At 37.4% G+C, this 72,089-nt stretch overlaps 4 protein-coding genes across 4 annotated transcripts; 3 read left to right on the plus strand and 1 right to left on the minus strand.

Moving 5' to 3' along the window:
- The first annotated feature begins 2,409 nt into the window (after nucleotides 1-2,409).
- On the plus strand, nucleotides 2,410-9,645 carry LOC142171925 (uncharacterized). Its single transcript, XM_075235648.1, has 2 exons — nucleotides 2,410-2,964; nucleotides 9,484-9,645. Exons 1-2 carry the CDS (start codon nucleotides 2,410-2,412, stop codon nucleotides 9,643-9,645), a joined length of 717 nt encoding a protein of 238 aa, XP_075091749.1.
- A 5,350-nt stretch (nucleotides 9,646-14,995) lies between these two features.
- On the plus strand, nucleotides 14,996-25,979 carry LOC107779733 (nibrin homolog). Its single transcript, XM_016600214.2, has 14 exons — nucleotides 14,996-15,302; nucleotides 16,501-16,554; nucleotides 18,105-18,369; nucleotides 18,476-18,561; nucleotides 19,205-19,335; nucleotides 20,870-20,916; nucleotides 21,016-21,124; nucleotides 21,450-21,518; nucleotides 22,638-22,806; nucleotides 23,728-24,209; nucleotides 24,710-24,771; nucleotides 24,859-24,961; nucleotides 25,044-25,101; nucleotides 25,745-25,979. Exons 1-13 carry the CDS (start codon nucleotides 15,266-15,268, stop codon nucleotides 25,095-25,097), a joined length of 1,668 nt encoding a protein of 555 aa, XP_016455700.2. The 5' UTR covers nucleotides 14,996-15,265; the 3' UTR covers nucleotides 25,098-25,101; nucleotides 25,745-25,979.
- Nucleotides 25,816-35,038, minus strand: LOC107779732 (rust resistance kinase Lr10). Its single transcript, XM_016600213.2, has 4 exons — nucleotides 34,197-35,038; nucleotides 34,050-34,070; nucleotides 33,920-33,952; nucleotides 25,816-27,069 (listed from the first exon to the last, which is right to left on the minus strand). Exons 1-4 carry the CDS (start codon nucleotides 34,912-34,914, stop codon nucleotides 25,916-25,918), a joined length of 1,926 nt encoding a protein of 641 aa, XP_016455699.2. The 5' UTR covers nucleotides 34,915-35,038; the 3' UTR covers nucleotides 25,816-25,915.
- Nucleotides 35,039-39,266: 4,228 nt separating this feature from the next.
- On the plus strand, nucleotides 39,267-41,441 carry LOC107779731 (rust resistance kinase Lr10-like). Its single transcript, XM_016600212.2, has 3 exons — nucleotides 39,267-40,003; nucleotides 40,098-40,124; nucleotides 40,208-41,441. The coding sequence occupies exons 1-3, from the start codon at nucleotides 39,319-39,321 to the stop codon at nucleotides 41,317-41,319; spliced, it is 1,824 nt and encodes a 607-aa protein (XP_016455698.1). The 5' UTR covers nucleotides 39,267-39,318; the 3' UTR covers nucleotides 41,320-41,441.
- Nucleotides 41,442-72,089: the final 30,648 nt, after the last annotated feature.

The raw sequence follows: 72,089 nt of genomic DNA on the forward strand, positions 1-72,089 counted from the left end.
TACCATTTTGTGTTTGGCCAATTCATTTGAGTAGTGCTTATCGCAAGCATATTATGTTTGGCCAATCTGTTTAAAAAATACTTCTAAATATAAAGTTACGAAAAAGGACAACAAATGTTTAGTTTGCAATTAGTTTTATTTAAAAAAGAAAAATAAATTTATTTTTTTGTTATAAAGAAATTCAATTAAAATATAAATTAGATATTCTAATCAATATAGTTACTCCAAAGTAAAATATAAAATATAGTTTTTCCAAAGTAATAACATTGAGTATCAAGTATTACTTAATGTTTGTATGATAATTGAAATATCAAAATACATTATTCAATATAAATAAAAAAACTGCTCTTATGAGACTATTCCAAAGAGGAATAGAAGAAAAATATGATTGAAATAAAAAATAGAAGAAAGTTATGGTAGAAGAAAAAGGAAAAGGAAAAGAAAAAGGTTATATTAATAAATGATAATTTGAAAGATATAAATTTATTGTAAAGTTATTTTTGTCTTGAATAAATTAAAGTTAGAATTTGTAGCTTATCTTCAAAAGGAGAAAAACTATTTTTTTTGCTGCTCAAAAGCACTTTTTTATTTTGGCCAAACAACTCAATTTTTTCAAGAGTACTTTTTTGACAAAAAAAGTAAAGTACTTTTGGCCTCTCAAAAGCTTGGTCTCCCAAAAGTTTGACCAAACATGCTCTAAAGTATTTGAACACTTTAAAGCTAAGCTTGTTCATAAAGATATTATATCAAAGTTTAATCTTAAATAATTAGACAAATTTGAACTCTAAAGTTATCAAAGTTGTAAAAAAAATTAATTACTAGAAGAGTGTATAAAACTGGAAGTTAGCAGCATGTTTGGATGGTTGTTATGTATCGTTTCATAATGTATTGTATTGTACTGTATCGTTTGATGAATACAATGTTAGAGCTCTCGTTTATAGGAAATATTCTCTAGCTTAGGGCTCTCGGCGAACATTAAGATAACGAACGCCGGCGGCGGTAGCCATGGCCAGAGGGCGAGGTCGACCGAAGAAACAACCAATTGTTATAGTAGGGAGCTCGGTAAGTGCTAGAGTAATAGCTGAAACTCTACAAAATGGAGGAGAACAAATAATTTCAACACCAGTAGCAACTCGGTTTCTGGCTCTTTCACCATTAGCGTCGGCAATGAAATCGAACCATGAGGTTAAGAAATTGAACCTCAACGGAGAACCAAAGATGCAATTGACTGGAAATGAAAGATCACAAGGAAGTACAAGCACTAATGATTCAACAAAGGAGAATGCTAAAGCAGCAATGAAGCAAAAAAGCTCTGGAGCCTACTTGGACTGGACTACTCAATCGTAATTATGCTATAACTAATGGTATATCTCTTGATTACATTCCTCCGGAATTGGTTGAGGGATCTGTAATTGTTAAGCTTGACAAAGGAGAAACATAAAAGGAAATTGATAAGTGGAAGTCGGCACTAATAGTATATGTAGTGGGAGATACGCCTGGGTATAATTACATGAGCAAATATGTGCAACAAAACTGGAATACTGTATCGGAACCTGGAATCTATTATCATGAGGAGGGATACTATGTTGTTAAATTTCAAATCATAACAGACATGAATGAAATATTGTATGCAGGACCTTATAGTATTAACAACAAACCTATAATTTTAAAGCAATGGACTCCATATTTTGACTTCAATGCAAAGTTCCTCACATAATTACCTTTATGGGTTAAGTTCCCAAATTTGCCCATGAGCTGTTGGAGCAGGGATTCATTGAGTAGGATAGCCAGTGCCATTGGTGTTCCTAAATATGCGGATGAATGTACAACAAAACAAACTAGAATATCATTTGCTCGAATGCTCATTGAAGTTAATGTTACCAAGGCCTTGCCATCTGAAATAATAGTGATGGATCCTTCGGGAAAAACATTTCAGCAGGGAGTGATGTTTGAATGGAAACCTGAATACTATGAACAATGCTTAATGATAGGGCATAACTGTGATAAGCAAAGAATGGATAAATTGAAGACAGAAAAAATAAAACAAACTAGGCTAATTGAGAGGAAGAAGAGATCCCAAAAATTGTTTCCAACTTGGGTGCCAAAGGTAGACACTCGCATGCCAGCTATCTCTACTTGTGATCAGCAGGGTACTAGCTATGCAGGGGCAGCCAAACAAATACAACAAGCAGCAGAAACAATGGCAAATGAAGAGATAGATCCACAAGCCAAAGAGAAACATAAATTGAAAGGAAAGGCAACTAAAGAAATAAATGGCAGACCTATGAATCAAATAGTGGAAGTTGTTATACCTATGAGAAATGAGTTTGAAATATTGCAACAAGATAATGTTGTGGTGGCAACCTTACTTCTTTCTGATTTAGGAGGTGGATTCATATGCCATCAATAATGTCTTGGAATAGTGAGGGGTTAAATAAAAGGTATAAACAAAAAGAGATTGCGATTTATCTTAAAGAGAATAAAGTAAAGCTAGTTGGGATAGTGGAAACAAGAGCCAAGGAGCATAATGCAAGCAAAATTAGTAGGAAAATAGCTCCTAGATGGGAGTTTGAAACTAATTATGCAAGTGCAGTTAGTGGAAGAGTTTGGATACTTTGGGATAGTGCAGTATATCATATCAAGAGTATACAACAAGAAGCACAATTACTACACTGTAATATGGTTAGCAGGAACCAAGCCATTGATCGTAACATGACAGCGGTGTATGGATATAACACAATAGAAATGAGAAAGGAACTATGGCAACAGCTTGCAGGAATCTCACAGAAGGTATCCAAACCCTGGATTATCTGGGGTGATTTTAATTCCATATTATGCCCACAAGATAGACTATATAGTACTGCAGTAACTAGCATGGAGATAAAGGACTTTGCTGAATGTGTACAAAACCTGATGTTGAATGAGCTACCATGGAAGGGAGATTACTATACATGGGCAAATAATGTAATGACCCGGCCGATCATTTTGAGAATTTAAGTCCCGTTCGGCGACATAAGGCCCTAAGCAGCTTCATATTATGTGTATTGACTTGCGTGCGTGGTTGAATACTTGAATTCGGTTACAGTTGTTTCGAAGTGATTTGGGACACTCAGTCCCTAAAACGGAAGTTTAAGTCTTAGGATTTTGACCTTAGTCAGAACTATATTAAGACGACTCCGGAATGGAGTTCTGTCAGTTCCATTAGCTTCGTTGGGTGATTTTGAACTTTAGAGCGTATTCGGACTGTAAATCCGAGGTCTATAGCTTATTAGGCTTGAAATGGCGAAAGTTAAATTTTTGGAGATTTGGACCGGAAGTGAACTTTTCGATATCGGGGTCGGAATGCGATTCCGATAGTTGGAACAACTCTGTTATGTTATTTGGAACTTACCTGTAAAATTTGACGTCATTCCGGATTGATTTGATAGGTTTCGGCACGGGTTTTAGAAGTTGAAAGATTTAAAAATTTATAAGTTCGATTCATGGTGCGATGCATAGTTTCAACATTAGTTGATGTGATTTGAGGGCTCGACTAAGTTCGTATGGTGTTTTAGGATTGGTTGGTATATTTGATTGAGGCCCCGGGGGCCTCGGGTGAATTTTGGGTGCTTAACGGATTAAAAGTTTGATTTGTGTTACTGCTAAGTCTTCAGGCTTCTGGTATTTTCGCACCTGCGGTGAAGAGACCGCAGGTGCAGGAACGCACGTGCGGAGAGGCAAGCGCAGAAGCGAAAAATTGGAGGAGTGTCAGGGGTCATAGGTGCGAGGAAAATTCGGCATTTGCGATGCCCGCAGATGCGAAGGTTGAGGCACAGGTGCGAGAAGAGCTGGACTTGACAGTCTCCGCAAGTGCGGAGAATTTGTGCGCATCAGCGGCTCCGTAGAAGCGGATTTTGGCACGTAGAAGCGGATTTTGGCGCGCAGAAGAAAGAGGAAGCGCATGTGCGGTTTGGACGTGCGCACCTGCGGTCGCGCAAATGCGACTAATTATGCGCAGGTGCGGTCACGCCTGGGCAGAAAAGAGAAATCCGAGGGTTTTGTTTCATTCTTCGTTTTTGGACTTGAGAGCTCGGAATTTGGCGATTTTTCGAGGGATTTTCAGAGGAAGCTTTGGGGTAATGATTCCTAACTCGTATTTGGTTGTATTCAATTAATCTATAGTTGTTTTCTCCATTTAGTTTCGGGTTTTTGTGGTTGAAATTGGGAAAAATTGGAAGAACTTCTCAATAAAGATTTCGAGTTTTTGAAAGGGGATTTGTGGTCGGATTTGAGTAATTCTTATATGGTTGGACTCGTGAGTGAGTGGGTGTTCATATTTTATGATTTTTACCCGAATCCGAGACGTGGGTCCGGGTCGACTTTTAGGGCGAATTTCGGAATTTTTATTAAAATATTGATTTCATTGATTAGATAAGTCTATTATTGTTGTATTCATGTTATGCAATTGTGTTTGGCTAGATTTGGGGCATTCAGAGCTAGATATTCGTGGAAAAGGCATTTTGACCAATTGTTTGAGCTTGGTTCGAGGTAAGTATCTTGCCTAACCTTGTGTGGGGAACTTCCCCTTAGGATTTGAGTCTTTTATGTTGATTGTAGTCCGTGTACACGAGGTGACGAGTGTGTGCACAGACTTATTTATGGGAAGTTGGCCTTTTAGGGTTCTTAGGTCCTTGTATTCATTGAATATGCAGTTGTTCTTGTTATGATTATATATCTTAATTACTAGATTCACATCTACCTGCTTAATTAGAATCAATTGCTTCATGATCCACTATTATTGTTACTTGATTCATATGTGCCTTAATTGAAATTGTTATCTCTTTTATAGCCATGCTATCTTTTCATAACTGCTTATCTTTATTGGAAATTTATATTATTTCATCCTATAATTGTTCAGTCTTAATTGAGATTATGATTATTTTTTCGATGCTTATCCTTAATTGAATTGTTGAATATCTTTCGTAATTTCCTCAACCTTAAAAGAAGTTTAGATATCATATATCTTAGTCGACTTATTTTATTTGGCATTATTTGATTCGTGTTAGCTTCCCTGTTGTTGAAGTGTATATTGTGGGATCGTTGCTACACATTAGTTTTCTCTTTGTTGAGTTGTTCTCTTTACGCCTAGCATTCTTTACTGTGGTTATTTCTTGTGAATTTGCTCTATCATTTCTTTGTGAATTAAAGTTCTTGAGTTGATTTACTTTGTATGATTTACTTGTGTCAGTGATTTGATTTGTGATGATTTGTGCCCTTGGGGCATTCTTGTTGTTGATATTTGTGAAGTGGTATACATACCTATGTGAGCTTTATCTTGTGAAAGCTGTGAGAAAATATTCTACGTGTTGTCCGTTCTTTTTCCTTATGCTTATTTGCTGATGTGGACTATGGTAGGAAACTTGCACAAGCATACACGTAGTTAAGAACTCTTATCGGATAAGAGGTGTTCTTGATATTGTTGAGCATAGATGCTTATCCTTGTTTACTTGCCTTCTATGTGAGAGTGACTCTATTGGCACGTGAGTCGTCAGTGGGGTTATGAGATGTTATGAGGGCACATGACGCCAAGTATTAGAATTCAGGTATTGAAACCCGTGAGTTGTTATATATTCGAGGTTTGGTACCTCGTGGAGTTGTTGACTAAAACCTGATGTAAAAGCGGTTGTAGTTACTGAGTTATTGCTTGTCCTGGCTGTATTCTTGATTTTGGATTTAGGTTGTGTTCCATTCACTTTGTCTGCTTCATTTTTATGATGTTCCGTTAATACTTGTTGTTTCTTGCTTTAATGCCATTACTGTATTGTGAGCCATATTGCATAGTCCTTATGTAGACATTATACTTCTGTTATTCATGTACTTATATCTGTTCAGTTTATTAGACCAGTGGGTGTCTTGACTGTTCCTCATCACTACTCCACCGAGGTTAGTCTTGATACTTACTGGGCACCGCTGTGGTGTGCTCATGCTACTCTTTTGCACATTTTTGTGAAGATCCAGGTACTTGTTCGTTAGCTAGCTGTGTGAACTGTTGTTGTGGAGACTCAAGGTAAATGTGCTGCTACGTTCGCAGGCTTCAGAGTCACCTTCCAATTTTCATTTTGCACTGTTTATTCTTATTTTTGGACAGTTGTATTTAGAAGTATTCTAGCAAACACTTTGTAGAGCTTGTGACTTGTACAACCAATTTTGGAAATTGTAAGTGTAATGACCCAACCAGTCATTTTAACTTTTAGAACCCCATTCCCTAAAATAAAACTTTTTGTAGGTGCTTGTAATGATTTATGACTTGCGGGGATGGTTAGTTCGGGATTTAGAAGTGTTTGAGGTGAAACCGGAACACTTGGTTCCTTAAGTTGGCCTTAAAGTACTAAGTTTGACTTCGATCAACATTTTGAGAAAATGACCCCGGTATAGAATTTTGATGATTCCAACAGTTTCGTATGGTGATTTTGAACTTAGGAGCGTGATCGGAATTTTATTTGGAAGTCCGTAGTGAAATTAGGCTTGAAATGGCTAAAATAGGAATTTAAAGTTTGAAAATTTGACCGGGGAGTTGACTTTTTGATACCGGAGTCGGAATCCAGTTCCGAAAAATTTCATAGCTCTGTTATGTAATTTATGACTTGTGTGTAAAATTTGAGGTCAATCGGAGTTGATTTGATAGGTTCCGACATTGAATGTAGAAGCTGAAAACTCTAAGTTTCATTAAGCTTGAATTGGAGCATGATTCGTGATTTTAGCATTGTTTGATGTGATTTGAAGTTTCAAATAAGTTCGTATGATATTTTAAGACTTGTTGGTATATTTTGTTGAGGTCTCGAGGGCCTCGGGTGAGTTTCGGATGGTTAACGGATCAAAAGTTGGACTTAAAAAGCTGCTGCAATTTTCTCTTCTGCTGCATATTCTGGGCTGTGATCGAGCCCCAGATCGAACCCAGATATCGAGCCCACGATTGAGGCCTGAGTCGAAGCCAGGGACGAGGCTCAGTATCGAAGCCTGCTCGAAGGTAAGGTTCGAGGGCTAGGATCGAGACCCATGCTCGATGCTTTGATTGAAGGCAAGGCTCGAGGGCATGATCGAAGGCAAGGCTCGAGGGCATGATCGAAGGTAAGGTTCGAGGGCTAGGATCGAGACCCATGCTCGATGCCCTGATCGAAGGCTCAAGTTCGATGCCATGATTGAGGCTATGATCGAAGGCCCAACCTCGATGCCCTGATCGAGGCCATGACCGAGGTCCAGGCTCGAGCCTGTGATCGAAGCCCTGATCGAGGCCCAGGTTCGAGGACCAGTTCCGAAGGCTGCTGGGCAGTATTATAAAAAGAGGGCATTCATCCCATTTGCCATTTTTGACGAACTTGAGCTTGAGCAGAGACGATTTTTGACAGATTTTCAAGGGAAAACATTGGGGGTAAGTGATACTAACTCGGATTTGGTTTACATATACCAAATATATCATTGTTTTCACCATAAATTAGTGTTTTGAGATTGAAATTTGGAAAAGTTTAGAAATCTCATAGAAACGAAATTTTGAGATTTCGGTATCGATTCAGAGTCGGATTTGAGTGAAACTGGTATGGTTGGACTCCTAATTGAATGAGTTGTCGGATTTCATAACTTTCGCCGGATTTTGAGATGTGGGTCCCGCGGGCGAATTTTTAGTTAATTTCGGATCTTTTCTTTAAAATGTAGTATTTTCTTATAGAATTAATTCCTATAATATTTAGTGATTGTATCGAATTATTTTGGCTAGATTCGAGCCAGACGGAGTTGGTTAATCGTGGAAAAGGCCTTATAGTGGATTGAATTGGAGCAAGACGAGGTAAGTCTCTTGTCTAATCTTGTGAGGGGGAAATTACCTCATAGGTGATTAAAATTAAATAATTGTTGCTAATTGTGGGGGGCTACGTACGCACGAGGTGACGAGAGTCCGTGCGTAGCTACTATTAATGCTAAAGTCCGGGTAGTTTAGGACTCAAAGCATGCCTTACTTGTGTAAATTGTATTCTTTGATTTATTTATATTAATTGATATCTATATGAATATATTGTGAATTGTTAGATAAAGATATTAAAGGATGGAAATCTCATAGGCTTGATTGTCTGTTTAAATCAATTAATTGTTAAAAGAAATTGTTCTCCTCCCAAATTTATCTTATAATAAACATACTGTCCTTTCGGAGGCACATAAGAAAATGTCCTCCTTTCTTGTGGAGCGGGCCAAACACCTCAGCAGGATAGATGCATCTATGGATCGTACCGCACGTCCCTTGGCAGTATACATGACACTCTGGATCGGGCCGTACGTCCTCGGTAGAAATCGTGTTTAATAATAATAATTACACGATACTTTAATAACTTATTTCAGCTTGAGAAGCTAATTAATAAATTGGAAAATCCTTGGAATTTAATGAATTATTATTCTTGCTTGTTTATGAAATTAATTTTTACTCCTGTAAATGAGACTTAAATTGATAAATTAGAATTTTTCTGAATTTAAGGAATTTAATTAATATATGGAGAATTGTTACATTTGAAGGAATTTGATTATCTCTGCTGATTAAATAAATTATTGTAAATTCTGTAAATCATGATGATTTAAATATTCTAGATATATTTTAGTTATTATTATTGACCCATAGTGAGTGTCAAAGTCGGCCATCTCGTCTCTACCACTTCGAGATTAGGCTTGATACTTACTGAGTACACGTTGTTTACGTACTCATACTACACTTGGTGCACTTTTTGTGCAGGATCTGAGACAGGTGCTAGTGGAGGACCTATCATCGCATACCCACGTCATCCCGAGGTATAGTGGTGAGCTGCCTTTCTGAGCCGTTCTGCAGCTACCAGTGTCTCTTCATATATTTATATTCTGTCTATTTCATTTCTGACAGTATTTGGAGTTTTGTATAATCTACTAGATGTTCATTCACTTGTGACACCAGATCTTGGCACACACATTGGTAGAGTTTGGGTTTATACTTTCTTGGTTTTAATTTTATCAATGTATGCTTAATTTATAAGTTGGCTTGCCTAGCTGTAGTGTGGGGCGTCATCACGACCTACATGTGAAATTGGATCGTGACAGTAAGAGATTCTATTTAAATAATGTTGTTATTTTAATTATTGTTAGGCTTACCTAGTCCCTAAGACAAGGTGCCATCACGATACCCATACGGAGGGGAAATTGGGTCGTGACAAATAAACAACAAGGTGGAGACTGAATTTGGAGTATAATAGATAGAGCAATGGGAAATGCAGATTGGATTATGTAGTTTGGACATCTCACTACTGAGTACAGACTGCCTAACATATCATATCATAGTCCTATGATGATAAATACTAACCTAAGGGAACCAAAGATCAAGGCACCATTCAAATTCTTCAATGTTTGGTCAACACATGAGAACTTTCCCAAGATGGTGGAGGACTGATGGACACATAACCTGCAAGTAGATACAATGAGAAACCTTTGGCGAAGCAGAAAGACATACGAGGAAAACTGAAGGTCCTAAATGAAACTGAGTTCAAGGGTATTACTATGAAGATTGAACAAGCCAGGGAAGACCTGAAAAAAGTCCAGACCAAGATAAGTGCACATTATACAGATGCACTTGCATCAGAAGAGAAGAATATATTATGCTAGCTTGAAAAGTGGTCCTTGATTGAAGAAAGTATAATGCAACAGAAGGCGAGGGCAATATGGATAAAACTTGGAGACTCTAACACTAGCTACTTCTCAGCAGTTATGAAAATTAGGAAACAGAGGAAACAAATCACAGAGATTGATTCTTTAGATGGAGGGAGACTGACTGACCCAGTAGCTATAAGGGAATAGATTAATCAGTTCTACAAATCACTCATGGGCACAACAATTTCCAGTGTGGCAGTAGTAAATAAGAAGACCATGAGAAGAGGCAAAAAGCTGAAACATGATCACCAACTTCAACTATGTGAAACAATAACAGAACAAGAAATATGTGATGGATTATTGTAACGACCCGACTTGTCGTTTTAAGAATTTAGGCTCCGTTCAGTGACATAAGGTCTCATGCAGCTTCGCAATATGTATTATGACCCGCGGGTGTGGTCGAGTTTGATTTACTGAAGATTCAGAATTAAATTAAAAGAACAATCCTTAATTTGAAGTTTAAATGGAAAGTGTTGACCGAAGAGTTGACTTTTGAGCAAACGGCTCTGGAATAGAATTTTGATGATGTCAATAGCTTCATATGGTGATTTTGGACTTAGGAGCGTGTACAAAAAATTATTTGGAGCTCCGTAGTGGAATTAAGCTTGAAATACCGAAAGTTGAATTTTTGGGAAGTTTGATCGGAGAATTGACGTTTGAGCAAACGACCCCGGAATAGAATTTTGAGGATGGAAATAGCTTCGTATGATGATTTCGGACTTAGGCGTATGTTCGGATTTGGATTTGGAAGTCCATAGGACAATTCGACACATTTTGGCGAAAGTTGGAAAATATAAGATTTTGAAAAAGTTCGACCGAAAGGTAAATTTTTGATAACGAAGTTGGATTTAGATTCCGAAAATGGGAATAGCTCCATTAAGTCAATTATGACTTGTGTGCAAAATTTGAAGTCATTCTGGATTGATTTGATACGTTTCGGCGCAAAATATAGAAGTTGGAAGATTTGAAAACTTATAATTCGATTCGATGCATGACTTGTAATTTCGGCGTTGTTTGACATGGTTTGAAGCCTCGACTAAGTTCGTATTGTATTTTGGGACGTGCTGGTATATTTGGTTGAGGTTCCGAGGGCCTTGAGTTGATTTCGGAAGGTTAACGGATCAATTCGGACATGAAGATAAGCTGTTGGAATTTTCTGGGCAGCAACATGAACAGTGATTCGCAGATGCATGAATAGTACCGCAGGTGCGTGAATAGTACCGTAGGTGCGTGAACAGTAACCGCGGGTGCGAATTTGGGCAGAATGTTAAGGACCAAAAATTGGTCATTTTGCCATTCTCGTTTTTGGATTTTTGGAGCTCGGATTAGGGCGATTCTGGAGGGATTTTTCACAAGTTTGGTTGGGGTAAGTGTTCTATATCCTAAAGTGTTTATATTTCATGAATCCATGATTATATTCATCATTTAATTCGAATTTAAATGGAAGAAATCAAGATTTTTGTAAAATCTTCCAAAAATAAAAATTTAAGATTTGGAGGTCGAGTTGTTATCGGAATTTGATAAAATTGGTATGATTGAAATCATATCAGAAGGGGTGTTTGTATTTCATGAAAATTATGTCGGGTTCCGAGGGGCGGGTCCCGCGTTGACTTTTGTTGACCTTTTGGAATAAATTTTTAAGTCGACGCATTATTATCCGAAATTATTTCTGATAAATTTTAATGAAGTTATACAATTAATTTGGGTAGATTTGAGCGGTACGGAGGTCAATTCAAGCAAGAAGACGATTTTGGAATATTGACATAACTTCAACAAGGTAAGTGTCTTACTTAACTTCGAGTGGGGGAATTTCCCCTTAGGCATTGAATCTTATGTGAACTTGGGTAATTGAAAACCATGTACGCGAGGTGACGAGTACGTACTTGGTTTATATGTGCAAATTTTATTGAGTTAAAGTCTAGAACATATTGTGTAGTAAATTGGATAATTGTTGGCATATATTTAATCATCTATTTGTCGTACCTAAATTCTTGTTGTTGAATCTGTTGTTATATGATAATTTGATGTGATTGTTATTTGATTATTTATGAAATTCTGTGAATTTGCTGGTTTGATAATTATTGGAATTTAATTTCATTTTGGATTCTTTCCTCTGCAATTAATTAATTAAATGAGCTTAAGAAGAGGTGATTATATAATTATTGAAAATTTTGGAGTTAATGAAGGCTTTGCTTTTATGTTGAGTAATTTATATCTCTATTAATTATTTTTGGGTGTTATATACATTGTGTGGAGCCTTGGACTATTTGTTGTAAAATTAATTGATTTTGTTATATCTTTGGAATTTGGTTGTGGCCATTGGGCAAATTGTGATATGAATTGATTTTTGTCATGTTGCCGTGATCATTTCCCTTGTAAATTGTTGTATTGTGTGAGTTATTATTTTGAGAAATTATCGTGTTATGTGAGTTATTATTTCGGGGAGATAAGGGTGGCATTTCAGCGTTGATATTATGTGGGTATATGGGTGGTATTTCACTGTTGGTGTGTTTGTTAAAATGTTGTCTGGGCGAAACGATAAGGGTGGCTATAGGAGTGATAAGGGTGGAAATAAGAGCGATAAGGGTGGCTATTGATATTGTCTGGGCGGAGCGATAAGGGTGGCTATAGGAGCGATAAGGGCGGCAATAGGAGTGATAAGAGTGGCTATTGTCAGGGACGATATGTGATGATGTGGGTTTGTGGTGTTGATAATTTTCATGTGATGTTGTGATTTTCTTGTGTTTATTTGTATACCTTGTGCAATTTGTCTTGTTGTTGGTAAATTGATAACAATCTGATTTATGTTGAACTTGAGAGCCCGTGGCCATTGCCAGGCGGATTATAAAATAAAATGTGGGCACGAGATGACGTGAGTAAATAATGAGGATATTTGACACGTAAATTGTCCGTGCAGTTATGATATGAAATGAGGGCACGAGGTGCCGGAAAAATATGATGATTTAATTATGGGCATGAGGTGCCGTGCAAATATGAAAATGGGCTGAGACCCGTGTTTATGAAAAGTATGAAAAATGGGATGAGACCCTTATTTTTTTATGATTATGAAATGAGGTGTCACATGGTGAATTTTTAATTGAAATAATTATATTCAAAATATTTATTTGGAAGGATTATTATTCAAAAAGAATTATATGAAAGAATTGTATTTGAAAGATATTTATTTGAGAAAATTATATTTGAAAAGATTTATTGAAAGAATTATATTTGAAAAGTAATTATTTGAGAAAATTATATTTGAAGGAGAGTTATCTGGAGGGATTATATGTGAAAGACATTTATTTGAAGAGCTTGATTTAATTGGGTGTAATTGTATTTATTAATTATTGAGTGATATTAATGATATTCTTGTTGTCTGTTGTGCATATCACTGGTTGTTTTATCCAGCCCTTATTGTTATTGCTTCCTATTATTCTAGAATACAAATTAGACAGGAAAATATAATAACTTTGAAGGAGACTCTGTTAGTTGCAGATCGTAATATAGAATGCAGCTCACCTATGTCCCCACAATTATTAACCACACCTCTGCGCCCACAAGGCCGCTATATATATATGTACCTGCACAATAAAATGTGCAGCAAGTGCAGTATGAGTACGAAAATAACGTGTACCCAGTAAGTATCAAGCCTAATCTCGAAGAGGTAGAGACGAGATGGCCGACTATGACACTCACTATGAGTCAATAACATTAAATAATCATGAAAATAGAAATATTTATATCAACGTGATTCACATAATTAACAATAATATCACACACCAACAATATGAAGAATAAACTTGCAATATTATAAAAAAAATTATGATACGGTATATAAAAAGGTAGAGTAATTATGATCTGTTAGGTAATTTTATAATTTAAACGTTCATTTGTTTAAAAACATACTATGATAACATACATTTATATATAATAACTCTATTATCTCCTCGAGAAAAATCATTTTATTTGTTTTATTTACTGAATATTTTTTGTAAAGAATATTTAAAAAAAGTGGCAATAATTTATGTAGATTTTTATTAAAATGTTCGTATATTAATATCAATTGATATCATTTTATACAAATTCTCATTAAATTGTAATTTCAATTGGAACACTTTATAAAATCATGAAAGATATATATTTAAGAATAAAATATAGTTTCAAGTAAAAATAATTCCCTTTATAAAACATGAATTGAGAATAATCTAAACAAAAAATTAAGACAACTAATTGGGGATTTTGTTTTCTTTATTATATACTCCACTAGGCAGCATGAGAAGTATCATTATGTATGATTATACTTCTCCCTCTATGACCAAAGTTAGTTGGGTACTTCCTCAATTTTTAATAAAGAATTCAACATTATATAAATTTCAAAATACATAAATGTAAAATTAACTATTTAAAAAAAAATCTCAATAAATAATTATAGTAAAGAAAGTGGTACTACACCCTAGAGTATCTCAATCATATCAAATGAAACTAGAAAAAATCCGTGATCAAAATATTTATTTATAATGAATTATCCAAATATGTCTTTAAACTAGAATAAAATACACATTTACTTAATTATTATTTTTTCAATAATTCAAAATCACGATTATTAATTCAAAGAACAAAAAAACATTTTTGCATCATCTATTTGGAAATAAAATGAATATATTTTATTATTCAAATTTTGATTAATAAAAAAGAAAAGCAATATATTAACACAATTGAAAATACTAATAGAGTACAACTATATATTATTCAGTTTAAACAATGAGAAAATACATCACGACTTATTTTTCAACTGATTTTTTAATTATTTTTTATAATCAATTTTAAGTTTGGTGGTGCAGAACTATTTTTTTAAATAAAAAAGTATAGAACCTATGTAAAAATATTGTAACTTGTACTTGAAGTATTGTATAATCTTTGTTATAGTATAGTGTTAGACTTCGACACGTATTACAATGTGATTGTAGTAATACGATTTCAGAAAAATAAAAAATGCACATAACGCAACATATAAAAAACAATATAGGTAAACATGATTCTATACGTTATCACATAAAAGCCTGTTTTTCTTTCTTCTTTCCTTAAAGACGAATAAAGTGTGTAGCGCTAGAATTACATTCGATGACCGAAAAATTATATAATTTTGATACATAACATAATATATATATATATATAAAATATACAAAGAACATACATTTATTGGGTTATTGTTTTGACAGTGACTATAAAATGTCATTTTAAAAAAAGAAAAGAAAAAAAGAGAGCAACAATTGGGCTCGTGAATCGCACGGTTACGCCATCTAGTATTAATACATGACCCTTTTCTTTTCCCACCAAAGGCACTAAACTTTCTTGAAATATTCTTTACTATTTCTCCGATTTTCCTTTTCTCAACGGAGACAAGCTCCCGGTGCCGAAGAAGTACTAGCAATTCTCGACGGCTTTCCACAACTTTCTTGGTATCAAAATAAAACTTCTGATTCCTTGTTTTTCTGATCAGCGTTGAACCATTGAAGTACCACCCATTTGCTGTTACTAGAACGTCGTCTTTGGTGTACAAAGAAAAATCAAGACTATGGTTTGGGGCCTTTTCCCTGTTGACCCACTTCCAGGTTCTGCACAAGCTTTCTCTCTACTTTTAGATTCTTTCCTTTAAAATGATTGCATTGAATGTTAAAATCATCTGCTTTTCCCATAGGGGTGCACTTTACCTAGTAACCGAGAAAGCAATGACACTAAGGAATTTGTAGGAGTAATATTGTATTATTCTTTTTTTTTAATTAAGACTGAGACCCTAAATTAGTACAGGTTTAGCTAAGAATATAGTAACATATTGGAAGCAATCGAAGGATGTGGCTTAGTGGTTAATTTAAGTGTGAGGAAAACCATGGGGTCTAAAAGATGTTATAAGTGATTTCTTCCCATCTGCCTAAGTCGTGGTGGGCTGAGTTACCCGGTACTTGTGCTGGTGGAGGTAGCAATTACTCACAGGAATAATCGAGATGCATGCAAGCCGGCTCGGACACTACCATCATAATAAAAAAAGGAAAAAAAGAAAGAAAGTGATACTACGATTAAGTCTTAGTTGCTGTTATTATGCTTACATTAGGTTCGGTGTTTGACAAGAGTCTCTTTGGCCTATCTAGAAAGACTTGTATTTTAGTGTAGGATGATTTATAGAAATGCTAGCTTTAGAGAACCTCCATGTTTTCCTTAAAAGGCAAATTGCACCCAAGGGTTTGACAATAGCGGTCAATGAATTGAGATGAAAATGAGTGATCGGTTTCAAATCTCACTAGTGGTAAAAAGGTTAGATGATTTATTTCTAACTGTCTAAGTCGTTATGGGCAGAGTTATGTTGTATCTGGATTGGTGGAAAGTAGCATGTACCTAGTAGAATTGTTATGCACAAGTTGCCTTAGACACCATCGTTGTAAAAAATGAGAAAGATAGTATTGGAATGAATGTGATCAAATAGAGCAGGATGGATATAGAGATCGATATAGCTAAGCCCAACAAGTTCAGCTTTGAGGCATAGTTGGTTGATTGATTGAGCATGCAGGTAGGTCCATAAATATACATATGTTCAAATGATCAATTGTTTTAATAATAGTCGCAATGCAACATTTCCTGCATGAGCTAGTTTACTAATGTTGAAAGTTGAAACAAGTTGTTCATGGCTTTTGTTGATCAAATTTTGTTAATGACATTTGTTGGTTTCATTTTAGCCTAGAATCCTTACTGATTTATCATCTTATTAGTTATTGTATGGTCGATGAACTAATACATTGCTCGTTGTTTATGTGACAGGTGAAGATAAGTACTATTTCTTCAATAAAGGAACATATAAAGTGGGTCGAAAAGGTAATCGTTCTCAATTATGTACTCATAAGTTTTTTCTAATGGGTTTATCAGTGATATATGGAGTAGTTACTCCCTTACAAGGTGACACTTTCTACTCTTAGCTTGGTTACTCTGTACTGTCCTCACTGCTTCCTTTTCTTATTAATCTTGTTGATGACATGAGTTAGATGTCATACGTTCTGATGTGATATGCTTTGGCTTATTGTTTTGCTGATGGTTCAGTCTAATTACCATGTACAAAAGCAGATTAATGGAGATATTAGATGCTCAGGATGACTAAGTACTATTTATCCTAATATTTTAGTAAATATAATGATATGTAGAACATTAGAAAATAAGTAATATAAGTAGTCTATAGAAGAGTTAATTCAAAGAGGACTGCATATTTGCACGGAATTAATTCTCCAAATGCTTTGCTACTGATGGTCGAAACGAAGCTACTTTTTCCTTTCTGGATTTTCCAAGAGCTCCCAAATTAAGTATTGTTCTTTTTTCTGGATTGATGTCAATAGTGAGGTTTGGAAGGGGAATATCAAGTCCGAATTTGGTTGAGTGAATGAGTTGTGGGTCCTTATCTGATCTCGGGCAATCCTCCCTTTATGAGCTAGTTTTTTGGGGTTGAGTTAGGCGCAAGTTCCATTTCTTCGCATGGTATCAGAGCTAGATCCATCGGTCCCGTCTGTTGTGTTTCTCAATGTTGGCCCGTGCTATGTTATCCGCGCTCCAGTTGTCCAGTGGCGTGTGAGGTAGTGTCAAGTCCCACATTGGTTGAAGGAATGTGTTGTGATCTCCTTATATGGTCTTGCGCAATCCTCCCTTCATGAGCTAGCTTTTGGGTTTGAGTTAGGCCGAAGGTCCATTTCTTCACGGGGACCATTGGACATGATTATGTAACTATTTTCTTTTGGTAGCTTCTTGTTTCCAGCTGACACGGTGTTTCTAGTAGGAGAGAAAAGTACAGGAACACTAAATGGATAATTCCAATGTCATAAATAGACAGGGATATTTACCTATCGAAATTTAATGGGGAATAGGACTTTGTGGTGGTGGGTTTACAATATTCTCCGAGTCTAAACATTGAGCAAGAATCAAGAAGCACCAGATGACATACTCAAGATATGTAAGCTGGCTTAGTGAAGTGAAGAAATATAGAAAATCAATGGAGAATTTAGAAATTCAATTTAGAAATCAACAAAAGAAATGGGAAACTGGTAGGAGTCTCTGCTGATACACATATGGAATGGAGACAAATGCCGAGCAAAAGGTGATGGAAGGATAAAATTTTGTGAGAGATGATGACCTTGTCTGGCAATTTCAAAATTCTTGTCTGTCAATTTCTTGACCTGTAATATTTTGAGCATCATAATCTCGGAATTTCATCCATGGTATTGTACCATTGTTTATAGAGTATTTACATCTATTTTGCTGGATTTAGAGGCACTGTTTCATCTAACCTTCTCTCACTTGAAAGTGCATATTTTTCAAATAGTACCGCTACGTGTTATGTTTGAAAAGTAACCTGTATTACCTTTAAATGTATTGTTTCACAGGATGTGATGTCATTGTCAACAAGGATAAAGGAGTTTCAAGGATCCATGCAGAAATTATAATAGATGAAATGAGTTCTTTGGATCAGTCATTGAAGAAACCCTCAGATATTTCATCTAAAGTACGTATAAGAGACTGCTCAAAGTATGGAACATTCCTCAACAAGAATCTGGGCTTGAAGGAGAAAGTTCATGAGTTTCCAAATAGAGAAACAATGCTTAAGGATGGGGATCTAGTTTCATTTGGAACTGGTAATGCAACTTACAGGTGATTGAAGTTGCATGTTGTAACTCTTACCTCCTATAATACCTCTTATTAGTGGAGCATTAACCCCACTGAAAAACATATTAATGTGATGATGTATATCAAACAGATTCTCTTATGTGCCCTTCATATTTTTCATTTGCTCCGCGAAGCATTCGAAGACAAAACAACTTACTACAAAGGTGTCATCAATAGGTAAGGTCATTATATATGCTATGCATAAATATTTGCTCAGGTGGTTTATGCACTTTTGTGTTTCAGGCTGCTTATGATATTTCCAGTGTGATCTGTTGAATTCTTGATGCGTCTTTGATTGATTATTTCCTCTGCTATTGTTAAACCATTGTTCCTATGAGGTGGAGGCATATTAGACTTTGGTGCAAAAATTGTGAATCATATTGGACTTCGGGGCACAAATTGTGGTCAAATCACGGAAGAGCAACATATTATTTTTATTCCTATTTCCTATTGCTGCTGTGGTGAAGAGGACCAAGAACTGCAAGAGAATGCCAAAATATGACCTAGATAATCCTAGCGACCAGATTTGCTACTCGTTGTAGTTACATTCTAAAGAATAAATTCCTATATATTATAAAAAAAGTAATAAATACCTATATAATTTGTGCTTACAAAAGCAGAAAGTATCTTGAATGTTTTCATCCATTTTATAATGCTGTGATCATATGTTTAGTAGTCTAAAGTTACAAAAGCACAAGGGACCTGAGATAGAGAGAATACCTACATTATATTATAATCTCAAAACTCACATTACATCTCATTCCACTATATGGATATATACACACAGAGGATATCATATTCAGGATGTATCTCCTTGCAGGCGCCAGTATAACGAAAAAGTGGAGTTTGGACTGCTCACATGTGCTTGTAGATGACTCCTTTCCACTGAGTGAAGATCTGGTTGATGCTATTGCTGCTAGAAAACCCTTGGTTCAATATAGTTGGGTTGAGGTATTCTTGATATAATCACCTAAAATTTTTGCAAGTATAATCTGCGAGCAAACATGTCTAGTTTTTCTTGTTTTCATTAGTCTCAACATGTATTCTTCACTATTACTTTTCTTTTTCAAAACTGCTGAGAAATACTTTTCTTGAGCCGAGGGTCTTCTGGACTCATCCTCTCTACCTTCACAAGGTAGCTCTCTACCTTCACAAGGTAGGTAGTATTAAGGTCTGCTTACACACTACCCTCCCCAGATCCCACACCCCACACTGTGGGAATACACTGGGTTTGTTGTTGTTGTTGAAACATGTCTAGTTTGCATATGTAGTTGCTGATATCTACACACACAAAATTGTAGTATAAAGTTGTGATACTGTCCAATTGTAGGCCGTATAGCAATCCTTACACATAGATTTACTAATGTGAGGAATATGATTTAACTGTATCATGATAACCTGTACTTTTCTTACCTAATAATTATGATTTATATCAGATCTTTCTCCTTTCCCGTTACTCTGAAGACTCCGGATAGTTATTCAATGTTCCAGTGGTATCCAATGTAAATACGTGGGGTGTTATTATGCATGGACTCCATCATTTGAGTGATGTAATAGCATCACACATTTCTTTCTGTTATGTTCAATAATATCAGATAATCCTCTTTTCCCTTTACCTCAGGGAAAACTCTAGTTTAGTTACTTGCTATGATAGACTATTTTTGCTATTCGTTAGAAAGGAAGGAAACCGAGAAAAGACAAGTATGGTCAGAAATAATATCTATATGCATAATGTGGGTTATATGGAAGAGAAGCCAAAGATTCTTTGAAGGAATTAAGAATCCCTACGTAGCTTGAAATACTTTTAGTTTACAGTTTCAGCTTTCTGCTGCAGCTTAAAAAGCGTACATGATATAAATGTCTTCTTGGATTTTATGGCTCCCTACCTTTTGAAAAGGGATCTAAAACGACAAGAAGCACAAATGTGGTCTGAAATATTTTTTTTATCTTTATGCATTGACAAGAGTGGGTTGCTCTAGTGGTAAGCACCCTCCACTTCCAACCAAGAGGTTGTGAGTTCGAGTCACCCCAAGAGCAAGGTGGGGAGTTCTTGGAGGGAGGGAGCCGAGGGTCTATCGGAAACAGCCTCTCTACCCCAGGGTAGGGGTAAGGTCTGCGTACACACTACCCTCTCCAGACCCCACTAGTGGGATTATACTGGGTTGTTGTTGTTGTATCTTTATGCATTATACGGGTTATGGATGATGCATTATATGGGTTATATGGAAGAGAAGCCAAAGATAATTTGAAGGGGGGAAATGGACCTACATCTTTGTACTTTTTGTCATTTCATTTCCTTTTCCGAGTTATTGAAATGGATGCTCTTTACTCGTTCAGAAAAGAACTAAAAGTCAACTTAGCCCTTAACTCTTCATTTCGTAGCATCAAGCCCAATGTCAAACGTCGAAGAAAGTTTTTTTTCTCTATGATATAACTGAACTTGAGATCTGAGATCATTTTCTAATTGGTTTATTATGAATTTCAGCTAATTGCAGGAAAAAATATTTGCACTGATATTCCAAGCTGCACATCGTAAGTACTGCATTAAGATTAATTACAGTATGCCTTGCTGGTCTAAAATGCTATTCTCTTTTGTATGCTAACAATATTAGCTGTGCTTGTGTTACTCAGTCATGCACCAAACTTGATGCTGGAAGGAGTGTCAGTCAAAGTGGTAGATCCTCAGTCTCGAGAGTGTTGTTTGAAAGGATATACGTTTTTGCTGGAACCAGAAGCTAAGGTGATCGTGTCCTTCATTCTTCCAGTATTCCAGTTTCTGTCTTGTGGGTTCAGTTCAGAGTCGTCTATAGTTTTTGTAGATATTTGTTGTGCTGTAGTTATGCATCATAAGCTTTACTAGTTACTCCATTAGTTCAGTTGGAGGTCAGAAGTAATGCTGCAAGTTTTGATTTTCTTTGTCATCTGAAAATTTTATAACCTTTGCCTTTATTCAGCTTCTCTGCCACTTTGCTATTACATCAAGCAAGTCATGCAAGATGAACTTGATTGAGAATTACTTAGATATTTGTGCTTGACTAAGATCATTTATTCCCTTTTCCTTGCAGTATAAATTTGAGGGCAGGTTGCAGTCCTTGTTGGAAATTGGGGGTGCCAATGTTTCTTCTGCAAACATGGTCTGTCCTAATGTCCTATGTTATTGTTACCTGCTCCTCCTTCCCCTGATTCCTTGGTCTTCCTATCTGCATCTTCTAGATAACTCACCCCTTAAGATTAAAATAATTTGGTAACTCTGAGCATGTTTGAGAAAAGGTAGATGTCACAGCCTCGTGAATGGTGTCTTTCTTAATGGATAGGGGGGTCAAGTTCATAAATCGGAAATGCTTGTCGGAAGGGGGGAGAACGGCGAACATTTTGAAGATACAAAAGGCCTGAACAAGCATTTTAAAAACCGTCACTCACTTAAGAGCATCCTTGTTGTCCTTTTCCCTTTTTGTTATAGGACTCGTGGCACTCTTTGTACTTGTACTAGAAAATATACTTACTTTGAGTTCAGTGTATAAAGGTGTCTTCATCAATAAGCAAAGTGGTGGTAAATTTTTTTTGCTTGATTGGACTGGAGATCCTTTGTAGATAAATGAAAAAGGTAATAGCAATTCACAAAGGTGCATAAAGAGTAACAGCTCATTAACAGAAACCCTGGCCACAAGGTTTTGGATAGTTAACTGCGGCCGCCTCACTTCCCGTGTGGGCAGTTCCCGTGCTTTTTGCTTCATTAAGTCAAACCTAATGACTTAAACAAACATAGACTGAAATTTGTTTCAGTAATTAATTTTTGGAGAGGGAGAAACTCTCTTAACATGGAAGTGAAGGCATAAAAGAGAAGAGTTATTGCTCTTTCTCAAAAAAAAAAAGAAAAGAAAAAAAGAAGAAGACAGAAGAGGTTTTCCTAGAAGGAGAAGATGGTCTATAGTGGGAGGACTAGACACAGACGGATAAGATTTTTGATTCATACAACTCCAAATATACTGCATGAGTCATGGTTGAGTTGAATCATAAGAGTAACAATGTCGATCTTTACATTTCCATTTTCTTGAGTGATTCCAACTTTCAACTCCTCTTCCTTTTCCTTTCCTGTGGGGTGGGGTTTCCATGGGTGCTCGTCGTTTCGGCATTCAAGGTGCAAAATATTGAGACTATGCTAATGGTTTTGCATGCAAGGTACATACTATTGACCCACAGATGATTGTACGTATTAATGTGTGAACTTACTAGCACATTTCATTAACTTTTAGGTCTTGGAGAAAAATGGAGATGACCGTGTGGTGTGTGTAGTTCCTGCAAGATCAAGCAGCTCTAAGTGTTTTACTAACCATAGTTCTTTGCCTTGGGTGAGTGAGATAGATCTGGTTTCTGCAGTTCTATCTGGATATCTGGATCCTTCTCTAATCATAACTCCACCAGGTGAGTATAGTTATGTTTACGATTTAGTCTTTTCTTTGCATCCACCATGTCAATCAGCTTTCTATTTACGGAATTATCTATTCTCTCCATTCTTGTCTCTCTTTTTGATCATTCATGTTCTCGTCCCTCCTTCCCAACCCTTTCCCCCCCTAATTTTTGGTTTGAAACTTTGACCAGCAGATTCAGACAGCAAAGCATGATCTTATTGAATTTACAAATTACATGCTCAGGTGTTGATCACTAACTTGACAGAGGATCGTCATTTTGAAGCTTGTTAAACATATTATGAACCATTGACTAGTTTGGCCTGTGGTATAACCTCATGATTATTTGAGGTGGTCAAGGATCATGCCCTTTTATCACTGTGCCTACTGTTGTGCAAAAGCAAATAAAAATTGCTGGTTAGACTAGCCAAGAGGTTTAAGTGTGGCTTTAAACTGGTTGATAAGGTCGACTAATCGTGCAATGAAACTTTTCATAAAATCTTGCGCCACCTTGTTTCAAACTGCTTGAGCAAATTTTTGACTAGGGGGAGATTCATTATTACTGCAGCGGACCAATCCCCTTAAGCTAGCTAGAAACTCGCCACTAATAAGCATTGTAATTGATCATTGATCTTGCAGCTGGTGATGACTTTAGGCCTGGACATAATAAACAGAAAACAACAGTTTTCCCTGTCACAATAAGTTTTTTATAGATTTATTATTCGCAAAATCCCTGCTTTATATCACTTGCTCAAAATGGATTCAAGAAGTTTCTTACAAAAAGAAAATTGCCTGTAGAACGGAACTGTGAGATGCCGTGAATAGCTTATTTTACTGTTCTGGCTTCAAGGAGTACCTGAGCAGAATCCATATTTATGAATATATGTTTTCTGCCAAATTTATCTCATGCTCTTAACTAAATAATTGTCCTCTGCAGTGCACATTACATCTTCATGCTCCACGGTTGAGACAGTAGTTGCAGATTCAGATGCAGAAACAGAAAGTATGAAATCAGATCACATTGCTGCTGCTGTCTGTTCAATAGAAGCTCCAGAGTATGACAGCAAGGCAACAACTTCTGCACACAAACTAGAATCTGTTGAAAATTATAATGAAGATAAGTGTTCTGTCCAAATAGTTATACCTGGGGATAAGGGATCCAAGAGGGACACATCTCCCAGTTCAACAAAACCTGTTAAACATGATGATGCTACCACTCATGACCCTGAAAGTGGTTACATCGGGCGCTTAGGAGTCAAATCTGATAATACAGTGGCAAAAAAAGATATAACTGATGAGCCGGAAAATGGGAAGTTGGACATCATATATAGCCAAGATTTAATTGTTAGAGATTCTATCATGTCGTTACCAGTCTCTTCAACAAATGGCGGAGTTACAAATTTTAAGCGCTTCCGTAAGGTTAGTATCTATTACACTGTCTTATGTGAAATATATTCTTATCGGAGTTCAGCTAGCAATTTCAGCTTGATCTTGTCATATTAACTTTCTAAATCAGTGATGAATTTAATATTGGCTACGATGAAGATCTTTGGCAATTCACTTTTGCAAGAGTTGCAGTGATATCCAAACGAATTTGTTCCATGTGTCCATTTTGCTTGTGTAATATGCAGCTGTGTCCAGTGGATTCCTAGGTTTGATTTGATTGTAAGTCCAGGAAGCATATCAGTTTGTAGACATAAGACGGCTTTCTGAGGGTCCTTATAAAAAAATTGCTTTCTGCAGTTCGCTGTATACTGTATTGCTTCTTTAAAGTACAATAAGTTGTCTATGAATTGCAATTCTATATTGATGCATCTTCACTTTAGGTTTGGTTCCTCTTCTTCTTTGGTCAGTGGATATGATTATGGTGCTATACTTTAGATGTCAATATTTGCTGTTCTCATGACTTAATTTTGTAGACAAGTGCTCCATCCCCGAATAGCTTTGAAATCTTCATTCCGTTCGCCAAGTATCCATATCAGTAAGCAGCTAAGTCTATCTCTGGTTTGTTTATAGTCTTCATTTCATATCATATTCCTTCAATGTTGATCCGTGATCTTGATGGCAGAGAATCTGAGTATAAGAATGAAGATGTTGCTGAATCGATTAAAGAAGAGAAAAAGAGAAAACAAATGGAAGCTATTGCCGAGGACCTGTTTAACAGTGAAAAGGTCTGTAATAATACTTGTATATTATAGCTAATATCGCAGCAACTTTATCTCTCAAGCCAGTGCTTCTATTATTGTATCATAGGGAAGACGACGTGGTGCAGCTGGTTCCCTGCATGGTTTGTTTGCTCGTAAATAATATGGTAAGTTTCTTTACAGAGCTGAAAAACTATAAATTCTTTTCCCTTGTCTGCAAAGCACGTGCAGCTTTGTGCTTTAGAAGGTTCCGTTCCTATGAATCAATTTGCTGACCTAGATCTCGTTGAAAGGTTTTATACATTTGTCCTTTTTCAATGCATTTCTTAGACAAAGACTGTTTTTTCCTCTTTTCGGCGGCTGAAAGAAGCAATTCTTCAGCTCTCTTATAAGCATTAAGCTTAGGGCTTCCATGACAATCACAAAAAAGATAAGGGGAGAGAGGGTTTCCTTGTCTTAGGCCTCTTTGAGACTTAAAGTAGCCTCCTGGGCTTCCATTAACAAGAACTGAAAGTCTGACATTAGAGATGCATGTGTTGATCCATTATATCCACCTATCCAAAGGAGACTCAATTCTTGGGGCTTGAAACCAGATCTCTGATTAAGGACGGAGGGATACTTACCAGTTACCATCCACCACAATCTTTGGGTAAGGCCTATCAGTTGGATGCCACTGAATACACCAAAGTCCAACAATAGCTAGTTTTCTCACAATTAATGTAGCATCCCATTCTTCCTCTATCCGAATATGTAATTCTGACTGCTTCATATAAGGTCATATACTTGATAAAACTTTGTCATGTGCATCAGGTAATGGACTAGACAATGCACCAGCAAAAAGGAGAAAGTGATGGAAATTTCAGTGTTGAAGTGCGGAGTCATTTACTGCAACAATAATGTGATTGGCAACTACCCTGTCATAATTAGTACAACAAACTTCATAGAATGTCATTTTACAAAAAACATTACATCAACTATGAATCAATCACAACATATGTCTAATTCAACAGGATTATTAGCAGCATTTTCTAACAAAGCCATTGAATCAGACGAGTACGTTATAGAACTTTCCATCTGATGAAACAATGGAGCAATTGGTTGAGATTGAAGAGGCTGAGGAGGTGGTGCTAGAGATTCAACTTCACCTTCAAGCATTTCCACTACTACACTCATTGAAGGGCGTTGTACCGGATTTGTTTGAATGCACCATAACGCAACAATAGTCATCTTTCTGCTTATCTTCTTTTCATCCTCATTGGCTTCTTCATCCACCATAATCTCCTTTCCTTTGTTAAACTTATCATAAACCCAACAGGGAAAATATTGGCTGGAATTTTCTTCATTTACAGCGACATTTCTCTTCAAGTCTAGCATTTCCATTAGTAGCATTCCAAAGCTGTAAACATCAGCTTTATAAGAGATTGCTCCAATGCTTCTGCTGATCAACTCTGGAGCTACATATCCAATCGTTCCACGAGCAGCTGTGAGAGTCACAATGCTATTATCTGTTGGATATAGTTTAGCAAGTCCAAAGTCAGAAATCTTTGGGATAAAATTCTCATCCAAAAGAATGTTGTGAGGCTTGATGTCAAAGTGCAAAATTCGTATCTCACAGCCTCGATGCAAATACTCAATTCCTCGAGCCACTCCAACAATAATTTCATACTTCCTCTGCCAACTTAACACAGGACTTCCTTCCTGACTGGTGATGTACTTATCAAGTGATCCATTGGGCATGAAATCGTATACAAGAGCGCGCTCTGTTGTCTCAACACAATACCCCACGAGTCCAACTACATTCACATGATGAATTCTTCCAATGGTAGCTACTTCATTCATGAAATCTTGACCTCCACCAGCTTTAGGCTTGCTCAACATTTTCACTGCTACATCCCTGCCACTGCGAAGCTTTCCTTTATATACTTTGCCATAACCTCCCTCGCCTATTTTCTCTTTGAACCCTCTGGTCATTCTCTTTATGTGGGAGTAATTATATCTGATTGGAATAAAATTGTTTTGTGTCTGCAGAAAGCCTTCAATCATGTCATACATGGACAAATGCCTCCTTTTGAATTTGATCATCAGAAATACAATTATGATTGGTAGGCCGATCACAAATCTTGCTACCAAATACACTGCAGGGTTGTCAAGTCATACAAAAGTAACGTCTACTTAAGCCAAGTATTGGGAGTTAGAAAATTCTGAATAATTATACTGACGCTACAATATAATCTTGACTATTGAACTGTTGAGATTTTTGTTATTTAAGATGAAATAGTCTTAAAATGAGGGTGAATGGGAAATGGAGGGAAAATAAAATTTTTGAGTAAAATTTTAAGTTTCCCTCTCTTGACAATAAGACATTGTCCCATATTGGAAGAGGAAAAGAGTTTTGGTGGGTATATATATAATTGCTCTTCTTGTAGCTCTTAAAGAGTTAAGAAGAAAGCAAGCCTCGCGCCGTCGTCGTCGCTCGGCTCGGCTTCGGCTTCGGAGCTTCAGCTTCGGATTTGGTCAAATGAGGATCAAATTTATTTGTTAATAGTAAATATTAACGTAAGATTATCCACATTTGTAACAGATATGTTCCAATCCGATCTGTGTATTGACAAACTGCAATAACAGCCGCCCCACCATGGCCAAGTGCTCTTTCCACCATGGCCAAGTAACTGTAAGTGTGATTTGCTACCGAACTTTGTGTTCGTTGAAACACTGGGGTTTGAAGTACCGCTACACGAGTGTGTGATTCGTTCTATCTTGGGAGGAAATAATCCATAACCTTGGGTACTAGGAGGGGATTAAATTCCTTCAGGAAACACTGTGAATTCAGTGGGCTCGAATACGATTTACTGTTTCATTACGATAATTTATATTTCGCAGAATTATTATTTACAAATACAGCAATATTGGCGGGACTAACATGAACTTCTTACAGTTTGCAGATAATAACAGCCATCTCTAAAGTGTTTTGAAATATGAAGGTTTTGAAGAAAATTATTTTCATGAAGATTGCAATTAAAAGCTTTACTAAATTTAACAAAATTCGACTGAAAGAGAGAACCAAGCTGTTCCGATGATGACTGCCAACGCATCGACAAGCCGAACACCGGCTTTGGCACCAGCAGAAAAACCCGAAAAATTTTTCGGGATTGATTTCAAGCGCTGGTAGCAGAAGATGTTCTTCTACTTAACTACGTTATGTCTACAGAAGTTCATCAAGGAAGATGTTCCTGATCTGCCAGATAAAACTCCAGAGAATGAACGCTTTGTCGTGATTGACGCGTGGAAGTATTCTGATTTTTTATGCAAGAATTATATTCTTAGCGGACTGGAAGATAATCTGTATAATGTATACAGTGGCGTGGAGACGTCAAAAGAATTGTGGGATGCGCTTGAAAAGAAATATAAAACTGAAGATGCCGGGATGAAGAAATTCGTTGCCGCAAAATTTTTGGACTACAAAATGGTAGATAGCAAGTCTGTTATTACCCAAGTCAAGGAATTGCAAGTGATTATTCATGATCTACTTGCTGAAAGTCTTGCCATCAATGAAGCATTCCAAGTAGCAGCAATGATTGAGAAGTTGCCTCCGTTGTGGAAGGACTTCAAAAATTATTTGAAACACAAACGAAAGGAAATGTCCCTTGAAGATCTCATTGTTCGGTTGAGAATCGAAGAGGACAATAAAGCTGCTGAAAGGAGAGGCCGTGGAAATTCAACAATAATGGGAGCAAATATTGTTGAAGATAACAAAAAGAGGAAGAAGGCTTCTGGTCTGAAATACAACCCAAGCAAGAAGCGGTTCAGTGGGAACTGCTACAACTGTGGGAGAAACGGACACAAATCTACTTAGTGTCGTGCTCCGAAGAAAGACAAGAAAAGGGGTCAAGCAAACATAGTAGTAAATCATGATGATGTTGATAACTTGTGTGCCATGCTTTCTGAATGTAACTTGGTGGGAAATCCTAAACTGTGGTGGTTTGATTCAGGAGCCACTCGCCATGTTTGTGCAGTTAGAGAAGCTTTTGCTACTTATGCTCCTGCTGGACCCGGAGAGACAGTTTATATGGGAAATGCTTCAACAGCAAAAGTTGAAGGATATGGGAAGATATTTCTGAAAATGACTTCTGGCAAGGTCATGACTTTGAACAATGTCCTTCATGTTCCCGAAATGAGAAAGAATTTAGTCTCTACTGGACTTCTTGTTAAGCACAGTTTTAAGTGCATTTTTGTGTCCAACAAGGTTGTCATAAGTAAGAATGAAATATTTGTAGGAAAAGGTTACCTCACCGAGGGCCTTTTCAATCTGAATGTAATGGTTGTGGAAAACAATAATAATATTTCAGCTTCTTCTTACTTACTTGAGTCAAATGATTTATGGCATGTACGTTTGGGTCATGTCAATTATAAAACCTTGCGAAAAATGATTAACTTGGAAGTACTGCCTAAGTTTGAATGCGAAAAATCAAAATGTCAAACATGTGTGGAATCTAAGTATGTTAAACATCCTTATAAGTCAGTTGAAAGGAATTCAAATCCTTTAGACTTAATTCACACAGATATTTGTGACATGAAGTCAATACCATCTCGCGGTGGAAAGAAGTATTTCATAACTTTTATTGACGATGGTACTCGATATTGCTATATTTACTTACTGAATAGTAAAGATGAAGCAATAGACGCATTCAGGCAATACAAAAATGAAGTTGAAACGCAACTTAACAAGAAAGTAAAAATGATAAGAAGTGATAGGGGTGGTGAATATGAATCTCCTTTTGAAGAAATATGTTTAGAATATGGAATTATTCATCAAACAACAGCCCCTTACACGCCCCAATCTAATGGGATTGCGGAAAGAAAGAATCGCACATTAAAGGAGATGATGAACGCGTTGTTGATAAGTTCTGGTTTGCCACAGAACTTGTGGGGGGAAGCCATTCTTACGGCTAATCGAATATTAAATCGAGTGCCCCATAGCAAAACACAATCCATTCCATATGAAAAATGGAAAGGAAGGAAGCCCAACTTGAATTATTTTAAAGTGTGGGGGTGTTTGGCAAAAGTGCAAGTTCCTAAACCCAAGAGGGTAAAGATAGGACTGAAAACCGTTGATTGTGTTTTCATAGAATATGCGACAAATAGTAAAGCATATCGATTTCTGGTTCATAAATCAGAAAATCCTGACATTCATAATAATACGGTTATAGAATCAGATAATTCTGAGTTCTTTAAATATATATATTCGTATAAAAAGGAATGTGAGTCATTTGGTGAAGGATCTAAACGACCTCGGGAAGAAACAAAAGAAAGTATATGTAATCAGGAGGATCCAAGACGTAGTAAACGTCAAAGAACATCTACTTCATTTGGACCAGATTTTGTGACTTTCTTATTGGAGAATGAGCCTCAAACATTTAAAGAAGCTATGACTTCTTCGGAATCATTGTTTTGGAAAGAGGCAGTCAATAGTGAAATAGAATCCATATTGAACAACCATACATGAGAATTGGTTGATCTTCCTCCTGGAAATAAACCTTTGGGTTCTAAATAGATTTTTAAGAGAAAAATCAAAGATGATGGCACTATTGATAAATTCAAGGCAAGACTCGTAGTCAAAGGGTATAGACAACGAGAAGGTCTAGACTACTTTGATACATACTCTCCAGTTACAAGAATTACGTCCATACGAATGTTAGTAGCATTAGCTGCAGTGTATGGTCTTGAAATTTATCAAATGGATGTTAAGACAGCCTTCTTAAATGGAGAGTTGGAGGAAGAAATTTACATGGAACAACCTGAAGGGTTTGTGGTTCCAGGTAAAGAAAAGAAAGTATCTAGACTTGTTAAGTCTCTTTACGGACTAAAACAAGCACCCAAACAATGGCATGCGAAATTTGACCAAACAATGTTGTCAAATGGTTTTAAGATAAATGAATGTGATAAATGTGTGTACATTAAAAATGTTCCAAATCACATAGTTATTGTTTGCCTATATGTGGATGATATGCTGATAATGAGTAATGACATTGCCAACATAAATGCTACTAAGCGTATGCTCAATAGCAAGTTTGATATGAAAGACTTGGGAGTTGCTGATTTAATTCTGGGAATTAAGATCCATAAGACTCCTCAAGGTCTGGCATTGTCACAATCTCATTATATTAAGACAGTACTTGAAAAATTCAAGCACTTGAGCTTTAAAGTTGCAAAGACTCCAATTGACGTGAATCTTGCATTAGCAAAAAATAAATGCCAAAGCATATCACAATTGGATTATGCTCGTGTGTTGAGATGCTTAATGTATATCATGAATTGTACACGACCAAATATAGCTTGTGTTATAAGTAAACTGAGTCGATATACGAGCAATCCAGGCCAATCTCATTGGATGGCAATGAAACGAGTTTTGGGATATTTAGAACATACCCAGAACTTTGACTTGCACTACAGTAAATTCCCTGCGGTGATTGAGGGATACTGTGATGCAAATTGGATCACCGGTTCAACTGATTCTAAGTCCACGAGTGGATATGTATTCACTATTGGTGGAGGAGCGGTATCTTGGAAGTCGTCCAAACAAACATGTATTGCCTGCTCTACAATGGAGGCTAAATTCATAGCCTTAGATAAAGCCGGTGAAGAAGCTGAATGGCTCCGGAATTTCTTGGAAGACATTCCATTTTGGCCCAAACCGTTTGCACCAATATGCATACATTGTGATAGTCAAGCGGCAATTGGAAGGGCTGGGAGCGTTATGTATAACGGTAAATCTCGTCATATACGACGAAGACATAAAACCGTTAGGCAATTACTCTCTAGAGGAATTATCACGATTGACTATGTAAAGTCAAGTGATAATGTGTCGGATCCACTTACAAAAGGCCTAACTAGAGAGGTAGTTGAGAAATCATCAAGGGGAATGGGGCTATGGCCGAGAACAAGTCATTGTGGCGGTAACTCTACCTAGAAGACTGGAGATCCCAAGATCTAGGATCAAGGAGATCAAACAAAGTCATTAATGACGGTTCAACATTGTCAAATAAAATTTTAGTCCATTCTCGTGATGAGACAATGTTCAGTACCAAGGATAAAGCATTAAGACTTTTTAATGATTTCTAAATTTGATACGGGGTATATCAAATAGTGTATCTACAGGATGACATGTTTAGGAATCACCTATGTAAGTGTGAAGTGTTAGCCGCTTCAAGGAGAACTTTGTAAGGCCAGTTCTTTACGCACTTATGAAACCAGGCGGTGTTCATGGCTGAAACGAACACAACAATGAGAATCAAAGACGGTTAAGGGTTGATTGTGTGACTTATGGTTGTCTAGGTATACACCAAAGATCGACGGTTCAAAGATATCAAATCTACCGATTGACCGAGTATATCCGACATAAGTTTACTACGAAAAGTTCAAAGGGAAACCTACTTATCCAGATGCGATTAATCCTTGCTTGCAAATCACACAGTTTTTCCATGCATACTTCCGTGATATAGCCATTACCCATTCATGTGGGGGATTGTTGAGGTTTTTGTTATTTAAGATGAAATAGTCTTAAAATGAGGGTGAATGGGAAATGGAGGGAAAATAAAATTTTTGAGTAAAATTTTAAGTTTCCCCCCCTTGACAATAAGACATTGTCCCATATTGGAAGAGGAAAAGAGTTTTGGTGGGTATATATATAATTGCTCTTCTTGTAGCTCTTAAAGAGTTAAGAAGAAAGCAAGCCTCGCGCCGTCGTCGCCGCCGTCGTCGTCGCTCGCTCGGCTTCGGCTTCGGCTTCGGCTTCGGCTTCGGCTTCGGCTTCGGATTCGGATTCGGTCAAATGATTGATTAATTGATTGATTAATTTTTTGGACCAAATTTATTTGTTAATAGTAAATATTAACGTAAGATTATCCGCATTTGTAACGGATATGTTCCAATCCGATCCGTGTATTGACAAACTGCAATAACAGCCGCTCCACCATGGCCAAGTGCTCTTCCCACCATGGCCAAGTGCTTGCTCCACAAACAAGCAAGTGCATGCTCCACCATGGAGGGTGGAGGGTCGTTCACCTTCAAAGCTGGCTGCTATAAATATGTGCAGCAGCTGTTGAAGGAGAAGACACAACACCAACACACCAAAAACTGAAAAAACGTTGGCTATACATTGCACTCCCTCCTCTCAGCATTTTCATACGATCTTCTGAGTTTCTACTACTTTGTTCTGCATTATTTTAACTTCAAACAAAGCAACTGTAAGTGTGATTTGCTACCGAACTTTGTGTTCGCTGAAACACTGGGGTTTGAAGTACCGCTACACCAGTGTGTGATTCGTTCTATCTTGGGAGGAAATAATCCATAACCTTGGATACTAGGAGGGGATTAAATTCCTTCAGGAAACACTGTGAATTCAGTGGGCTCGAATACGATTTACTGTTTTATTACGATAATTTATATTTCGCAGAATTATTATTTATAAATACAGCAATATTGGCGGGACTAACATGTACTTCTTACAGTTTGCAGATAATAACAGTCATCTCTAAAGTGTTTTGAAATATGAAGGTTTTGAAGAAAATTATTTTCATGAAGATTGCAATTAAAAGCTTTACTAAATTTAACAAAATTCGATATTGTTCTGATAATTTGTTTTGTTTTTTTCGTCTCGTGTAGTTTTTTCCTGGCAGATACATGCATAAATATGTGAGAGGCGATTTAAAGTACGGTTATGTAAGAGCATTAATTTGAATCACAGATTATGAAAATTAATATATAGTATCTTTTTTTATGCAGGCTAATTTGAGCTTCTTACTTTTGTATCTTCAAACCATTACAGTTGGTTATGTACTTTATTTTCTTGGCTACAAAATTAGGTTCATTATAGATAGTTATATGTTGTTGTAGGTCACTAACCTAATGGTGTAGATATGAGAATTATTCAGACAAATCAATTGACATATAAAAGATTAATGAAATGCTATAGGGACAAGAGCTTACATATGAAAAACTGAGCTAGCATCTTGGTGCTCCCTGGTTAGATTAATGCCCAATTATTAACAGATTTAAACTGAGAGATCCATGGAGAATAAATTAATATAGAGAAAAGATAAAAAGTTTGAGTCCTCACAGACAATCAATTGAATAACACCTGCAAAGACATGAAGAAATTAAATTGTGGTGAATCCTTCTTTTTGATAATTCCTTACAGATCATATGGAGGATGAAAAGAATGTTGTTAATTAAATGAATAAGTAAACAAACATGTAGTCCTTACCAAACGTGACTCCCCTATTCGGATAATAAAGAAGCTCAAACCCATAGATGATTGCTTGATGAAAATCAGAAAGAGAAATGTTGTTGTTATGTTTAATGTTAGGGCAAGAGGTCAGAGCTACAAGTTCCACTCTGCATCCATCACTGACTTCAGATACATTCATTTCTCCAATCTTTAAGTAAGTGTGTGCGCTTAATTTGCAGCCAGTAATTTCCAGAAATGTAGAGGTGGTCGTGTTAATAGCAAATGGACAGTTGAACATGAAAATAGGCTCTGCTACTCCAATATATCCATAATAATATGAGTAAAAGATACTACTATTGTATTGGTGGAATGTAAGATGAGGAGGTATTATAGAGCATATATCTTGTGTTTGTAAAGATGGATCTACAAGGTGAATTGTGTTGTTACCATAATTGATGGCTTGCACATACAGCTTCTTGGATGATGTCGATATAATGGTTTTGTTACCTTCACAAGCTAATTCATATCCTGGAAAACTGCAATATTGTGGATCGGTGTTTAAGCGAAAAGGGAAGCTTATGTTATGGATGTTGCCACAGGCAGAAGGGACACAATAGTGTTTGCTCTTCCTAGCATTGCATGTTTGCAGAAAGATGATGATGAATATTGCAAAAAGATGATTAATGGTTCCCCTAAACATTTGTGTAGTGTGCTTCTTTTCTTTTCCGATTTCCAAGTCCAAGAGAGAAAACATTTTGAACAGAAATTTGAGGCCCCTGAAAAGTTAAACCTACACACACTACCGAGAAAGCGGGTGTTTATTTATAGTATAGTATTGTATTGTGAACTGAGAATTCAAGTGTGTGGACTTATTCTTTAACAATTAATATTACTCCTCCGCTACTAACTAATACTAATAGTTATTTTGGCAAATTGACAAGTCATTTATTACATTTTTCTAATCAAGTTCCAATCAGTGTAGTGCTAATCAAGTGAGACATCGATCTAAGGTAGATGAGACGTATTCCGTATGGTTAAGTCATTTTTAAGGAGTATACAAAAATATTAAAAAGACATATAATTATTAGTCCTTCCTGAGAAAGTAACAAGGAAGTTCCTAGAGGAAGAGGAAGTCCTTCCCGTTTACCTATTTATTGCCATGTTTCCGTGTTGAGCTTTCTTATCTCCTCTCCTCTGTCAAATCATCTATTGGGGCCTTGAACTTTCTTCTCCCCATATTGCCAATTAGCAAATAAGCTAGTCTTGGGAGACTTATCTAGTCCACAAATATTCATTTCTCTGAAAAGTCATCACCAATATTCATTTGCGTGGAAAAGTTGGTTAGAAATAATTTGTGTTTGGTTAATTAATTTAAAAAATATTTTTAATCAACAATTAATGTTTGACCAAGCTTTTAAAAAGTGTTTTAAATGTATTTTTTTCAAAAGTGATTTCGAGGAGAAGCCCCTAATCAAAAATACCTTATACGTTCTAAAAGCTTGCCAAAATGAGAAAAAGTATTTTTGGCCTCCCAAAAAAACAATTGACCAAAAAGTAGCTTGGCCAAACAAGTTAAATTTCTAACACTGTTTTGAGTTCCATTTCTTTGAAAAATATTGGAAAAGAACACTTCAAATTGTCACTAGGGATTAGTTAAAAAATTAAGGCATATAATCAATGGAAATTTTACCTCCTATAACAAAATTTTACATCTTATTTATTATAAATAAATACCCTTTTAAAATATTATTTTTTATAGCTACATTTTAGTTTTTATAGCAAAATATGTATTTATGGTTACTTCTTATCGTTAAGCATTAAATACGTTGTGTAATATTTTTCTCTCTCCTGCTTTCTGTTCTTTCTCTCATAAGATCACCGTATAGTATCCAACTTCTCTCTCCACGATCTCTCTCTCTAGTCTCTACTATCTCTCTCTCACAACGTCAATCTCTTCCCCATTCTATATCCACGATTCTCCACTGATTCATCTCCATTGTCTCTCTCAATTTTTAATATTTTTTGCTCCAAAAAGTTGTGGTAAGTGTTAAAGTTGTTAGATTTTCGCCGCTACTGTGCTTCTTCTATTTCTCTTTACTATTTTTTTTAATTTATAAATAATCACCATTGTTATACTTTCACCAGAAAATTCGAAATTTCATCTCCAATGGCTGATTCAACAACTCAGAAGAGGGTTACCCGATGTATACCCACCAAAGCACTCAATTTCGAATGACCATCTTTCGATTTACAAGTCACTCAAGCGAAACATGTATTTGCATGTTCAGCAGCAAATACATACATCAGAATACAGTTGGCTTGAGAATACAAATGAAAACACTTAGTTGAAATACATAACTAAAACTAGAACAACTAGTGCATTTTAAAAAGTTGTTGAATGAAATAAAATACATCTAAATACAACAGTCAAAAGTCACTGTAATAAGTATAATTGAGTTTGTTGAGTTATATCAGGAGTCTATCACATTAATTGATTCACTTAATATTTTTAAACAGCTGGAGAGACCTTTTTTCCGCAGATTTTCGTTACTGTTTTCACGAATACAGCTCGCGAATACATATGAATACAGTCTATGTTAGTTGGACTTTCCTGTTTTCCCCCGAGTTTTGCTACAGTACCTTGAATACATCGAATACACTCTATAATAAGTGAAAAAATAGCTATAGGAAGTAATTAAGTAAATGATACCAATAACAAATTAATAGCCACTAAATAATAGTGATTTCTGAAAATTTTTCTATAATCATATGGTATACCGGTGTGCTTTTTACAAAATTGTTACGTCTTTGTTTTTCACTGTAATTCACTTCTCCTTCCCGTCCCATGTCTCCCTAGTTAATAGGAAAAAAATAATATTAGACTCTTAAGAGCCCGTTTGGCCATGATTTCACTTTTTTTTCGAAATCATTGTTTGACCATAAATTTTTCAATTTTCACTTGAAGATATTTTGAAATTTTTGGAAAATTCGAAAAACCGCCGAAACCTGTTTTTCCAAATTTTCATTCAGTTCACTAACAAAAATTTAAAAACAACCCCAAAATTATATTTATGTCCAAACATAACTCTAATTTTCAAATAATATTTTCTTTTTCACTTCTTTTCGAAATTTTACAATTCTTATATCCAACGCCCGCTTAAGAATAATGAAATGCTAATTTGTACAGACAAATCCTACGAGCGTGCTAACGGAACAAGAGAGTAGTCAAGCCAAAAGTGATTAAGTAGGAGGTCTCACACTCAGAAATGGCTCCACACTGCTTTGGTGTGGTCAGGATGCTTCTGCAACGGCGAGATTTCTCCCTCCTCTGTGTGTATGTGTGTGTGTCAAGGATAAGAAAGTTAAAATTGGGAAGATTGTGAGAGAGAAAATTTTATAAAAATGGGATATCAAAATCAAGGAATGAAGTGGTTAGCTTGAATTGCTACAAAATGAAAAGTATTGTTAGGTCTGGGGGTTGAAAGTGTCTATAGAAAATGTTGTTAGTGCTCCTAAACCAAACTAATTCATTTATTTATCAAAAGCTAAATCAGCCTGCAAAATACTTTTAATATGTTGTGATATTGTCGTTTTGGGTCAAGTCCGTATGATTTTTTTAAAAGGTCTTACACAATTAAAAGATCCTTAAACATTGTATGTAGACTTTCAATCTTTTTAGCTACCAACGTGAGACTTTATTCGTAATACGACAATCTCCCCCTCAAACGAAGTTCCACGTGGTGCATGTGGTATCACCAATATCCGTGGGTCTCTTCATCGAACTAAGTTACACGTAGCCCATTATCATGACCGAGCCCCACGCCATATACTCGTCCTGTCAAACCTGGGCTTTGATGCTAGTTGGTGGGCTAAATTAGCCCAAAGATACTCTTAGCATGGTGTGATATTGACCGTTTTGAGTCAAGACCGCACGATTTTTCCAAAAGATCTCACACGTTTAAAAGATCCCTTATACTTTTTATGTAGACTCTCAATCTTTTTAGCTATCAATATGGGACTTTGTTTGCGAAAGATATTTATTTTTCAATGTTTGATGAGTTTTTACAGGTCAGTTTGATCTATATGCAGCCCAAACGCCCAAAATGACTTACCAAAGAATATATACCCAGTCTAGCTCCCCTCCCGTCAAGTCGAGTTATATTTTTATGAGCTAAATTTAACTATTAATGAATTCTCCTTTTCCCCCTTAATTTCCAAGTACGGGAAGGTATGTGGGAGACTCTAGTCCACAAACTGCATAGTTTCGAAGAAAATAGATAGTCATCCACGTCTCTGTTTTAAAAAGCGTTTTCGGGGCGAGTCCCGGGGCGAGACGTACCAAAAATGTCTCGGGGCGATAATGTGGGGCGAAAGTCTCAAGAGGCATACGCCCCACAATTTGGGGTGTACGCCCGGACGTTCGGGGCGCGTTGTTTTAGTAAGGAGTAAGTCCCAGAGACTTTTTTAAATTAAAACAAAATTTGTTGAATTAGTCCTTCGTATAATACCCAAATTCTCAAAAGTCAGTTTGATAATTACTCAAAAGGTTTAAAAAGGAACTCAAAAGTATTAAATTTAAAAGTAAAGACCCCTTTTTATTGATTTAAGCCCTAATTCATGATTTTTCCAATTTTTTATCTTGTCCGCTAGTCTGCTAATATCTCCCAAAAGCAACGAATATTTAATTATTTTTACAAATACAAAGAGAACTACATTCTTCTTCATAGCAGCAAATTCAAAGTTCAAATTGCAGGTCATCATTTTTGTTCCTCCATATAGAAAACTCTATTCTTTGACTCAAATTACTTGTGCTTGTAAGTAACGTATAATAGATTGTTTTGATTAATTTTTTGTGGGGATGGAGCACACATATATATAGTTTTCTTCAATATTTATGCAATTTTACTTATTTATAAATATTTACTGTCATTATATTATTTTATAAAATATTAAACACTAAATACCTATGAGGCTTACGCCCCACGCCTCGGGGCTTATGCCCCGCTAAGGCATATGTAAAACGCCTCGCCTTACGCCCACGCCTTTTAAAACACAATACCACGCTCATTCGTGTAGAAAAGTCAATCTTGAGAGTTGGACAATATTGCTCATCGTATATAGTAGTGATTAGCATCAAACTAAAGAATGCAAATTTAGCATGAGTAAATCTCTAATAAGTGTTTTAGAAATGTCCATCTTTACATCTCTCTTATTTTTCTTGGTAATTTGCCCATTGCTTAGTTTAGAAGACAGACTAGAGGGTTGTGAGGATTCTTGGTGCAAAAATGATGGTCCTATCATTCATTTTCCATTCAGGCTCAGAAATCAACCAAAACATTGCGGCTATCCTGGCTTTGAACTACAATGCAACAATCAAAATGACACCATCCTCGAACTTCCTTTGTCTGTTCCCTTAATTGTTGAAGAAATTGATTATGTCTCACAGCAAATTCACCTTTACGATCCTAACGAGTGCATAATAGCCAAGCTATCAAAACTGAATTTATCACAATCTAATTTCAAGATTTTTGAAAATCCCACAGTCCTGTTCAATTGTTCTATACCATATGATTATGGTAACGTAGTTCCTTGTCTTGGTTCGTCTCGATACCAAGTACATGCTGTTTCTTCGACTATGTCCCTCTTATATTTTTTGTCCGGACCTTGTACAAAATTTCATCAGTACCCATACTCACAGTCAACATTTCTTGAGAACAGGCTGCAGCTGAATTGGCCTATACCACTCTGTGGAAACTGTGAGTCCAAAGGAATGGATTGTGGTTTCGTGGATAAAACTAAGCTTTTGGAAACTCATTGTTTCAATCGAACTATGACCCAAAAAGGTACTATTTATATGTCTTAGATTTTTTTTTTAAATTTTTTATATGGATAACAAAGCACTTAACAAAGACTCATCATTTTGTCCATAATATATAGGTATTACTAAGCAGCCCTTGCTTGCAGGTTAGTTTTCTCAAATTCTTCAAAGTTCTCACTCTGTCAATTTCCTTTCATACTTATGACATGTTACTTATTTAGTTTTGTAGGTGTCATTTTAGGTACAGCTCTTGTTTGCATTATTGTTTTTTCACTTTATCAGCTATATTTGTCCAGTAAAAATGAAAGAGATAGTCGAGTTATACTTGAAAAGTTTTTGGAAGATTACAAGGCCATAAGACCAACAAGATATTCTTATGCTGATATTAAGAAGATAACAGTTGATTTCAATGAAAAGTTAGGAGAAGGAAGTTATGGAACTGTTTACAAAGGCAAACTTTCAAGGGAAATCTATGTTGCAGTAAAAGTCCTACGCGATTCCAAAGGTAAAGGGGAAGAATTTATCAATGAAATCGGAACAATTGGGAGAATTCACCATGTTAATGTGGTTCGCTTGGTTGGTTTTTGTGCTGATGGATTCAGACGAGCATTGATCTATGAATACCTACCAAATGATTCACTTGAAAGGTTCATTTTGCCAATGAGCTCGAGCACGAATAGTGTTTCACTCATCAGTTGGAACAAGCTTCAACATATTGCTCTTGGTACTGCTAGAGGGATTGAATATCTTCACCAGGGATGTGATCAGCAGATTCTTCATTTCGATATTAAACCACAAAACATCCTTTTAGACCACAACTTGAACCCAAAAATTTGCGATTTTGGCCTAGCTAAACTGTGCTCGAAAGAAAAAAGTGCAGTCACAATGACAGCTGCTAGGGGAACCATAGGCTACATTGCACCAGAAGTGTTATCAAGAAACTTTGGTAAAGTTTCTCATAAATCTGATATTTATAGTTTTGGAATGCTTTTGTTAGAAATGGTTGGAGGGAGGATAAAGACGAATTCTAAGACGAATAATCACAGCAAAGTAAGTTCTTTGGAATGGATATATAGAGATTTGGAGAAAGGGGAAGAATTGCAAATTCGGATAGAGGAGGAAGGAGATGGTACAATTGTGAGAAAGTTAGCCATTGTTGGACTTTGGTGTATTCAGTGGCATCCAAATGATAGGCCTTCAATAAAAGAAGTTGTTCAGATGTTAGAAGGAGATGGGAGCCATCTCAACTTGTCCCCAAATCCTTTTATGGCTACTAATATGTCTAATTTTAATTCAAGTCCTCATACAGAAGATCTTGACGTGATATTAGAAATTGAATAACGCTTCAAAGTCGATTGTACAATGAAAAAAGAAAAGGAAATAATGTAAAGGGTGCAAAAGTATTTTATTTAGTAGTAGTGATTATCAGCAAGCTGAATGATAAAACTTGGATCACTTCTCGATTTGTCTGTGTTAGATCCATGCGTTGAAACCATGTTAAATTTTTTGTTGTATCGTTCCAATTTAATCGGATTTCCACAAAGGGAAATCAATAAGCTGAATGATAAATGGTCAAATGGATTCATTTTTCAAAGAAGCAGACGCATATGATCTTAAAGGAACCACAGTAAATAAATAAGAGTACTTTTTATAACAAACATAGCCGTCCAAAAGAATAAGCAGCTGTTCTCTCAAAGCTTAATCCAGTACTTTTATAAAAATAGTCAGTTTTTATAAAGACGCATTTAGGATTTTAAGAAAATAGATGCGGAGTATCAATGCATACGCTATTACTTAAGTGATGGTGGATGCAAAATTAGTATATATACACACGCATAAATTTATTAATATATCTAAATGTTGTTTGACTATGAATTTGTACTTTAATCTAATTTGGACTTTAATCCTGGAGAAGCTAACTGATCAGTTTTTGGTGGTAGCTCTCATCCCTTTAGCAAGCTGCATTATTTGGCTCGAAATAGATTAGCATTCATTGCACATAGGGTAAAATTTTGCTCGAATTGAGCCACCCATCTTTACTCAAGCAAACACGGTGAGAATCAAGATACAACATGGTTATAATTTAATTCATTTTAATCCATCCAAATTAGACCAACACGTCCATTTAACGCCCTCTATATTCAGAACAATATTTCTCTTTCTGAATTTTCATTCCAATAAGCAAGAAATTAGCAGCGAAAAAAAAAATGCAATGTCAATACAAGATACACTCAAAATTATTCATATCTCCGTATACATCAATTGCATTATGTGGTTTCAAGCTAGTTACTATTTCAGAAAGAAAGAAAAAAGCAAAAAAAGAAGAAGGCTAGTTAGTGGTTACTATATGATGGGCAACATTGTACAATTACTCCCAAGCTTGACTTTTCTACACAAACGGACATGGATGATTATTCCTTTATATCCTAATTATCTCCGAAGTATGGAATTTGTGGACTCGAGTTTCACACTACCTTGTTTTCGTGGAAATTATGGGGAGAAGAAAATTGAAGACCCCAATATATGATTGATAGAGAACATGACATAAGAAAGAGTATTAGATAGGTAAACGCCAATGACTCCCTTACAACTTTCTCATAAATGACAGAAATTGAAGGACAAGCATTTGAAAAGTACTCTAAGCAATCTTTTAAAGCTTTTGCCCATCCCTTAAAACAGATAATCCTTAGTCATACAAGTATACTCCTTTCAAAGTCTATCTCAAATAACACCACCACACAAATTGGAACAGTAAGGCATATTGGACCTTTTTTTACGGAATTGTGTTATGCCCTCTCTCAAAGGGTAATTTCCTAACGACTAACGCGTCACACTCCAGTCTATGGAGCCACCAGACGGCAACCTAACGGCGCGTCCGGTCAACCAAACTGCTCCCCCCACAGTTGCGACAATATCTACCGTGAGGAATCAGTCCAATCACTCTTATGCTAATGTAATTTCTGTAACACCAAATATCAATTCTGCCCCAAATCGACCTCCCGTTCTTGCTCGAACCTCGACTCACAATGGCATGCCAGCGGTGATCTTCAAGGCCAAGGACTACTACGGAGTGATGGCAGAAGAATGCAAATATCTAATTGTGGGACGATTCATAAGGGTGAGGCCCCAAATTGAGAAAATTAGGTCAACTTTTGCTGAGAAGATTCCATTAAAAGGTAATGCTAAAATTGGTATCTATGATCTACATAATATTTTTATTGTACTCTATAATGAAGAAGATTATAATAAGGTGAGATTTAGAAGGAGAATCGAAGTAGATGGAAAGGAAATGTGGCTAACTAAATGGACTCCCAATTGAAAACCAAAGGAAGATGCCCCTTATGCTCCAGTTTGGGTTTTATTACCTAAACTCCCTATGAATTGTCATAAATGGGACTATATCAAACAGATCCTAGCACCTGTTGGTATTCCCTTGGCAATAGATACAGCTACTAGAGGGAGAACTAGACCTAGCATGGCTAAGGTTCGTGTGAAAATTGATCTTCTTAAACCTCAGCTAGAACAAGTTTGGGTGGGTTTAGAAGATGATAACACTGGTTTTAAAGGTTTTGCACAAAAAATTGAATATGAGGCTGTCCCAAAATACTGTAAACATTGTAGATTGCTGGGACACTCAGTAGTGCAATGTAGATTTTTGGAAAAAAAGAAACAAGCAGAAACTAACAAGGTGACAGAGGAATATAGTAGTTGAGAAAGATGCTTTACAAAAGGAAGGATCTAAGCACAAGGAAGATAACATTGCTCAGAAAGAAGTTTCTAAACCAATAGAAGAACAGAGAGCACAGGTTCAGGAGACACAAATTGAAATAGCAAATATTAATGATCAGATAGCTGCTACACATGCAGGAACTTCTAAGAAAGCTATAAAGGACAAGGAAAAAAGGAGGAAAAGGAGACAGAGAAATGCCCTTAAAATTGTCAAGCAGAAGAAGAACTCTAAGAGATCAAACCAACAAAAACTAGCGGAAGGAGCTTCCAAAGCACCTGGAACTAGTAACACACAAAATTATGGCAAACTAGAAAATCATATGGTAGAAAGTGTGAGTTCACTTAGAACAAAGAATGTCAACCATGGAAAATGTGTAGTAGTAGTGACAAGTCAAGAGGAGAGATTGTAGAATTTTAGTATTTTAGCACCCCAAGATCCTCCTATTGAGACTCAAAATATCTTCCGAAACTTGACACAGGAACAAGATGAACACATTGAAAAGGAACACCTGCAGGTGACACAAAATGATCATAATGTTAACTCAACAGGTCAAGTTCCTTTGCAACAAGGTACATTGACTATAGAGGCAACATACAACACTTTGGTACAAACAGAATCTAGAGAAAGATTTGGTACTAATCAACGACAATTACTCAAGGGAAACAGTCAACATCGTCAATATGATGATGATGAGGAAGTGTTATAAAGTTTAGCTGAGGATTTTGCTCTTGGAGAGGAAAATCACATGGAAGAAGTAGTTGAGAAAATGAAGGAAACAATTGATAAATGTTGTTTATCACCAAGAGGTACTCCCACAATAAAAAAGAAGTCTTTCAAAACATATCCACCTTTTACTCCTATTACTAGGGGCAGAGGAAAATCCAACAAACAAAACCAATCCTAATTATTTCGATGATTAGTACAATCATATGGAATATTAGAGGGGTAGAGTCAAAAGGTGCTTCTGATAGATTGATCAAACTCAAAAAAGGCACAAAGTTAGCTTTGTTGCTTTACAAGAGCATTTCTTACATAATTCATAGTTGGAGAATTATAAAAGGAAGCTGTGAATGCATGGAGCTTTGGCAAACTTCAATGGAAAGATCTGGTGCTTTTGGGACTCTAGTTACACTTGTACAAAGATTTTCAATCATAAGCAGCATCTTACTTTATCTATCCAACATATTAGCTCTCTTGAAGTTTGTTGGGTAACTCTAGTTTATGCAAAATCTAAATCAAGAAGAAGGAAGAAATTATGGGAAAGTTTGGAACAGATGAATAGTCAATTTCAAGGGCCATGGTCAATTTTTGGAGATTTTAACTGTATCGTGAATGCCACAGAGAAAGAGGGGGGCAGACCTCCCAGGTTGAGGAAGAGCTTAGATTTCATCAATTGTATGAATGGATGTGGTATGTTGGATGCTGGGTATTCTAGTAATAACTTTACATGGACAAATAACAGAAGGAAGATGAAGAAGATTCGAGAGAGACTAGACAGAGTCTTTTATTATGATGAATGGTCTGCCACCTTTCCATTAATCAATGTAAGACATCTGCCTAGAACATGCTCTGACCACAACATGCTCCTTATGACATGCTCTATAGAAGATGTTCCTCCCATCAAGTATTTTAAATTTTTGAGCTTCTGGACCGAGCAGAAAGATTTTCAGTTACTGGTCTAGAAACACAATAGGAAATGTGTTTGATAAGACCAAAGAATTAGAAGAAAAGATTGAAGCTATGGAAGCAACTTAAGGGGCGGATAATAGCGATGTCAACAGAACTAATTTGCACAACCTTTATGCTGAGCAAATTAGTTGGATGAAAATGCAGAACAATCTCTTTAAGCAGAAAGCTAGAGTGAAATGGGAGTTTGAAGGAGATAATAACACTAAATACTTTCACAGCATTATCAGGCAGAGGAGAAAGAGATCTTATCTGCACAGAATAAAAAATGAAGAAAGTAATTGGGTCCAGGGGAATAAACATATCTTTGAAGCTAATGTTCAGTACTTCAGCAACCTATTTACCCAACCTATCCAAAGTACTGACTACAGGATTTTGAACAAGCTTCAGAGTCATATTACTGCAAAAGATAACTCTTTCCTGGTTGCTTTGCCATCTGATGAAGAAGTAAACGATGCAGTCATGGCTCTAAATTCTAACAGTGCAGCTGGCCCGGATGAGTTTAATGGGTGTTTTTATCAATCCTGTTGGAGCATAATAGCTGTAGATGTTGCAAATATGGTTCAAGATTTTTTTAGGGGCAAAAGAATGACTAAGTTTTATACCAGCACCTGCTTGGTACTAATTCCAAAAGTAGAAGCCCCTAGTTCTTTTTCCCAGCTTAGACCTATCAGTCTAAGTAATTTCTCCAACAAAATAGTGTCTAAAATTGTCACCATCAGATTATCCATTATGCTTTCTAAAATTATTTCATAAAACCAATCAGGTTTTATTAAAAGCAGACTAATAACTGAGAACATCATGTTAACTCAGGAAATTATCAGGGATATTAGCAAAAGGAATATAGGAGGCAATATGGTGATCAAATTAGATATGACAAAGGCCTATGATAAGATATCATGGAATTTCCTAACAGCCACCATGAGAAAGTTGGGATTTTCAGAAGACTTCATTAATGTTATATATAGGCTAGTGGCAGATGTTTGGTACTCCATTCTAATCAATGGCTCTAGACACGATTTTTTCCACTCAACTAGAGGCCTGAAACATGGTGATCCACTCTCACCATCTCTCTTTGTCATAGCCGCGGAAGCTCTTTCAAGTTCTCTTAATTGCCTACATGAAAAGGAAGGTTATATGGGTTTTTCTATGAGTAAGAAAGGTCCCCAAGTTAACCATCTTTGCTATGCTGATGATATAGTCATCTTTTCCTCTTGTCAAAAGAGGTCAATGAACATGATTATGAAAAAGTTGCAACAATATGAACAAGCCCCGGGGCCGAAAATTAGCAAGGAAAAAAGTTTCTTTCTCACCCATACTCATATCTCTCAATCTATAAGGGATAAAGTTCAGAGAGTGACGGGTTACAAGCACCACCACTTTCTTTTCAAATATCTTGGTTGTCCTATATATTGTGGAAGGAAGAAGATTAGTTTCTTTGCAGACATGGCTACTAGACCTCTGCACAAAATTCAGGGGTGGCAGGGTAGGATATTATCCGTGGGAGGAAGGGCTACACTGATTAAATATGTATTACAATCCCAGTCTTTGCATATAATGGCTGCAATTTCTCCTCCAAAAGCTATTCTAAAATAATTGAAAAAGCAATTTTTAAATTTCTTTTGGGGGTATAATGACTCCAATAAAAAGTACCATTGGAGTGCTTGGAATAAGCTGTGTTTTCCAACTACAGAGGGAGGCGCTGGTTTCAGAAGATTGAAGGATATAGCCAAGACCTGTACTGCTAAAAAGTGGTGGAGGTTGAGGACTCATGATAATCTATGGTCCAAATTCACGATCAATAAATATTGCCAAAGAAGACATCCGGTAGCCAAGAAAAAATAATGTGCTGATTCTAGTTGTTGGAGGGAGCTGATGGAGATTAGAAATAGGGTGGAGCCTCATATCTTGTGAAAAGTCCAACAAGGAAACATCTCCTTTTGGTGGGACAATTGGAGTGGCATGGGTCAATTAGCACAATTGCTATATATTCAAAACCCTGACAATCTTTTGGTGGAAGATTGTATTACAGAAGGAGCATGGAATATTAATCTCCTTGAATTATTGGTTCCTACCAACATGGTTCAGCTCATCAGAGAAATCAAAATTGAAAATACTCAAGGACAGGATAGAGCAATATGGAGATTGTCTACCTTTCAAAATCTCATTCTCAATGTGGAGGATCTGGAAGAAAAAAATTCCAGTTGATGAAATTATCTTCAGATTTGGGCAACGTTTGGATTCTAAGTGTTCTTGCTGCAGACAGCCACAAGAAGAGACTATTGAACATGTTTTCAATACTAGTCCCAAAGCTAGAGCAGTATGGACTTTCTTCTCTAAGGTTTTAGGTTTTCATTCAAATCCCCAAAGCCTCTATATAAGAACACTCACATGGAAGAATCAGACAACCTCAAATTTTTATATCAAGACTTTGTATCACATAGAACTAGTTTACATCTACTGGAAAATATGGAAAGCTAGATGTGGAGCAAGATATGGCAGAGGATATCCAACTATGGAGAGAATATGCAGTGAAATTCTCTTCTATCTAAAGATACACTTGAAGAAAGTTAAAGCACAAATTGATTTGAAATGGAACTGATATACTCTTTGCAAGGAACTGGATAGTAGAAGACCTTCTTTAACTATTAAACCAGTCATATGGGAGAAACCTCCAAGTAGCTGGATTAAAGTTAATACAGATGGGAGCAGTAGTTTAGGAAATCAAACATCAGGTATAGGAGGCATTGTAAGGGATGGAAATGGAGACTTAATTATGGCTTTTTCTAAAAAGCTCCATTTCTGCACTAATAATCAAGCAGAGATACATACTGCTTTATTTGCGGTTAACTGGTGCAATCAAAAAGGTTATTGTAACATCATTTTGGAGTTAGACTCACTGCTGGTGGTAAATATGATAACTAACAAGAATGGAATTCCTTGGGAATTGTCTCAATGGGTGGAGGAGATTGAGGATAGTTTGCAAATTCACCAATACAAAATCCAACATTGCTACAGAGAAGCAAACTCTGTAGCAGATATTCTTGCTAAAGCTGCAAGTAACATGCAAAATGGAGATGTTATTTTTTTCTATAACTGGAAAGACCTTCCAAGGGATGCTAGAGGTTGCTCAAGGATGGATCAATTCCAGATGCCTAATTTTAGGATCAAGAGACAAAGGAAAGGAAATTTCTTGTAAGTCTCCCAATTCTTTTGGAAATTTAACTTTTTTAACCTAGTTTTCTTTGCACTAGGATCTCTCTTTGTTCTTGGAGATGTTACAGTACATGATGTGAAGATAATATGTATAATTTTATCATTTAAAACATGTATAAAGTTAGGCATGCCTAACTTACTTGATGTAGATGGAGAGGTAAGGTTTTATGTTCCCCTTCTTCATGTGTTCTCATTTTGGATGCTAATATACAGGTTTGGGATTATGCCTAAACCCCCACCGTCAAGGTGAGTTTAAAAAAAAAAAGGCATATTGCAAAAATTGTAAATGAATGGCTTTCAGCGGTTTGTCAGAACGATTCTCATATCTACATTCCGGCTTCAATTAGTTAAGAACTTAAGATGGAAAACAGTGGAACAGAAAAAGAGCTTTAACTTCTTTGCTCTTAGCGTGTATAACCATCAGGTTAATGTTAAAGTTAAGGTTAAGGTTAAGCTTAAGCTTAATTTGGTATATTATAAAATAAAGTAAAATGTCATATTGTTTACTTGGAAGTTGGAACCAAGCAAACTTAAACCATTCTTATTATTCTCTCTTTTAGTCTCCAATTGATAGTTAACATAAGTTACTTTTCTATTTCCTGACAATTTTTTTGAACCTTCGTGCATGGTACTTAGTATATAGATTTGTGATAGGCCTAACGTTCATAGTTGCATTTCTAAATTCAAGAGGAGGCATTTGGCTTTTTGCATGCCAATCAGATATAATTACTCAAACATAAAGAGAATGACTAGAGGGGTCAGAGAAATTAGGTGAGAAAAGTTTTGGCAAAATATATTAAGTGGTAGGGATATAGCAGTGAAAATGTTGTAGCTACCATTGGAAGGAACGATTGGATATGTAGCTCCAGAGTTGATTAACATGCATTGAAGCAATCTCTTTTAAAGCTGATGTTTTCAGCTTTGGAATGCTACTAATGAAAATGCTAGACTTGAAGAGAAATGTCGTTGTAAATGAAGAAAATTCTAGCCAAAATTTTTCCTGTTGGGTTTATGAAGAAATGAGGATGAAAAGAAGATAATTAGAAATATGACTATAGTTGCACTATGGTGCATTCAAACAAATCCGGTACAACTCCCTTCAATGAGTGTAGTAGTGGAAATGCTTGAAGGTGAAGTTGAAGCTCTAGCACTACCTCATCTACCTCTTCAATCTCAACCAATTGCTCTATTGTTTCATCAGATGGAAAGTTCTATAACGTACCCGTCTGATTCAATGGCTTTGTTAGAAAATGCTGCTAATAATCCCGTTGAATTAGACATATGTTTTGATTGATTCATAGTTGATGTAATATTTTTTGTAAAATAACATATTCTAGTGTTGGCCCCTAGCATCATAACGAAGACAGCTTAAGCACCTAGTGCTAAGCATCATTGAAAATGAGCCCAATTCAGGGCCTTATTATGATCCAAAGCTTGCACCAATATTTGCTGCCATTTTGACAATTTTCTTTGTTTGTGCAGCAACCCATTCTTTCTCTACTGTTGGACTAATTATCCTATAGAGTTACGGTTTCGAGCATATTTTGGAGCACAATGGATGATGTCGATTTCCTTTAAAAACTGCTATTCTGCTTGAAAAGGGATGAAATCGACAAGAGGCACTAATATGGTTCAAAATATCATCTTTAATCCCTTTTTGTTTTGTTATTTGTATTTCATGTTTTTCCATTGTATTATTTTTTAAAAAGTGATTTTATTGTTTTGCAAGAAAAGTAAGAGGTTAGGGTGAAAATCATTAAAAGAAGAATAGGACATAATGCAAATCATAAAAGAGAACATATGTTAAGGGTGCAAAAGTTTCTCAACAATTACATACCTACGACAATATTGAATTAGGACATTCCGATTCTTTTTTAAGTCATCCGATATCCGATACCTATCGCTTCAATTAATTTAGATTTCCGTCGCGTAAGGCCTGTTTGTGGAAAGCACTCTTTGTCAGAATATTTTTTTGTTTTTAAGGCTCGAACGATAACCCGAGACTTTTGGTTAAGAATGGAGGGTTCTCAATATTCCTTAATGGAGACTCTCTGAATCTTTACGTGGCCATTTCATCATCGTTACTTTGTTTCCTCCATAGGTTTAACACTTATTGTTTGACCAAAAATGATAACCCTCGGTTCAAATAATTAAATTTTTGTATTCAGGGGGTTAAACCTAGTTAACAATAATATTCCTATATATGAGTTCCGAAAAGGTAACTAATGTTAGACAGATCCGATAAAGATATAATGATGGTGTATAACAATCATTCCAAGCAACGTAAACAAAGATAGAGCATTAAATAGCAACGAAGAATAAGAAATGACATTCGAGTAAATAAAAGGAGGCATTCACCCAATAAAGGAGAATCTAGGTGTTACTCTTCCTCACAATGATAAATGACAGGAAAATCCTTGAATATTCGAATATCCTCGAATCTGGTGGAAAGTATGAAACAATATAGACAAGAATCTTGGTGAAAAAGGTGTTGTTTATATTATAGTGTGAGAGAGATAGAATCTTTTGTCAAAGTGTGTTCTTACAAAAATGAATATATCCTTCCCGCCATTCTCTCCTTTTCCATTTATATTAGACATTTTCTTAACAAAACCCTAATGGTACAAGTAAAGAGAATATCTACTACAATATTCCCTTTAATATCCTATTTCGAAAACTAGCCGTTACAGCTTTGCCAACGGTGCTCGACATCGACCGTTGGTGACATCTCGGCCATGAATCTTGTTGCTTCTTGATCGACCTCGACTAGTGATGGCTTGAAGACTCTTTCTTTAGCACTATCTTGTCTTAAATATTCTAGGGCAAATTTTGACCTATACAGTTAGTTTCTTCGCTTATTGAGGCCGGTCTCGAGCGGGCTTGATGAACGGATTCTGTTAGTCGTGGTCGAGATGATTGGATGAGCGGGCAACGTGGCCTTTCATGAGCCACAATTTTTGGGGTCACGTCGTTCCTGGATCAAAGTGACGTCATGAAGTCATACGTCATTATGGTGCATTTTTCCAATGCGTTGCATCATTTCACGCACGTCCGTTTGTTGGATCTGTCGCTTTGATAGTTGTGCTAGGTAATGATGACCTAATTTCAGAGTTTCGATGCCTGAGCTCTTGTAAATAGGGATGTGAAGATCCACACTCAAGTTTTACAAATTTTCCACATCGAAGCCTTGTGCCTTCTTCTTCTTATTCCATTGTTGTGCATCTTCTTTCCCTGCTCTAGAGATCCCTGTTGTTCTTAACTCCTCATTACTTTGAATACCCTCTCTTTCGTTAGAACTATGTCTAACGTATCTCCTGGTCTAAGCGAGGAAAGTTACCCGGTACCTTTAGCGATGGTTTTCCCTCCTCATGCGGAGGGCCTCTCCGCTGCCGTCGAGGATGAGAACTTTCCATACGGTGGAGGAGATAGTTCCTCGTGGTAAGAAAGTCATGTCTGATTTTACAAAGGCTCCTAAAGCTGAACCCGAAATCTCCGATTTGGTGATGAAGTAGGCCGATTTATTAGAGCGTAGGGCTAAATTCGGCATCCCCGCTCGAATCGAGTTGGTCCCTGCCGGGCGGGATGTGGTACAAGTCCACCGCCTTGGGTATTGTACGTTTTACGCTTACCCTTTTCATGTAGGCTACACTCTTCCCCTTCTTCCATTGGCAGAGGAGTTTTGTCGTTTCTATGGCGTTTGCCCGGCTCAGCTCGCACCATATATCTACAAGCTCATTAGGATGTTTTCTAAGTTTGTAGAGCTGGCCGGGGTCGAGATCAGTCTTCGGCATCTAACGCACTTATTCGCCCATAATTTCTATAGGGGGCGATGCTAAACCTTCACCACCGAGGGTTAAGTACCTGGTGGTGAAGATGGATGACAAGGCTAGCCGCCAGTTCTGGCACAACTTCTTCTTCGTCAGAACTGAGGACATGGTGGCCAACGCAGATGGCTTCCCTAAGACTTACTATACTCGTAAGCGTCTAACCTTCTTGTGTTGATGGATTTGGTTTACTTTGCTTAGTTGCGGGTTCTGATATCTTGCTCTTTTCTTATACAGCCAAGTCTTTTCCCCCTCCTTTGGTCGGGGATATTTCTGATTGGGTCGGCCGGCTCCTCCCTCACATCGCGGGGATTTGTGAGTGGCCGGGCTTTCTCAAGAAGTTTGGACCTGCTCCTTCCTTGATCGGTGAGTTTCTTCGCTTTGGCTTATTGGCTACTCGCCTTCTGCCGTTCACTCCGGTTGACCTTCTTTTATTTTGTGCTTCTTTTGATTTCAGCCTGAGGGTCCTCGGGGAGGCCGAAAGCTCCCCCCTGCATTCCGTAAGAGGAAAACTGCTACCTTTTTGACTTCTGCCCCTTCTACGACCGCGGCTAGGCCTGTCGTTCCTCGGTCCCACCTGCTGCTACTTCAATATCAATTTCTTCTCTATCTGTGGATATTCGGCAGTGCGCGGAGCTTTCGGCTTCCCCTTTGTACCGTCTTGTGGACGAAGAGGAGGAATCATTATTGAGTGACGTGGATTTGTTGCCTCGCAAAAGGAGGTCAGTGGACATTGGCGATAGGGTTTCCCAGGTCGTGGACCCTGTGATAGATAATTTTATCATTCGTGAGACAGCGACCATAGTTATTCAAGACGACGTCGAGATGGTACCGGAGGTTCAAAGATCTACGGAGGCCGTTGAGGGCGTATCTCTTTCTCCCATGACGATGGGAGCCGAAGGGCCGGTCGTTCTGGCCTCTGATACTTTGCGGCATGAGGTGCCATCGACGTCGCAGTCGGCTGATGATACTTCTTCGCTGACAGATGGGAGAGGCAAAGGCATTGCCGAAGACGGCTATGAGATGGGTTCAGACCTCGATGTTGCCGCGATGACGATGATGGATGAATAATTTACCCAGCTCGAGGTGAGGTTGAAGGGGTCTACGCGGACCATTGTGATCCCCATGGATCGTGACTTATTAAAGAATATGGAAAACATGATTCCTGACCTCGATACCTTTTGCTCCAACGTGGAGGGTGAAACCCTCTAAGAGCTGGATAATGTTACTCTATCGAGCAGCATAGACTACCTCGCTCTCAGGGTAAGATTTTCAAGGCTTCTGTTTTCTGCCTATCATGTTCAAAGTCTAGGCTTTGTTTTTAGTGCTTTGCCCTTGTCATCGGGGACATTCTTATTTTTACTTTTCTTTCTTTTCAAGAAGTTGCAACACAAATACTTCGAGTACCGTGGCAAGTACCGGGAGATCCATAGGCAGTTTGGTGAGGGCGGCAACTTGCAGGCCCTTCGAGAAGAACTGAAGGAGAAGGACGACGAGTTGGTGAAGGTCATCGAGATGTGCAGTGTTCTTGAGGGTATGTTGAGAAATAAAGAGGAAGAGCTCGAGGTCAGCAGGGCCGTGGAGGCTCAATGTGGTGACCTCCAGACACATGTTGTCGAGTTGCGCATGCAATTGGAGGAGTGTCGCCTGCAGATGGAGGTTCTTCATTGCGAGATCCACGAGAAGATGAACGAGCTGGAGAAGGTAGAGTTTGCTCGGTCAGAGTCTCCTCGAGGTAGTGATTCGGACTCTCCGTTCTAAGCGAGAGAGTAACTTAGAAATGACGAGGCTTAAAGAAGAGCAACTAGATGATAGGATTGGAGAGTTGGAGAGAGACAACTCCCTTCTTCAGGACAAGATGGCCGCCTTAGAGGCTGAGAAGGCTCAAATGCTTGTGTAACCGTCATCCTCTCGCACTTCAGTTTTTTCAAATGTTCCTCGGGACCTATACGAGGAATGGATTCATGCTGAGGCTCAGTTGGATGTGTTTCGTGATTTGCAAAAGGTGGGTTCTGTTTCCTCGACCGCTCTTGAGGATGTTCGAGTTAAGGCCCACGAGGCTCAGGTCGCATGTGGGTGTAGACCAGATGGAAGAGGACACCTAGTATGAGGCGGCGTACCCTGAGGGAGATGGTGATGATGAGGAGGGAGATCGAGATGGCCCAGATGGTCAAGGTGATGGTACTGAAGGGCCTGGCGGCGACAAGTAGTTTTTCTTCTTTCTTTTACTTTGTTGTAAACTTGTGTGTTTTTTGTAAGCGTCTTCATAGGCCTTTGTAAAGAATGTTTAAGTATAAATATGGAATATTTTTCTGCGTCTGTTTCTTTTCTTGGGTTAGTTTTTCTATACTTGTATGTTTTGTATGGCCGAAGGCTGGTAGGTGTTAGTTCGAGCAAGGTCGAACATAACCTAATTAATTATGGCCGAAGGCCAATAGGTGTTAGTTCGAACGAGGTCGAACATAACCTAATTAATTATGGCCGAAGGCCAGTAGGTGTTAGTTCGAGTGGGGTCGAACATAACCTAATTAATTATGGCCGAGGGCCGATAGGTGTTAGTTCAAGCGAGGTTGAACATAACCTAACTAATTATGGCTGAGGGCAGATAGGTGTTAGTTCGAGTGAGGTCGAACATAAACTAATTAATTATGGCTGAGGATCGATAGGTGTTAGTTCGAGCGAGGTCGAACATAACCTAATTAATTATGGCCGAGGACCTATAGGTGTCAGTTCGAGCAAGGTCAAACATAACCTAATTTTAGAAATATAAGCCTATAAGTGCGAAGTTCACCGTAAACTTTAAGCATTGTTGCCTTGGTCGTACACTTGGAGAAATAAAAATAAACTTCAAGCATTGTTTCTTTGGTCATATACTTGGAGAAATTTATAAATTTTCGGGCGTTGGCTGGCGTTCCAGTCCCAGTCTATCTAGTCCCTTCATCGGTTGGCTCGGAGAGTGCTTGAGAGGTTGGGTGATGAAATAGTCGTCCCGTCTTTGCGTACTTCAACTTGAAGTGTTCCTTTTGTCGCCTCGTTAAAAACCTCCTTGAGAAAACCCAATTGGGACAAAACTCAAGTGAGGGAAAAAGAGAACGACTTGGGGGACACTTTAAGTTGAAGTACTTGAGGTGGGTAATATTCCAGTTGTTCGGTTGTAGCTTTCCTTCCATTGTTTCTAGTTGGAATGATCCTTTGTTTGCTTTTGCCGTTATTTTGTACGGGCCGTCCTAATTTATTCCTAGTTTTCCCTCCCGTGAGTCTCTGCTTGCTTGTGTTTTAGCTTTGACTACGTAGTCCCCGAATTTGAGTGGCCTGACCTTTGCCTTCTTGTTATAATAGAGTTCTGCTTGTTGTTTTTGGGCGATCATCCTTATGTAGGCCATGTCTCTTCGTTATTCTGCTTTGTCGAGCTCCTGCCTTCTACTTTCGTCGTTCCTTGGTCCTTTCTCGTGGGAGTACCTCAGGCTGGGCTCTCGACTTTGACTGGTATTACTACATCAGTCCCATAGACCAAAGAATAGGGCGTCTCTCCTATACTCATCTTCGGCGTTGTTCGATTGGTCCACAGTACTTCTAGTAATATTTTCGGCCACAGTCCTTTGGCGTCTTCAAGATGTTTCTTTATGATGTTCAGTATCGACTTGTTGGAGGACTTTTCTTGCCCGTTGCCTGCGGGGTGGTATGGCGTCGAGAGTATTCTTTTGATATGCCACTTCTAAAAAACTCAGCGACCTTCTTTCCCGTGAAACTGGGTCCGTTATCGTTGCTGATATCTTTGGGGAGGCCGAACCGGCATATGATGTTTTTTCATATAAAGGTGATCACTTCCTGTTCACATATTTGGGCGAATGCTCCTGCTTCCCCCCACTTAGAGAAATACTCAGTTAAAACCAAAGGAATCTTACGTTACCTCGCCTTGCCGGGAGGAGCCCCATAATGTTTATTCCCTATTTGATGAACGGCCAAGGTGAGGTGACCGAGTGGAGGTGTTCGCCCGCTTGGTGAATCATCAGAGCGTACATTTGGCATTGCTCGCATTTTTTTACGAAGTCTGCAGCCTCTTTTTTCATGGTGGGCCAGCAGTATCCTGCTCGTATGAGGAATCTGACTATAGCCCGATTGCCGGAGTGAGCTCTACAATGGCCCTCATGGACCTCTTCAAGAACGCGCTGCGTCTGGTTTGGGTCCAGGCAGGGCTGCCGTAAGGCCGCCATATGTTCTCTTATACATGTCGTTGTGGATGACATTGTTCCTAGCCGCTTGAATTCTCAGCTTCTTGGCCTTACTTTTATCATCTAGGAGAATGTCGTCCTGCAAGTATGTAACAAAATGATTGTGCCAATCCCAAGTTAATCTTATGGTTCTTACCTCGAGATGGTCTAGTGACAAGTTGAGAATGTGGATCATACTTTTGTCTCCGGTTGCAATGTTTTTGGTGGTTGCGGCTAGTTTTCGAGGCCGTCCGCCTAAGCGTTCTGTGCTCGTAGAATCTGGTCGAGTTGATATTGGTCAAACTCGGGCATCAACTTGCAAATTTTAGTCTGATATTTTTGTAACCTCTGTTCCTTGATTTGGAAAGTCCGTGTGACTTGGTTGACCACGAGTTGGGAATCGCAGCGTAGTTTCAACCGTTTTGCCCCGTACTTGAGTTTCGACCTCAAACCTACAATTATGGCCTTATACTCGGCCTCGTTGTTAGTCATGTCCGGGCACCTTATGGACTGGCGAATTACTTTGCCGGTTGGGACTTCGAGTACGCGTCCTAGTCCGGACCCTACACGTTAGACGCACCATCAGTTTACAGGACCCAGAGGTCCGCTGCTTGGGGGAAAGCATGGGCGGCTTCTCTTTCAACTTGGGACATTACTTTTATGCTGAAGTCAATGACGAAGTCAACGAGAACTTGTGACTTTATCATCGTTCACGGCTGATACGTGATATCGTTCTCGTTGAGCTCGATGGCCCATTTGGCCAATCTTCTCGATAGTTTATTTTTATGCAAAATTCTCCTTAGGGGGAAAGTCGTGACGACCGAGATAGGATGGCATTGGAAATACGGTCTAAGCTTTCGCGAAGCTATGACCAAGGCCAGGGCCAGTTTTTCGAGGTGAGGGTACCTCGTCTCGACGTCGATTAGTGTTTTGCTAATGTAATAGATAGGAGACTGCGTACCTTTATTTTTTCGAACAAGGACTGCACTTACATCTACTTCAGATACAACGAGGTAAACGAGGAGACATTCCCTTGGCTCCGGTTTTGAAAGCAATGGTGGTGACGACAAGTATGATTTTAATTCCTTCAGGGCTTGGATGCACTTAGAAGTCCATTGGAGGCCGTTACCCTTCTTGAGTACGCCGAAGAATCTGTGACACCTATCCGATGATCGTGAAATGAACCTTGAAAGGGCAGGAATACGGCCAGTCAATCTCTGAACCTGTTTTTTGGTGGTCAAGTGTTCTAGTATCCCCTTGATGGCTTTGTTTTGATCAGGATTGACTTCGATTCCTTGTTGTGATACCAAGAAACCTAAAAATTTTCCTGAGGCCATGCCGAACGCACACTTTCGGGGTTCAGTTTCATGCTGTATCGCCTGAGTATGTCGAAGGTTTCTCTCAGGTGGTCGATGTGATCTTCTTTCCTTTTGGACTTGACTAGCAGGTCATCTATATAGACTTCCATCGTTTTGCCGATCTGGTCTTTAAACATCCTCGTCGCCAACCTTTAGTAAGTTTTCCCTGCGGTTTTCAGCCCGAAGAGCATGACCATGTAGCAGTACGTCCCCTGGTGGGTGATGAATGTGGTTTTATACCGATCCTCTTCTTCCATGAGTATCTGATTATAACCCGAATAGGCGTCCAAGAAGCTTAGTAATTCATGCCCGGTTGTTGCGTTGATGAGTTAGTCGATATGGAGTAATGGAAACGAATCCTTGGGGCATGATTTATTCAAATCTATGAAATCCACACACATTCGCCATTTCCCATTCTTGTTTTTCACCATGACCACGTTGGCGACCCGCTGGGGGTACTTTGACTCCCTGATGGAGCCATTTTCCAGTGTTTTTTCTAACTTCTCATGTACCGCGTCATTAATCACGGAGTTGAACTTACGCCCGACCTACCTCACTGAGAGGAGGAATGGGTCGATGTTCAGTTTGTGCGTGGCAATTTCTTTTGGGATACCCGACATATCTGCATGGCTGAAAGTAAACAAATCCGCGTTAGTACTTAAGAATTAATAGAACTTACCTGGTTCCTGAAGGTTGCAGCCGATGTAAGCTTTCTTGTTGTGATCGTTTGTATCTAATTGAACGGGTTCGAGGTCCTCTAAGGTCGATCCCGCAGCTTCGACCATATCAGGGTCTCTAGTGACATCCTCGCAATTGACATATATCGACCTCGACCCTATTGATCGTTATGCCTTTTTTTTTGTCCTTCATTTGTTGAGTGACCATGCTATCTAGGGCGATGCAGTAGCATTCCCCGGATGTGCGTTGTTCTCCTCGTATGCTGAATATTCCCCATGGAGTCGGGAACTTGATGATCTGATATAAGCTAGAAAGGATAGACCTCATGGTGTGTGTCTATGGTTGCCCTATTATGGCGTTATACGTTATGTCTTGGTCCATGATGTGGAACGTGGTTTCCAGAGTGTCGCCACCGGCCAGAATGGGGAGTGTGATTTCTCCAGATGTTCGCTCGACTGCATTGTTAAAACTAATTAGCATGATGCAACACCGCACTATCTTATCCTCGAGTTTCATTTGTGCAAGTATTCGAGGATAATGCACGCGCCGCTCCCATCACCTATCATAATGCGCGTCACATCGGTATCTAAAATATGTATAGTAATAACAAGGGCATCATAGTGAGGGAAAGACAAACCGTTGGTATCCGACTTATCGAAGATGATACTCTCTTCGAGTTCGTCATACCGTTCACGAGTGATTGTCCATTTGAGCTTGTGGGTAGTGGTTAACTTCATGTTATTGATGAAAGCATCGTCGCTTCCATCGATGATCATGTGAATGGTGCGAATTGGTGAGGGCGGTTTCGGCGATCCTTGATGTTAATCACGTCCTCTGGCAAAGTTAGTCCTTTCTCGGTCACTCAGCAACTCTTTGAGGTGTCCTTGTCGTAACATGTTTGCGACCTCCTGCCTTAGGGCGATGCAATCCTTGGTTTTGTGCCCTCGTTCTTTGTGGAACTTGCAGAGGGCATCCGACTTCCTGGTATTTGTATCTGACCTCATCTTTTGTGGCCATTTCAATGTTGGTTTGAGCTTCTCCAGGGCATAGACTATCTCTGTAGGAGACACACAAAAGTTGTGAGCTGATAATAAAGGGGGCATACCTCTTTCGTTCCGGTGAGTCCCTGTCTTTTATCTAGTCAGGCCTTCTTCGTGGCGGGAGGGGGCATGACGATGACTCTGACATACGGTTGATGTCGTTCCCTATTAGGTCGCGGGGCTATGAGGTCTCTTCTGGTATCATTTCTTTGACCTTTTCTAGGTTCGGCCTCTACCGAGGTCAGTCGATGAGTTGGTCCATTGAGGTCGTCCTCATCTGCTCTGATCTCAGCACAATATTCGTTGTGTATTTCATCCCAAGTTGTTTGGGGGTACTTCATTAGTCGACTTAATAGCTTTCTAGTCGCCCTCGAACCATCCCTGCTCAACCCGTTCTGGAAGGCTGCGATCGCCATCCCTTCTGACATGTTCGGCAAGGTCATCCTTACTCGGTTGAACCGGGCGAGGAAGTCCCTCAATCCCTATCCTGGAGACTGCTTAATAGCAAATATGCCATTCACCCTCGCATCGGCCTTCTTGGCCTCAGCATGTGACATTACGAACTTGTCGACCATCTCTTCAAAAGTTTCAATGGAATGCGCAGGTAAATGTGAATACCATGTTAATGCCCCTCATGTGTGGATTTCACCAAATTTTTTCAACAAAATAGAAGATACCTGTTCTTTCGCGAGGTCATTTCCTTTCACGGCGGTGACGTAGTGAGTCATATGATCTTTAGGGTCAGCCGTGCCATCATATATTCTTAGGACGGGCGGTATTTTAAAGGTTTTTGGTATAACATGGGGGGTTGTGTCATCACTGTACGACTGATCGACGAAACGACCGATGTCTCTCTTTGGCAACAGTTTTGGGGCGCCTGGTATTTTATCGACTCTTTCTTGTTGTTCTTTTATTTGATCTCGGAGTATCTTGTTCTCGTTCTCCATTTCCTCCATCCTTTTCAAAATGGCTGCAAGAGCATTATCACCTGCATTATCGTTGACGTGGTGATTAATATCTGTTGTTGAAGGTGGAGGGAAATAGTTGCGCTATTCATCCGCTGGTTGTACCGTGTGAATCCTTGCAATTTATGCAGTTGCGTCCCAGTCGGGCTTGTTGAGGACGTTGGTTAGCGTATTGGTTAGCCACGCTTCGAGGAGTGTTTTTACATCTGGGGGCGTCTCTTCCCCCATAGATATGGAGGCTCCCTTACCAAGAGACTTTGTGATGCTGCAATGAGGAGGCAGTGACACTTCTCGCCTAGGGGAGGCATCGGGCGTTGCGCCTTCGTCTGCTGTTTCACAACTTTCGTTGATGATGTTCATGAGGTTAGTTGGGAGGTCGTTGATTATTCTCACCCTTTCTTCCGTGTTACCTGTCATGTTGGTATTTGAGCACACAAAGAAAGGCTTGTTTTTTTTTTTTTTCACTTTTGTGATCTGTGTTAGTGATAGATTTAGAAGAAACTAAAAATTTAACTAGGAAATCCCCGCAGACGGCGCCAAATTGTTTGACCAAAAAATATAACCCTCGGTTCAAATAATTAAATTTATGTATTCGAGGGGTTAAACCTAGTTAACAATAACATTCCTAGATATGAGTTCTGAAAACGTAACTAATGTTAGACAGATCCGATAGAGATATAATGATGGTGTATAACAATCATTCCAAGCAACGTAATCAATGAGCATTAAATAGCAACGAACAATAATAAATGGCATTCGAGTAAATAAAAGGAATGATTCACCAAATAAAGGAGAATCTATGTGTTACTCCTCGTGACAATGATGAATGATATGCAAATCCTTGAATATTCGAATTATTCTCGGATCTGGTGGAAAATATGAAACAATATAGACAAGAATCTTGGTGAAAAAAGTGTTGTTTGTATTATAGTGAGAGAGAGAGAGAGAATCTTTTGTCAAAGTGTGTTCTTACAAAAATAAATATATCCTTCCCACTATTCTATTCTTCTCTATTTATATCAGACATTTTCTTAACAAAACTCTAATAGTACAAGTAAAGACAATATCACTAGAATATTCCCTTTAATATCCTAATTCGAAAACTAGCTGTTACAGCTTTACCAACAGTGCTCGACATCGACCGTTGGTGACATCTCGACCACGAATTTTGCTGCTTGACCTCGACTAGTGATGGCCTGAAGACTCTTCCTTTAGCCCTATCTTGTCATACTATTTTAGGGCAGATTTTGCCACATACACTTATAATAAGTTATAAGGATTTGATACTTTGGTTGGTTCTCAGTTCTTCGCGGGTATAAAAGAAAACTAAAAAGTACGACACGACATGAAGTATATTAGCAGTACAATTAATTAGGAAGAGATAACGTGAAATAAAATCTGGGAAGTGAAAAGGATGTTTGATCCTTAATCAGACGCATTAAGCTAGTGAGTCAAAAAAACAATTGCCTCTAAGCTGATAGGATTTTACTCTTATCTCCTTTAGAACTTGAGAACTTTTTTTAGTTATAGATAGCGGATAGACCTTATAATTGACCAATCTCATTTCGTACGAGAGATAAGAGATAATTAATTCCGTGATTAAATTTGAGATGAGTTTATTTCATGTTTGGTTGAGATAAAATCGTGGTATAACTAATCCCGAAATTAGTTATCCTGGGAATGTAATATTTTCTTTTATCCCTATGTAAGAGTGATATAACTAATTCCAATATAATTAATTATGGATAACTTGTTTCCACCAAACGACCCCTTAATTATCTCTTGAATTTAAGATTTTAAGATTTCACTTAGAATAGCCCATCACAGGTCAAAAGTTGTCTGGCGTTTTTGTCTAACATATATGATATACCTATTTTAATATTAATTAGTGTCATGAAAGTAAATAATTTGTCTCAATTTGTGACGGTCCACACATGTTTTTGCACAATCAAGCTTTCTGATTAAATTAATAGAATAACCAATTTTCACAAGTTGCACAAATGGGGCACCATAGCATCACTCATTCTTCTTGAATTTTACTTATTTAGAGGATATGTATTTAGATTGGATTAAAAATGGGTCAAATCAATTTAAAAGTAATTTTTTATTTATTATGATATTTGATAAACACAAAAAATATTTAAAATAAATTAAAAGTTGACAACCTCAACTTATTACTTTTTGATTTAAAGCTATTCTTATGTTTGACTAAATGTTTTATTATTTTATCCCTTATTTTTTTTTTATAATTTTAATAGTACCTTCAATTACAAAAACCCTAAACTATTATTCCTTCTCTTTTCTTCATTCTTCTCCACAACCGTTCTTCTCCTCTTTCTTTCCTCATCCTTAAGAAAGAATTAAGTTTTTTTTATATTTAACAGAAGTTAAGGCTAGACAATAATTGGTTCATATTTGGATAAGTTTGGAACGATTACAGCAACAACCTTTTAATGTTGGACTTTAAGGGTATTTGGCTTCTGAGCCACGACAGAAACATGCCCTAACTTAATTTCAACCCAGTAGTTGTAACTTAATGTATTAGTTTAATTTTAGTGGACCATGAGGTTATTAATTCATTTGGGTTCCGGGTGGACAAAAGGCCCATTGTACAGTCTTGTACAGATTGACTATAGAATGAAAGAAAATATCTGAAACATTACTTCTCTCTTTCTTTCTATTCTTCCTAACCCTAAGTACATTTTCATGGCGATTTCACTGTTTCTATATGTTATCATGGTATCAGAGCAGAAATTCGAATAGATCTCGTCCTATGCTTTCATCCGATGTTACCCTCGACGGGTTTCTGGATATTTTTTTTTCATCTCTCAATTGGTTCGTCGATTATTTTTTTGATTCCGTTTGTGGCAGATTTTGAGTATTATTGAACTTTTCTGGTGAAATCGTGAAGCTTTGCAAAGTCACAGTCGAGTATTTCAATTTTCTCCTGAGATTCGAATCTAGGGTTTTACATCGGTGTTCCAATTTCGATTTTGCTGGTGGTATCAGTTTTGTTTCGAAAGGAATCTTTGGAATTAAAGGTTGCTACTTCTTCCAGTGACAAAGAAGATTGGTATTTATGTTTCTGTTTCGCTTATATAGAATAGTATACATCTGTTTCGTGGTTGTAGAGGTGTGCATCTCTGTATTTGCTTTGCCTGCTCATTGCATGTGTATTTTCAGTATTGTATTTGATTAATTTGATTGATCATGAGAAGTATTCGGTGTATGCTCCAGATCCTTCTGGCCCTCTGTTTTTACATTCCTCTGATGTTCCTAGCACTCCTTTGGTTCATGTGCCCTTTTCTGAGATCAGGTTTGGGGGTTGGAGAAGAAGTATGATAGTGGCTCTATCCGCAAAGAATAAAAGAGCCTTCATAGATGGAACATGTCCTAAACCACCTGATAATGCACCTGACTTAAAGTAATGGAATAGGTGTAACAATATGTTGATATCTTGGCTGACTAGTTCTTTATCCCCTGAGATTGCGAAAAGTGTTCAATACTTTGAGACTGCTGAAAGTATTTGGAAGCAACTTGAGAGTAGGTATGGGGCTGTCAATAGGACAAAGAAGTTTGAGATTAAGAAAGAACTGGCTTCAATTTGTCAAGGATCTCTTGACATAGCCTCTTATTTTAACAAATTAAAGAGGTTGTGGAATGAATTAGGTTTCATATGTAAGAATCATGTAAACACTTGGACTTGTGCAGCTAAACCTGGTTTACAACAAGAAGTTGAAGAGAAAAAATTGTACCAATTTTTAATGGGACTAAATAAAACCTATATGAATGTTAGAAGCAATCTCCTAATGATGCAGCCTCCTCCATCCCTTGGTAATGCTTATAATATTTTGCTCCAAGATGAGAGTCAAAGACATGTCAAATCTTCCCCCCATTTCAATTTAGATTCAGCTTCTTTCAATGCCAACACTTTGAATAAAATTCCTCCTCAAAGGCAATATAATCAGAGGGTGAACTTTGAACAGAGGGTAAATGTTGATCAGGTTAAGGCTTCCTTATTTTGCAAATACTGCAAGAAGCCTGGACACCTAATTGAAAAGTGTTATAAGCTCCATGGTTACCCTTCTAATCTCAAATTTAATAAAGGCAGAAGAATTGCAGCAAATGCTAGTGATAGGGCTGATTTTCTGAACACAATCCTAATTGTAGTGCTCAGCTAAATAATGATGCTCCTTACAACTTTGGTCCTCCATCTAATTCTGAGCATACCTCCATGATACCTGGTCTGACAAAGTAGCAGTACAATCAGTTGATGAATTTGTTGCAGCAGTCTCATGTGTCAGACTCTACTCCGTAATCCAACCTCATGGCTTCTACCAATTTTGCTGGTATATCTCTAGCTACTGATCTGTTAAGTAGTATTAGTTCTAATTCCTGCATGCCTTATCATTCAGTATATGTAACCTGGATTATTGACTCTGGTGCAACTGATCACATGACATCTAATAAGGAGTTCTTGTTCAATATCACTCCTTTACCTGTGCCTTACCTTGTATCTCTTCCAAATGGTTATAAAGTAAAAGTAACTTCCACCGGTTCTTTTTCTTTACATCCATTTATTGTCCTTCACAATGTCCTCTATATTCCATCTTTCCACACAAACTCATTTTTGTGTACAAGCTGATACATTAATTCAGATGCTTTGTCTTATTTACTTATGATTCTTGTATGCTACTACAGGTCCCTTCTCTGAAGAAGCTTCTTGATCTTGGTAAATTGGATACTTGATTGTACAAGCTCATATGGAAAAATCCATCATCACATCCTCAATTTTATACTGATTCACATTTCCAGAATAATGTCAACTCAAATTCTTTTCCTAAAGCTTCATTTTCTACTTGTGATTCTGTTCCTAGCTTACCTAATATGTGTGATATACCTACTTCAGTTTCTCTTCATGTTTCTATTTCTAATTGTGACTCTACTGTTAGTTTACCTAATGTGTGCATTGTTCCTTCTCATTGTAATATTGATGGCATAACTAAAATGGATGTCATTTGGCACCAAAGACTTGCCCATGTTCCTTTTTGTTAGAATGAAAGTTATTTCTTGTTTGTCTAGTTCCTTATCTTCTAGGCAGTCTTTCATTTGCAATGTATGTCCCATGCCAAGGCAAACAAGGTTACCTTTCCCAAACAGTACTATTAACACTACTAAAGCATTCCAACTTATTCATATAGATACTTAGGGACCTTACCATACCAAAATATATTCTAGGACAAGTATTTTTTTACTATTGTAGATGATTATACAAGAGCTACTTGGACTCATTTAATGGGATCCAAAAGCAATGCCTTTCCGTTAATAAAAGCCTTTGTAACCATGATTAAAAATTACTTCCAAACCCCTGTTCAAACCATTAGAAGTAATAATGCTCTAGAACTTGGATCTAGTTCCTTTGCCTCCACATTCTTCTCAGAACATGGTATTGTCCACCAGACCAGCTGTTCTTACACTCCTCAACAAAATAGAGTGGTTGAGAGAAAACATAGGATCCTTCTTGAAGCATCTAGAGCATTAATGTTCCAATCCAAAGTTCCTATGAAATTTTGGGGTGATTATTTATTAATAGCCACTTACATAGTCAACATATTACCCTCTAAACTTATTCATGATAAGTCCCCATTTGAGATGTTGTATGGTAAGGTACCCAGTTACTCTAATTTGAGAAGTTTTGATTGTTTATGTTATGCTACAGTCCCTATATCATACAAAGATAAGTTCAAACCAAAAGCAATCCCTTGTGTTTTTATTGGCTATCCATTTGCCAAGAAAGATTATAAGTTGTATAACTTGGATACCAAAATGTTTCATTTTAAGGGATGTGGTGTTTCATGAAAACTATTTTCCTTTTCCTATTACTACAAACCATTCTTGTCTTACTCCTAAGGTTTTTCTTGAACCCCCCTCTTACTTTCATGTGGTTGATGACTCAACTATTCCTCGTCCTACTCCTTCTGTCACTTTTCCATCTGTTTCTCCAAATTCTTCTGTCCAACTTTCTCCTCCCTCTGTCGCAACAGAGTCAGTGTCATCTTCTTCTCTTCCTGGTCATACTTCCACTCTCAGAAGGTCTACCAGGGAACATAATCCTCCTGCCTACTTACAACACTACTTATGCACTCTTCCTTCCACTTCTTCTTATTCTAATTATGTCCTCCAATATGCTGAATTTGAACCTAGTGCTTATTCCCAGGCAACCCCTATTCCAGCTTGACAAGATGCCATGAAAAAGAAATTTAAGGCTTTAGCAGCTAATCATACTTGGGACATAGTAGAGTTACCTAAAGGGAAGAAGCCTATTGGTTGTTAGTAGGTTTATAAAATTAAATACAAAGTTGAAGGGACCATTGAACGATATAAATCTCGACTTGTGATTAGGGGTGACACACAAATGAGAGTGTTGATTTTACTGAGACATTCTCTCTAGTGATAAAGTTGTCCACAGTTAAATGCCTCATAGCGGTGGTTGTGAAGAGGCAATGGCCCGTTTTTCAACTAGTTGTCAATATTGCTTTTCTTCATGGTGACCTAGATGAGGAGGTGTATATGAAGTTACCTCCTAGGCTTTCGGTTTCTATTGATAGTTCTTCCTCTTCTGCCTCTTTAGTGTGTAAATTGCAATAGTCCTTATATGGTTTCAGGCAGGCCTCTAGGTAGTGGTATGCAAAATTATCTCACGCTTTATGTTCTAGATGCTTTTCTCATTCAATAAATGAGTATTCTCTTTTTTTCAAGGGTTCTCCTAGGTATTTCACGGCTTTAGCTGTGTATGTTGATGATATAATTCCCACATGGGATGATCTCATTGAGATTTCTACTTTAAAATAATTTCTTCATGCTCAGTTCAAAATCAAGGACTTGGGTCACTTGCATTATCTTTTGAGTATTGAGATCTCCTACTTCCCTTCAGGTCTTTTATTGAATCAGAAGAAGTTTGTATTTGATTTGTTGTCTGAATATAAATATGAAAATTTTTCATCTGTTGCTTGTCCTTTGGAGCTTCATGTGAAGTTATCAGCTGATAGTGGTGAAGTTTTGGCTCAACCTGAATCTTATAGAAGTTTGATTGGCAAGTTGCTTTTCTTGACCCATACTAGAGCGGATATATATTTTGATGTACAACATATCAGTCAGTTTTTAAAATGTCCTCGAGTTTCTCATATGTCTGCTGCATTACACATTCTGAGGTACCTTAAAGGTACATTGGATATTGGACTTTTCTACTCCAACACTTCTGATCTTACTGTGAGTGCCTATAGTGATAGTGATTGGGCGTCTTGTGTTGATACGAGACGCTCTGTCACTGATTTTTGTGTCTTTTTGGGTGATAGTCTGATTGGTTGGAAGTCTAAGAAATAACCTGTTGTTTCACTTTCTTCTGCTGAGGCAGAATATAGAGCCATTAGAAATGTGGTGGCTGAATTGACTTGGCTGATTAGAATCTTGGCTGATATGCATGTTCCTGTTTCTCTTCTCATTTTAGTTTTTTGTGATAGTCAGGATGCTATTCACATTGCTAAGAATCCGGTCCTCCATGAACGTACAAAGCATATTGAGATAGATTGTCACTTCATTCGAACCAAGTTGGGTGAAGGCTTGATTTAGTTGGGACATGTCTCTACTTCCAAACAGTTGGTAGGCATTCTTACCAAACCTCTTCCTGGGCAGAGTCATCATCAATTTCTTTCCAAGTTGAAGGTGGTTTCCCCCTCCAACTTGAGGGGGGTGGGGGTGGGGGTTGGACTTGAAGGGTATTTGGCTTCTGGGCCACGACAGAAACGGGCCCAACTTAATATCAGCCCAGTAGTTATAACTTAATGTATTAGTTTAGTTTTAGTGGACCATGAGATTATTTATTCATTTGGGTTCCGGGTGGACAAAAGGCGCATTGTACAGTCTTGTACAGATTGACTATAGAATGAAAGAAAATATCTGAAACATTGCTTCTCTCTCTCTCTCTCTCTCTCGATTCTTCCTAACCCTAAGTACATTTTCATGGCGATTTCACTGTTTCTGTTTTCTGTATGTTATTAGATTACATAAACATAAATTTGGATCCTCCCGTTTAACTTAATATCCTTCTTTATGTTTTGCTAGAACTGGAATTTTGCTCAATTGTTACTGTATAAATCATGCGCATACTATAGATGCAATAACAATCAGATTAAGGAAAGTGGTGATATAATTATAAAATAAAAAAAAGATTGTAGCTGGAAATATAAATTACTTTGTATTCGTATCAATTTAAAATTAAAAATCAACTCATTCATAGTGTTATCAGATTTAAGGAGACTTTAGTCATTTATAGAGAAAAAATGCTTACTAGCACTTGTTTACCAAATACATCAATAAGTACTTAATTAGCTTTAAGTACTTTTATTCGAATACGTGACTGTTTATTTTATAAAATCAGATACATCAACAACAACAACGACCCAGTAAAATTTTACTAGTGGGCTATGGGGAGGGTATTATGTACGCATACCTTACCCCTGTTATGAATCTGTATCACTGTAATAAACAATTAAACCATTAAACTTTCTGAAATATATAAACAAAAAGAAAGTTAGTAATACTTGTTTAACGAAATAAATTCTAAAAATCAGTATAGGAATAAATCGAGCCCACTGAATACACAGGGTGTCCTTAAGGAAATTATTTCCCTCAAGTACCCGAGGTGCTGGAATATATCCTCTCAGGATAGAACAATTTAACTTACCGGAGTATTGGTACCAAAACGCCGGTGAACAACGAGCCTTCAAAGTATATTTATAGAGTTGCTGGCATTGTTTCTGAAATGGTTTGCAACCTTTCGGAAACAGCCATGGCTGTTGGAACAGGTTGTTTGAAATATTGCGGGAAAATGGATTTAAAATAATCCGGGAAAGAAAACGGGCCTGACCGAACCGGGTCGCGTCATGGGTTATTCCGGATTGAATTTTTCGTTAATTATTTAATTAATTAATTAAATAATTGAAAGAAATTTTGTCCAAAAAGAAATCCGAAAGTCGAGGCCGAGCGAGCGACGACGACGGCGGCGGCGCGAGGCTTGCCTTCTTCTTAACTCTTTAAGAGCTAGAAGAAGAGCAATTATATATATACCCATCAAAAGCCTTTTCTTCCTCCAATATGGGACAATGTCCCTTTGCCAAGGAGGGAAACTCAAATATTTTATTTTCTCTCCATTTCTCATTCACCCTCTTTAAGCTACACAAACTTACAATCCCAATAACCCCTACTCCGAGGGATTAGAGAGTCTGTTTCCGAAAGACCCTCGACTCAAAAAGACGAAAAGAGACATTATTTTATAAAATCAGATCCAACAGCACTTAAAAACCAGGCGTAAGTGCTAATCCAAAAGGCTCTTAATCTGTAGTGCAGAGAATCTTTGCACTGTTATCTCATTTTATTTTATAACAGACGATTCGTTTCATACTTCCAAGTTACAAATTTTATTTTTATTGACAATTGGGCAACGACGAAACGTACACTAGTAAAAACCAGCCCAGAATATTGATTATGAGTTGTACTTTAACATAGTCAAAATGGAACTGTGCATGTGTACACTTCTGCAATACGTACAACAAATATCCACTGTCATCTCTCCAAATATCTCCGACACAAAATATTTATATATATTTAATTTGTTTAAAAAATATATTTGTACGTGACTAACTCAACACCAATTGTCATTTAAGAATAGTAGGTGTGCGGTAATCTGTTCAAAAATATAAAACCTTATACAATGGAATATCATATGTATACCAAACTGATCAGCCTAATTAGTTAAACTCTTGAAAAATCATTTTACTTTCTGAGACATGATAAAAGGTTGTGTATATGGCAGGATTCATATGATATGTTCGACCAAGATTACACTAAGTTTAATTTACTAGTTTTGATCGACGAACGGCTCACTGGCTTCTCAAACATGGGGCATGTTAGAAATTAAACTCTAATGCAAATGCAATCTGTATCTATACGGGGAAACCGGGCAATATATTTGGAATAAAAACGTTCCATGCATGATAATTTAGAAGTGCTGTGCCTAGACAGAGGTCGAACTAGAGTTTGCTATGGATTCGGTAGAACCCAACAAATTTGGCCAAATTTTTGTACGTGTAATTCGCAGAATATTCATAAGAAACTTAGACAGAATCCGGCAAGTTATTTTTGCTAGAATTCAAAATCGATAAACTTAAAATTCTGAATCACACGCCACTATGCCTAGATTGGAATATTGCATGGTTAATAAACAAAACTCCCCATACTTAAAAACCCCTTTGTAATAACGCCATCTACTTGAAATACGTCGAAGCATCTGGTTTCTCTTAGCTGTCTTGCCCTTTTTTCTCAAGATTTGGTGGTGATTTAATTTAATGATAATAGAGTTGAAGCATAACAAAAGAAATTGGGTCCGGCCTTCACCAAGCATCTGGCCTCTACCTTTTTCATTTTAATGTCGTACTAGTATATGATATGATATGAATATTAACTCATTAGTTGGGTCCTCAGAAGTCAAGATGTATCAGAATGGAACTTGCCGTAAAGTCATGCATTGTCGCATTGTTTGCTTGCTAGCTAGCTCACTTCAAATTTAAAATATTGCATGATAATTTTATTACCAGACTTTTTTAATTTAATCAGAGACACTGGAGGTAATTCTCCACATGCAAAGGGAAAAAAAAAGTCCTAATGTAGATAAAGACTGACATGGCTCCAGCTGTAAGGCTATTACATTTGATAGCATATTTGTAGACTGTAGTGATGGAGAAAGTAATTAAATGCTATTCATAATTGTAGTGGTGGAGAAAGTGAATTGTCATTTAGCCCACAAGAATATTTGTTGTGTCCTGACAGTAAATATAACAGTTTGTGGAATAACCTTGTGAAAATATTCTGATCCATTAGTTAAAATAGACATGAAAAGAATATGTTATATTTAGGAAAAAAATACAAAATTGATCGATCGGCTGAAACTAATTGTATTTGTTAGTCAAAAAGTGTTGTATATTATATATATATATAGTTTTATCGGCTATTATTTTTGAGAGAAGCTAAAAAATATATATTTAACATATTGAAAAACAATTGCTAAGATTACTATTTTAAAATCTTGCATTCATGATCTTCAAGGTTAAAGATAATCGAATATATACCCTTATCCGTGTGAAAATAGTACTGATGGATTAGTGATATTAGACATCAAAAGAATATGTAATAATTCCGTCGCCCATTGGGATATCATACAATATTTTTTTTTAAAAATAGCGATGGAACTTTTCAATTTTTTATATATTTATGACACAACCACAGACAGACTCGACATCCTCTACTACGATACATATTTATGCTCAAATTAACTATCAAATTTGTATA

This window comes from Nicotiana tabacum, chromosome 17 (assembly GCF_000715075.1).
Source record: "Nicotiana tabacum cultivar K326 chromosome 17, ASM71507v2, whole genome shotgun sequence".
NCBI classification, from domain to species: Eukaryota; Viridiplantae; Streptophyta; class Magnoliopsida; order Solanales; family Solanaceae; genus Nicotiana; species Nicotiana tabacum.

Excerpts from the sequence above, each read along its gene's own strand:
- LOC107779733 (XM_016600214.2), top strand. The coding sequence starts at position 15,266 with ATGGTTTGGGGCCTTTTCCCTGTTGACCCACTTCCAG. Across the intron at positions 20,917-21,015 it reads GATATTCCAAGCTGCACATC|TCATGCACCAAACTTGATGC; the intron begins GTAAGTACTGCA and ends TGTGTTACTCAG. Across the intron at positions 24,210-24,709 it reads ATTTTAAGCGCTTCCGTAAG|ACAAGTGCTCCATCCCCGAA; the intron begins GTTAGTATCTAT and ends TTAATTTTGTAG.
- LOC107779732 (XM_016600213.2), bottom strand. The coding sequence starts at position 34,914 with ATGTTTTCTCTCTTGGACTTGGAAATCGGAAAAGAAAAGAAGCACACT. Across the intron at positions 34,071-34,196 it reads GAATAGGGGAGTCACGTTTG|GTGTTATTCAATTGATTGTC; the intron begins GTAAGGACTACA and ends ATGTCTTTGCAG. Across the intron at positions 27,070-33,919 it reads GCTAGCTCAGTTTTTCATAT|TGTATTTGGTAGCAAGATTT; the intron begins GTAAGCTCTTGT and ends ACAACCCTGCAG.
- LOC107779731 (XM_016600212.2), top strand. The coding sequence starts at position 39,319 with ATGAGTAAATCTCTAATAAGTGTTTTAGAAATGTCCATCTTTACATCT. Across the intron at positions 40,004-40,097 it reads TCGAACTATGACCCAAAAAG|GTATTACTAAGCAGCCCTTG; the intron begins GTACTATTTATA and ends CATAATATATAG. Across the intron at positions 40,125-40,207 it reads TAAGCAGCCCTTGCTTGCAG|GTGTCATTTTAGGTACAGCT; the intron begins GTTAGTTTTCTC and ends TTAGTTTTGTAG.
- LOC142171925 (XM_075235648.1), top strand. The coding sequence starts at position 2,410 with ATGTCTTGGAATAGTGAGGGGTTAAATAAAAGGTATAAACAAAAAGAG. Across the intron at positions 2,965-9,483 it reads ACTATACATGGGCAAATAAT|AAAGACATACGAGGAAAACT; the intron begins GTAATGACCCGG and ends TTGGCGAAGCAG.